This window comes from Oncorhynchus gorbuscha, linkage group LG23 (genome assembly GCF_021184085.1).
Source record: "Oncorhynchus gorbuscha isolate QuinsamMale2020 ecotype Even-year linkage group LG23, OgorEven_v1.0, whole genome shotgun sequence".
Classification (NCBI taxonomy): domain Eukaryota; kingdom Metazoa; phylum Chordata; class Actinopteri; order Salmoniformes; family Salmonidae; genus Oncorhynchus; species Oncorhynchus gorbuscha.
The window spans coordinates 50,720,405-50,792,493 of record NC_060195.1 but is presented as its reverse complement, the minus strand read 5'-3'; the positions used below and the strand labels follow the sequence as shown (position 1 = coordinate 50,792,493).

At 44.0% G+C, this 72,089-nt stretch overlaps 1 pseudogene; it reads left to right on the top strand.

Moving 5' to 3' along the window:
* The first annotated feature begins 15,595 nt into the window (after window positions 1-15,595).
* LOC124010687 lies at window positions 15,596-67,361 on the top strand (annotated as a pseudogene).
* The last annotated feature ends 4,728 nt before the right edge of the window (window positions 67,362-72,089 follow it).

Sequence of the window (72,089 nt, the reverse complement as noted above, 5' to 3'; positions counted from 1 at the left end):
TTCCTGGGTGCAGAGGTGGGAGGAAACTAGGGAGGAGAAAAGAGGTTACAACCAATTGTTGTGACCTAGCTTGTGTTCTGCCAATATTAAAGCGGGTGGTTAATTTTTGTTGAATTTATGGACTGATGGGAAAGGAGGAGCAAGAAAGCAAACGCGAAATAGAGCGCTTTCTGATTGTCAACAAAGTACCTCCAGTTCCCTAGTTCACACACATTCTAGCAACCTTATTGGCCATCAAAAGAGACAAAAGGCTCAGAGTAATCAAACCTGTATTGCCATATTTACGCAGTAGCTCTCTTTCCCGTGGTTTAATAAAATCACATAATATATTTAGGTTGGCCTTATAAAAAGACGAGCCTACTACAAGGTAGTCTCCCCTCACAGGTGCTGTGGGTGTGTCTGTGCGCACTAATGTGTTTTGGGGTTTTACTATCCTTGTGGAAAAGTCAGACAAGAGGGGACAATTTTAGGCTTAGGGGTTAAGGTCTGGAGTTATGGTAAACAGGATTTTGAATTGGAATCAATTGTTTGGTTCCCACGAGGATAGTCAAATGTGTGTGTGTGTGCGTGTGTGTGTGTGTGTGCATGTGCGTGTGAGTGTGTGTGTGTGTGTGTGCATGTGCGTGCGCAGTTTGTAAACAAGTACCCTGCGTTAGCACTACCATGGCAGATTCAAGTAAATTCCAGTGTCAGTATGGAAAGCCATATTATTCAGTATACAGTATTGTAATGGTCAGATGTATTTTCTACAGTACATAATCAGACACCATTAATTCAAACCATACAATTTAGCATTAGTCCTATATTTCCTAATTTCGAAACAGATCAGGAGCAACTAGTGTTACAATATTGTTGTCTTTACACAGCGGAACTATGTTCAATACTCTGACCATAAGTGACTGATATTGTTATTAACTCCTGCTGGGACTGAGGCCGTCATAATATGGACTTCTTAAACACCTCTCACCATTACCATAAGTGTCTTTGCACACGGATCCAGTCTCCCACAGGTCATCTTCCCATCTTTGGGATACTTTTTTCCAATCGTGACCCTTTCCCGGTGGTCCCTGGGGATATCCCCCGATAGAAAGTTCAACTAATGAAATTTGAAATGCCTATGGATAATGACAATAGGCCGATTTACATTACCCTCTCTCTCATTCACTGACACGCTTTTTAGCACAGTAAATCCTAAATGATTACAGAACATTTGCTTTGTGATGGGGAGGGGGCATATTTTTCTGTGACTCTAGCTTGAATGGCTGTGCAGGGCTCCAGCAGGTGGATGGTGTTGTGTCTGGTGCTGATTTAGGATCTGTTTTGCCTTTAAGATCACAATAGTGAGATTACATTTATAGGGTGGACCTGATCCTAGATCAGCACACCTCATCTGAGACAATGCATACGGCCCCTGAACAGTATGCAAAACATTAGGCATTCTTATAGTAGTACTTGGTACATGGCACTTCATTTTGAGTCAAATCAGCAAAGTGGTAGTTTAAAAAGGTTGATTGTGACTAACGTGACAAAGCATGGAATTATTCCCGCTCTTGGATCAATACAAACTCCCTTCTTATGCTCTCAGAGACCAGACAGTTCAATAGAGAGAGAGCGTCTGACGAACCGGCTGGGCGAACAAGACCTGACGATCCGGCTGAGGCCTGATGTGGGATGGGCGCCTTCCCAGCCAACCGGGGCAAGGAAACCTTCCCGAACCAGCTAGGGCGTGGAAACCCTACGAGCTGGCTAGGCACCCCCGGTTCCATCGGCGGCGACCCAGAACCGATGTCACCACCAACCGGAACGCCAGTACTCCCCGATGCTTCGTGTGATGGCTTCGGGATTCTGTAAAGACCTGATGCCGGAGATGAGAAGCAGGTACGGGGAGTCAAACATTTATTCAGGATCAGACATAGAACATGACAGGAACAGCGTCAGCACATGGGTAAACAAGGACATATGACAAACAATCCCGAAGCAGGGAACAGATCTAGGAAACAGACGGATATAGGGAAGGAAATTCAACAAGAAATTGAGTCCAATGAGCGCTGATGCGCATGACAGGGAAAGGCAGGTGTGTGTAATGTTGGGGAGTAAGGTACCCTCGAGGGAGGAATAGCAGGAGCAGGCATTACATGAACAGACCAAGAGAGCAAATGAAAAGTGGTCTGATCAATCTGGTCTCGTGCATATTGCAGCTATCACGTCTTAATTGTGAGGTGTTTCCAATGTTTTCTAGCAGTTTTAATCTTCTCACCAGGGTTTTGAAGGCCATCTGGAAGTGATGTGCTCTCAATTAACTCTCCTCGTCTCTGTTCACGGTTTTAAGACTTTGTCCCCGTCTTTGAAACACCTTCCAGGTAAACAGCAGACTTTTGAGGCTTCTCTCAAAGTTCACGTACGCTGAGACAGTAAGAGTTGTCGTTTGTTTAGTAGCCACTACTACCACACATGACTTATTCCATGGCCTAGTTCCTCTTTCCCCTTCTCAAGCAGAACCTGCTCGTCCTTTTTACTGGCAAAGTGGAAAATGGCAAATGATTGAATAAATACATTTTGATGTGTAAATGTTTTTTTGTCAATTACACATACTTTACATTTTCTTAAAAAAGGATGAAGTTGCATTAGTAGAGATGCCAATATCCATAAGTTATGATAATGATGCCTTCATGTCTGTTAGATATTGGCAAGCTGATCATCGTCTTCCCCGAGGGGGAATGCCCTTCTTTCACTGCAGGGATCAGTCAATTTCCCTAGGGCATTTCCACGATACTATTGGGCCCCGATACAGTCGAAACCCTTAATTTCAGTGTTGTGCCAGCACGGCAAGCTCAACAAGCTCATAAAGTGTGAAACTCCAACTGCCAACACCTCGCCAGTTGCCAAAGGCTCTCACACTTTTGAAAGTGGGACTGTTTGAGAGATGCCAAGGCTTTCTTCTACCCCCAAGTGTAAACAGAGGTGATAAATGAACTTATTCCATCTGCCTCTCAAACCAAATGAGAAAGAAAAACAAATGCTTGTAAAAATTCATGTGGATGGAAAAAGTGATAGACTCCTTTTGCTTCATTACTTTTTTGTCTCCGGATGGTCGCCAAGGCCATAATTTGCATTCTTACAGAAATGTTCATTTAGCAGCAGATGTTATGGGGGGGGGGGTTAGAGCATGTTAACCTTCAATCAGAAGCCCGGTGTCACACCCTGACCGTAGAGCTTTTTATGTCTCTATTTTGGTTTGGTTAGGGTGTCACCTTCTGACCTTAGTTATTTTATTTATGTCTTTGTTTTAGTATGGTCAGGGCTTGAGTTGGGTGGGTTGTCTATGTTCCGTTTTCTATGTTATGTTTGCGTTTGGCCCGGTATGGTTCTCAATCGGAGAAAGGTGTTGTTAGTTGTCTCTGATTGAGAATCATACTTAGGTAGCCTTTTCCCACTTGTGTTTCGTGGGTGTTTATTTTCTGATCTGTGTTTTATTTCACCATTTGGGACTGTTCGTTTGTCGTTTTATTGCTTTTGTTTCAGTGTTCACTATTCGTATTAAAAATCAAGATGCACACTTACCACCCTGCGCTTGGTCCTCTCCTTCATACGACGACCGTTACACAGAGTGTAATTTGAGTTTGCATTCTATGTTCCTTTTTCTATGTTTTTGTATTTCTTTGTTTTGGCCGGGTATGGTTCTCAATCAGGGACAGCTGTCTATCGCTGTCTCTGATTGGGAACCATACTTAGGTAGCTTTTTCCCACAGGGTTTTTGTGGGTAGTTGATTGCTGTTTAGTGTTTTGCACCTTTCAGGACTGTTTCGGTTATTCCCTTTGTTATTTTGTTATAGTGTTCAGTTTTAATAAAGAAAGCATGAACACTTACCACGCTGCGCTTTGATCCGATGATTCCTCTTCTCCAGATGATGAAAACCGTTGCAGAACTACCCACCACAAACGGACCAAGCAGCGTGGTAACGAGGAGCAGAGGGTTCAGGACTCCTGGACTTTGGAGGAGATATTGGATGGACAGGGACCCTGGAGACAGGCTGGGGAATATTGCCGCCCGAAGGAAGAATGAAAGGCAGCTAAAGCTGAGAGGGGGTGATATGAGGCAAGGCAGTGCAGCAGGCACGAGAGGCAGTCCCCCCCCCAGAAAATATGGGTGGCACACGGGGAGATTGGCGGAGTCAGGCGATAGACCTGAGCCAACTCCCCGTAGTTACCGGAAGCAGCGTGGTACTGGTCAGGCACAGTGTTATGCGGTGAAGCGCACAGTGTCTCCAGTGAGTGCTCATAGCCCGGAGTGCTATATGCCAGCCCCCCGCAAGTGCCATGCGGGGCATCCAGCCAGGGCGGATTGTGCCAGCTCAGCTCGTTTGGGTATCCTGCGCCGGCTCTGCGTACTGTGTCTCCGTGCAGGGCTAAAGTGGGCATTGAGGCTAATGGAGAGGTGCGAGTGTTAAGCACCAGATCTCCAGTGCTGCCCTACAGCCCAGTTCAACTTGTGCCTGCACTCTGGAGGGGCCAGGGTTAAAGTGGGCATTCAGCCTGGAGGAGTGGTGCCAAGGCTGCGCACCAGAGCTCCAGTGCTCCCCTACAGCCCGGTTCATCCGGTGCCTCCTCTATGCACCAGGCCTCCTGTAGGTCTTCCCAGCCTGGTGGACCCTGTGGCAGCCCCACGCACAAAGTTGTCTCTGCATCCCCTCCCTCCAGAGTCACCCTCCGGCCTTCAGGGGGGTACTGTCACACCCTGACCTGAGCTTTTTATGTCTCTATTTTGGTTTGGTCAGGGTGTGATTTGGGTGGGCATTCTATGTTCCTTTTTCTATGTTTTTGTATTTATTTGTTTTGGCCGGGTATGGTTCTCAATCAGAGACAGCTGATTGAGAACAGCAATCAGGGTATTTGTGGGTAGTTCATTTCTGTTTAGTGTTTTGCACCTTTCAGGACTGTTTCTGTCATGTTTTGTCTTATATTGTCTTGTCATTTTGCTTTTCCTTCTGTTCGTTTTCCCCCTGCTGGTCTTTTTAGGTTCGTTCCCTTTTTTCTCTCTCCCTCTCTCTCTCTCTTCTCTCTATCGTTCCGTTCCTGCTCCCAGCTGTTCCTATTCCCCTAATCAATCATTTAGTCTTCCCACACCTGTTCCCTATCTTTTCCTCTGATTAGAGTCCCTATTTCTCCCCTTGTCTTCCGTTTCTGTCCTGTCGGATCCTTGTATACTGTTCACCGTGCTGTGTCTTTGTATCGCCCTGTCGTGTCGTGTTTCCCTCAGATGCTGCGTGGTGAGCAGGTGTCTGAGTCTGCTACGGTCAAGTGCCTTCCCGAGGCAACCTGCAGTTCATTATCGAGTCTCCAGTCAGTTCTCGTGATTACGAGTGAAATTGTTTCTTATGCTTTATTTACCGCTCCGATTTGTCTAGGAGTATTGCTATTTCCTTAAACTGGATTAAAGACTCTGTTTTCGCCAAGTCGCTTTTGGGTCCTCATTCACCTGCATAACAGTTTCGGTTATTTCCTTTGTTATTTTGTTATAGTTTTCAGTTTTAACAAAGAAAGCATGAACCCTTACCACGCTGCGCCTTTGGTCTGATGATTCCTCTTCTTCAGACGAGGAATACTGTTACACCCGGTCATTTTTAATGCTCGGAATGAACTTCTATGCCGTTATAAGAAGGTAAAATGAGTTTTGTTCTTGTCTTTGTGTCGGTAGGTACATTTTTCAAATGGGGAAAAGTGTGTCGAATTAGGACTTTCGTATGAACTCCACACACAGTGAGTGGGGCGATGGCACTCGGCAGGCTTTCCACCATGTATCTGGTGCAACATGTGCAGAGGTATGGTGTCAGAGAATACCATGGACACTGCATCACCAGCTTTCTCTGCTGCATGGACCACCTCAGAGGTTTAATGGTGTCTCTCTGCTCTCCCTTTGTTCACCTATACACTGAGTGTACAAAACATTATGAACATCTTCCTAATATTGAGTTCCACCCCCGTTTGCCCTCAGAACAGCCACAATATGTTGGGGCATGGACTCTATAAGGTGTCGAAAGCGTTTCACAGGGATGTTGGCCCATGTTGACTCCAAAGCTTCCCACAGTTTTGTCAAATTGGCTGGATGTCGTTTGGGTGGTGTACCATTCTTGAAACACACAGGAAACTTTTGAGCATGAAAAACCCAACATCATTGCAGTTCTTGACACACTCAAACCGGGGCACCTGGCAAATACTACCATACCCAGTTCAAAGGTACTTCAATCTTTTGTCTTGGCACACATACACACTCCATGTCGCAACTGTCTCAAGGCTTAACCTCTAGCGACGAGCAATCCCGTATCTGGGAGCATAATCATAGCCTCAAGCACATTACCATAACGCAACGTTTCCTATTCATGAAAATCGCAAATTAAATGAAATAAATATATTCAAACACAAGCTTAGCCTTTTGTTAACAACACTGTCATCTCAGATTTTCAAAATATGCGTTATAGCCAACGCTAGACAAGCATTTGTGTAAGTTTAGCATGGCATAATGCTATGCTAGGCTGTGCTGGCAGCAGGCAACATTTTCACAAAAAAGCAAAAAAGCAACCAAATTAAATAATTTACCTTTGAAGAACTTCAGATGCTTTCACTCAGGAGACTCCCAGTTAGATAGCAAATGTTCCTTTTTTCCAAAAATAATATTTTTGTAGGCGAAAAACGTCACGTTTGTTCATCCTGCTTGCCTGAGAAATCGACAGAAAAATACTTCAACTATAATGCATTAGCATAACACAACTTTTTCTATTCATGAAAATCGCAAATGAAATGAAATAAATATATTGGCTCACAAGCTTAGCCTTTTGTTAACAACACTGTCATCTCAGATTTTCAAAATATGCTTTTCAACCATAGCTACACAAGCATTTGTGTAAGAGTATCGATAGCTTGCATTCAGCAGGCAACATTTTCACAAAAACAAGAAAAGCATTCAAATAAAATCATTTACCTTTGAAGAACTTCTGATGTTTTCAATGAGGAGACTCTCAGTTAGATAGCAAATGTTCAGTTTTTCCAAAAAGATTACTTGTGTAGGAGAAATCGCTCCGTTTTGTTCATCACGTTTGGCTAAGAAAAAAAATCAGAAAATGCAGTCATTACAACGCCGGTGTTTTTCACATATCTATTCGATGATAAATCATTCGTGGCAGCTGTGTTTCTCCTCGAAGCAAACGAAAAATAAATGCAGCTGGAGATTACGCAATAATTGCAACGGAGGACCCCAAGCGGCCACCTGGTAGATGTAGTCTCTTAAGGTCAATCTTCCAATGATTTGCCTACAAATACGTCACAATGCTGCAGACACCTTGGGGAAACAACAGAAAGTGTAGGCTCATTCCTGGCGCATTCACAGTCATATAGGGAGACATTGGAACACAGCGCATTCAAAATCTGGCGCACTTCCTGTATGAAATTTCATCTTGGTTTCGCCTTTAGCATTAGTTCTGTGGCACTCACAGACAGTATCTTTGCAGTTTTGGAAAGGTCAGAGTGTTTTCTTTCCAAAGCTGTAAATTATATGCATAGTCGAGCATCTTTTTGTGTCAAAATATCAAAATATAAATTTTTCATCCAAAAATGTTAATAGCGCCCCCTAATGCATAACTGGTTAAAAATACTTCTGTCATCCCCTTCATCTACACTTATTGAAGTAGATGTAATAGTTGACATTAATAAGGTATCATAGCCTACACCTGGATTCACCTGGTCAGTTTATGTCATGGAAAGAGCAGGCGTTCCTAATGTTTTGTACACTCAGTGTATGTCCGCGAAGTCTACAAACAAGAACAGCTGATTTGTGCTATTTTGCTATTGGTTTCAAGTTGGCTCATCTCACACACTGACCTTTCAGGTGAGACTGCAAGGTTGTTGAGTATATAGGATATACGAAACAGTGTCATGCTCTATATTTTAATGTCTTTGTGTGTAGTTGTGTATGACCGTGTTACAAGCAAAGAGGAGATATTTGGGGGAGGGACTTTGCTTTCTTTGAGGTGAGCATGTCATAACAGGATTACAGATTTCCCCTGGTCCTTGACACCCCCCCCCCTCCCCATCCTCCTCCCGTCCCTCCCGTCTGGCCCACTTTGTTTAGAAAGGGGGGCCTTCCACCCCTTTCTCCAAGGAGCCCAAGCTAGCTCTCACAGCTGTGAGACAGGTGATTATTTGGAAGAGGAGGTGTTCATGTGCACAACCTCCCAACCCCTTCCACCAGCCCACTTCCCTGGTTTTATGTATGCAAACTCACAAGCTCAGCAGCTAGCTGGTAGTCCATTCCATTCACAGCAGCCAACTCACATCCAGATAGTTCCACACCAGTCTTCTCCATAGTCTGAGACTGATCATTTGCCTATAACCAGAGACTTAAATTAACTGTATTAACAAACACAACAAAACATGCATGATTGACGTGCTGAAAAGCTCTTAATGGCTCTTGCACATTGTCATGGAATGTTTGACTTCCAGACACTAAGGGATGGTGGGACTATGCACTAATTTATTCAAATGCAATAAAAGTGGGCTGTTTTTTACATTTCCTTATAAATGTATTTGTCATTAGCAAGCTGATACCTGTACACTCTGTATCTCATGAACTCTCTCTAACTATCTCTGAACTAGAGATAGGATATGTCCCAAATGGCACTATTCTCTATATAGTGCACTACTTTTGAGTTGGGGCCTCATTTATAAACGTTGTGTACGTACAAAATAACCCCTAAACATGCGTGCGCCAGTATGTCCGCAAAGGTTGCCATTTATAAAAAAAGAACTTATAGTGTGAGAATGTCCTTTCCTCCATGCTAACTTTAGATCATACGTATGCATATTTGCTAGTGGTTGAAGTATTGTATTGCAAGCAGCCAAGTATATGTATAATTAGACATATGAATCTATTCCTATTGATTTTATAACCATCGCATAATAAATTCCTCACATTTGATGAGTTAGTATTTCAAAGTAGACAACAACATATTAGCATGCCCATCTCTTATTTAATTGGGCATAGCAGCCAGGGTTGGTGTCAATTCCAATTCGATTTAAGTCAACTCAGAATGTAAACCAAATTCCAATTCCAAACATTGGATAGAATTGGAATGTCAGTGTACTTCCTGAATTGAGTGGATGTCACGACTTCTACCGAAGGTAACTCCTCTCCCTGTTCGGGCGGCACTCGGCGCTTGGCGTCGCCGTATACTAGCCGCCACCGATCCCTTTTTCCTTTTCTGGTTGTTTTGTCTGTGTTCCTTTTCACACCTGGTTTCATTTGCGTATATTTCTGTGTGTATATAGGGCACCCGTTGCCTGCCTTAGTTCGTGCGGGATTAGGCTTGTGTGTATTTGCGCTGGACTAACTTTGATGTTTATTGTTTTCACTATTTTTAATTTAATTTTTTATTTTATTTCACCTTTATTTAAAACCAGGTAGGCAAGTTGAGAACAAGTTCTAATTTACAATTGCAAGCTGGCCAAGCAAAGCAGTTTGACACATACAACGACACAGAGTTACACATGGAGTAAAACAAACGTACAGTATAAACAAGTTTATATACGATGTGAGCAAATGAGGTGAGATAAGGGAGGTAAAGGCAAAAGAAAGACCATGGTGGCAAAGTAAATACAATATAGCAAGTAAAACACTGGAATGGTAGCCTTGCAGTGGAAGAATGTGCAAACGTAGAAATAAAAATAATGGGGTGCAAAGGAGCAAAATAAATAAATAAATAAATAAAATAAATAAATGTACAGGTGCAGTAATCTGTGAGCTGCTCTGACAGCTGGTGCTTAAAGCTAGTGAGGGAGATAAGTGTTTCCAGTTTCAGAGATGTTTGTAGTTCGTTCCAGTCATTGGCAGCAGAGAACTGGAAGGAGAGGCGGCCAAAGAAAGAATTGGTTTTGGGGGTGACCAGAGGGATATACCTGCTGGAGCGCGTGCTACAGGTGGGTGATGCTATGGTGACCAGCGAGCTGAGATAAGGGGGGACTTTACCTAGCAAGGTCTTGTAGATGACATGGAGCCAGTGGGTTTGGCAATGAGTATGAAGAGAGGGCCAGCCAACGAGAGCATACAGGTCGCAATGGTGGGTAGTATATGGGGCTTTGGTGACAAAGCGGATGACACTGTGATAGACTGCATCCAATTTGTTGAGTAGGGTATTGGAGGCTATTTTGTAAATGACATCGCCAAAGTCGAGGATTCGTAGGATGGTCAGTTTAACAAGGGTATGTTTGGCAGCATGAGTGAAAGATGCTTTGTTGCGAAATAGGAAGCCAATTCTAGATTTTACTTTGAATTGGAGATGTTTGATGTGGGTCTGGAAGGAGAGTTTACAGTCTAACCAGACACCTAGGTATTTGTAGTTGTCCACATATTCTAAGTCAGAGCCGTCCAGAGTAGTGATGTTGGACAGGCGGGCAGGTGCCGGCAGTGATCGGTTGAAGAGCATGCATTTAGTTTTACTTGTATTTAAGAGGAATTGGAGGCCACGGAAGGAGAGTTGTATGGCATTGAAGCTTGCCTAGAGGGACACAGTGTCCAAAGAAGGGCCAGAAGTGTACAGAATTGTGTCGTCTGCGTAGAGGTGGGTCAGAGACGCACCAGCAGCAAGAGCGACATCATTGATGTATACAGAGAAGAGAGTCGGTCCAAGAATTGAACCCTGTGGCACCCCCATAGAGACTGCCAGAGGTCCGGACAGCAGACCCTCCGATTTGACACACTGAATTCTATCAGAGAAGTAGTTGGTGAACCAGGCGAGGCAATCATTTGAGAAACCAAGGCTGTCGAGTCTGCCGATGAGGATGTGGTGATTGACAGACAGGATGTGGTGATCGTCTGGCTCCTTCGAGAGGTGAGAGCCCTCGTCTCCTGCCTCTCAGGTAAAGCCCTGTAGTGGGCCAACATAGAATGGAACGATCCTGACCAGGCGAGGGACCACTACCCAGAGTTCACCTGCCGCTTTCGGGCCTTGTTTGATCACCCACCTGAGGGTCGAGCGACAGGTGAATGGCTGTTCCATCTGAGGCAGGAGAAGAGGAGTGCTCAGGACTTTGCTCTAGAGTTCTGGACCTTGGCCGCTGGCGCGGGATGGAACGACAGGGCCTTGATCGATCCCTATAGGTGTAGTTTGCGTGAGGACGTCCGTAGGGAGCTGGCCTGTAGAGACACCACCCTCTCCTTGGACCAGTTGATCGACATGTCCATTCGGTTGGACAACTTGCTGGCGACCCGCGAACGTCCAGATCGGGCTCTGTCCGTTCCATCCCCCAGCTCCACCACTCCAATGCCCATGGAGCGAGGAGTTGCTGCAGCGAGGTCGACCGGAGGAGGGGGGCCTTTCCTGTGCCAGCTGTGGTCGCAGAGGGCACACTGCTGACCAGTGCTGGGGGGGTCCTCCAGGGAGTCGAGACACCAGGCCGAGCACTGTTCTGACACCTCAGGTGAGTCGGCACTAGGCTCACCCAGAGTCCCCTGTTGGTCACATGTATGTATGGATTGTTTTTCCTGAATTTTCCCCTCTTTCCTGGCATAAGGCGCTAGTAGAGGGCTCAAACGTCCCCCTCTCGTCACCCGGGGATCGGTAGGACAGTGCGATTTCTTAGTGGGAAGTACTGGTGGTCCACTTTAGCTAAGGACGTGAGGGATTATGTGTCCTCCTGCTCGGTGTCAGGACCCGGTTACGAACCCGGGTCTCCGGAGTGAGAAACAGTCACTTAACCAACTGAGCCACGAATAGTCGGCAGAACCCAGAAGATGAGGCAGACACAGCAGTACTTGAGACGGTGTATTTAATGAAGTAAAAAGTGAAGTTCTTCAGGAAAACATGTAACTCCACAACCTCAAAAGGAATCCTACAAGAACAAAGGTAATCCTCCAAGACAAAAAAGGTAAAGCACAAAAAGCCTCAAAAGATACTCAAAAAACAAACAAACAAGAACAAAAAACAGAATTCCACAAGAGAGTCCACCGGGATCAACAAGAGTTCTCGGAGTACTAGGGCTGGGTGCTAACATACAAACACAGAGCAAAGAACAGAGGAAAACAAAGGGTTTAAATACAATCAGGGGAAACGAGGCACAGGTGCAAATAATAATGGGGATCATTGAAAACCTGTCGATAATGACTAGGACAGTAGTATTGCCATGGGATGGAGGAAGGCCAGTAATGAAGTCAACGAGATATGGGACCAGGGTCTGTGGGGAACAGGTAAAGGGTGAAGGAGTCCATGCGGGCGGAGGTGAGAAGATTTGCCCTGGCAGCACACGGGGCAGGCATTGACGAAAGTGGCAAAGTCTTCTCTTATGGTAGGCCACCAGAACTTACGCTGGATGAACTCCAAGGTGCGACCTACGCCCGGGTGACAGGTGAGGCGAGAGGAGTGCCCCCACAGAAGGACCTGAGTCCTCACTGCCTTGGGGACAAACAACCGATTGGCAGGACCTCCTTTCGGGTCCGGTTCAATAGCTTGAGCTCGTCTCACGGTATCCTCAACTTGCCACGAGATCGGAGCCACGATCTTAGCAGCAGGAAGGACAGGCATGTCCATGTCATCTCGAATGGCAGGAGCGTAGACTCGGGACAGGGCATCCGGTTTGAGATTCTTCGACCCGGGCCGATAGGTGAGGATAAACTGGAATTGATTGAAGAAAAGAGACCATCTAGCTTGTCTAGAGTTCAACCACTTCGCCTGCTGGATATACTCCAGATTTTTGTGGTCCGTAAGCACTTGAAACGGGTGAGAAGCCCCCTCGAGCCAGTGTCTCCATTCCTTCAATGCCATCTTAACCGCTAGGAGTTCACGATCCCCCACATCGTAGTTCCTCTCAGCCGGGGTAAGCCGGTGTGAGAAGAAAGCGCATGGATGAAGCTTCTTGTCTTCACCCCTCTGAGACAGGACAGCTCCAACACCAACCTCTGAGGCGTCTACCTCCACCACAAACGGTTCATCCGTAGTCGGTAGTATCAGGATGGGAGCAGAGAGGACGCGCTGCTTGAGTCCTTGGAAGGCCGTCTCAGCTTCTCTTCCCCACAAAAACCTTGCATTGCCACCCTTGGTTAAAGCTGAGAGAGGGGCTGCCACCAAGCTGAAGTTCTTGATGAACTTGCGGTAAAAGTTAGTGTAGCCCAGGAAACGCTGAACTTCCTTAACGGATTTGGGGGTGGGCCAATCCGCTACCGCGCCTACCTTCCTGGGGTCCATTTGGACTCGACCGGGTTCCACTACAAATCCCAGGAATTGTACTCGGGATGAATGGAATTCACATTTTTCCGGCTTAACGTACAGATGGCTGTCTAGGAGGCGTTTGAGTACTTGTCTGACATGCTTAGTGTGTTCTTGAAGAGAGCTCGAAAAGATGAGGATGTCATCCAAGTAAACGAACGCAAATATGTTAAGCATATCCCTAAGCACATCGTTTATGAGCGCTTGGAACACCGCTGGGGCGTTGGTCAGGCCGAAGGGCATCACCAAGTATTCATAGTGACCAGTAGGCGTGTTGAAAGCGGTCTTCCACTCGTCACCAGGTCTGATCCGCACAAGATGGTATGCGTTCCGCAGGTCAAGCTTAGTGCTTCCTGGAGCAGCTCGAAGGCTGTGGCCATAAGGGGTAGCGGGTAACGGTTACGGACGGTTATGGCATTGAGTCCCAGGTAGTCGATGCAAGGACGTAATCCACCATCTTTCTTGGCCACAAAGAAAAACCCTGCTCCCACCGGGGAGGTGGATGGACACATGAGGCCTGCTTCCAGAGCGTCCTTGATGTAGGTATCCATAGCAGCTCGTTCGGGTGGAGATAGGAAAAAGATCCGACCCCTGGGAGGGCAAGTGCCCGGAAACAGTTCGATGGGGCAATCATAAGGTCTATGGGGTGGTAGCATGGTGGCCCTCTGTTTGCTAAATACCAGTTTGAGGTCATGGTAACACTCGGGAACTCGGGTCAGGTCGATGGATTCTAAAGACTCGGGAGTAGAACTCGGGGAATTCGGGAAAATACAAGTAGCTTGGCACGTAGGACCCCACTGCTTGATAGTGCCCACAGACCAGTCGATGTGAGGGTTATGGCTGTGAAGCCAGGGGTATCCAAGGACGAGAGGGAACTCGGAACAGGAGATCAAATGAAAGTTCATCAATTCCTGGTGTTGTGAAACTGAAAGTCGCAAGGAGGTAGTGACATGAGTGACAAGTCCAGATCCCAAAGGGCTTCCATCCAATGTAGTAACCCTCATGGGGTCACTTAGAGGTTCAGAGGGAACGCCATTCTCCTTCGCCCAGACACCATCCATGAAGTTACCTGCGGCTCCAGAGTCTACCAAGGCTTGAAGGTGAAACTTGTGGTTGTCCCAGGAAAGGGTGACTGGAATGAGCAGACGGGAGTTGGACAGCTGGGAGGAGGTTATGTTTCCCGTTACAGTTCCCCCCGGTCTGTACGGGACAGAGCGTTTCCCTGGAGACCGGGACACGTGGAACAGAAATGGACCGGTTTTCCGCAATATAGACAGCGTCGCTCCCTCATCCGGCGGTCTCTCTCAGCCTGGGAGATGCGTCCAATCTGCATGGGTTCCGGTGGAGCCAGCGAGGATAAAGGTGGGGACTCGGAGCTGGGACTGATAGGGGCTAGAGGTCTACGGTTGAGTTCTCTCTCTCTCAGACGCTGGTCAATGCGTGAGGCCAACTTGATCAGGGACTCGAGATTGTCCGGTGGTTCCCGAGTGGCCAGTTCATCTTGGTGCTTGCCTACGGAGCTGTGAGGGGAACGGCACCTCAGTACCTCCAGGCTCTGATCAGGCCCTACACCCAAACAAGGGCACTGCGTTCATCCACCTCTGGCCTGCTCGCCTCCCTACCACTGAGGAAGTACAGCTCCCGCTCAACCCAGTCAAAACTGTTCGCTGCCCTGGCCCCCCAATGGTGGAACAAACTCCCTCACGACGCCAGGACAGCGGAGTCAATCACCACCTTCCGGAGACACCTGAAACCCCACCTCTTTAAGGAATACCTAGGATAGGATAAGTAATCCCTCTCACCCCCCCTAAGTTTTAGATGCACTATTGTTAAGTGACTGTCCCACTGGATGTCATAAGGTGAATGCACCAATTTGTAAGTCGCTCTGGATAAGAGCGTCTGCTAAATGACTTAAATGTAATGTAATGTAAATGGATAGTGTCGGAAAGGCCTTTCAGAAAGCACACCGTGAGCGCCTCGTTGTTCCAGCCACTCGCTGCTGCCACCGTGCGGAACTGGATGGCATAGTCTGTCACGCTGCGCCGACCTTGATGGAGAGTCAGGAGCTGTTTGGCTGAGTCAGGACCACTGCTTGGGCCTTGAAACACTCGTTTGAATAGCTGGCACAGCAGGAACTATGGGCATCCCACACAGCAGTAGCCCAGGGCAGGGCTTTTTCCAACAGCAGGGTGATGATATATGCGATCTTAGACCGGTCGGTGGGGAACGACGAGGGTTGCAGCTCGAAGGAGAGAAAACATTGGGTGAGAAACCCTTTACAAGCACTTGGATGACCTGAGAACCGTTGGGGAGGTGGAAGATGAGGTTCAGTCAGAGGGTTAACTGCCATGGGTACGTGAATCTGAGGTACTGGGATGGGAACTGTAAGTCGATCAGATATCTGCTTTATGGAAGTCAGCATCTCCGACAGAAGATGAGAATGTCTAGCCATTAAGGCCTCTTGCTGAACCAGGGCGGCTTCGTGGCGTTGGACAGTCTCCTGGTGGTGGGACAGCATGGCAACAAGGTCCTGGGAACTGGCTGCCTCTGGGTTCATTTTTGGCTCTGTGTTTCTGTCAGGACCCGGTTACGAACCCGGGTCTCCGGAGTGGGAAACAGTCACTTAACCTCTTACGTCCCCCCATCCCGGATCCGGGATCGTGACTACAGCTCAAGCTCATTACCATAACGCACAATGCGCAAAAATATTCCTAAAAATATTTAACCTCCACACATTAACAAGTCCAATAGCTCAAATGAAAGATAAACATCTTTTTAATCTACCCAGCAAGTCAGATTTCTAAAATGTTTTACGGCGAAAACATAGCACATATTTATATTAGATAACCACCGAAACAAAAGGCAAACGGCGGCCATTTTGTCCCAGAAAAAAATAAAATTTAAAAGTAGGATTAAAAAATAAATAATTCACTAACCTTTTGAAAATCTTCATCAGATGACAGTAATGTTACATGTTACACAGTACATTTAATTTTTTTCCAATAATATGCCATTTATATCCATAAATCTCGGTTTACATTGACGACATTTCAAAAAATGCTTCTCAAATGTCCGGAGAAATGATGATAGCTCCGACAGATAACGTCAGATAACAAGCAATAAACATGACTAAATATACATGTTCTACACATATTTACAAAGATACACTTCTTCTTAATGCAACCGCTGTATTACATTTATTTTTAACGTTACAGACATCGTTCACTGGGCTATACTATGAGTCAGCGCTCAGATATTAGCAGTATGTCTCCTCTACGTTTGGAGTCCACAGAAACCACAAATAACCACATAAATATTCCCTTACCTTTGATGTTCTTCCATCTGAAGACGTAGAAGGAGTCATACTTACCCAATACATCATTTGGTTTCACGTTGTGTGTCCCTGTATTAGCATATGCTAACAGCTTCAGTTGAAATGCGTAAAAAATTACTTCTGGTCCAGCACTGTTGCGCATCAAAACTTCCCATTTACATATTATATATCGATTAAACTGGTCAAACGATGTGCAAAATCGAGCTTTATGATGTTTTTAGCATGTAGAACAAAGAGCAACGCTAACAGACAATCCGGCTTGAAATGCTGCATCATGGAAAAAGACATAGTCCAAATCGGCCACGCGCAAAAGAGTGCCTGATTTTCAGAGGGACACGAGCAATTTCGCCCGCCAAACGTGCAGGGCTTGTGGGATTCTCACAATGAACACGTCACTTGAAAGCTGACATCGCGCTGAAGAGATAGAGACTGTCCCTGGGAAGGGTGTGGCTCATGACGTCAAAGTTGAACCAACTTTTCTCTTCACAAGAGAGAGTTTGGGAGAAAGGCTGCCCTTTCAGTTCTGCTTTACATAGAGACATAATTTAAATGGGTTTATAAACTTTAGAGTGTTTTCTATTCAATAATAATTTTTTATATGCATATATTAGCAATTTTGGGAAAAAAATATTTTCAGTTTACTATGGGTACGCACTTTCTCCAACAGGGGCAGTATAGAGGAGGAGTCATAAGAGGTTAACCAACTAAGCCACGAATAGTCGGCAGAACCCAGAAGATGAGGCAGACACAGCAGTACTTGAGACGGTGTATTTAATGAAGTAAAAAGTGAAGTTCTTCAGGAAAACATGTAACTCCACAACCTCAAAAGGAATCCTACAAGAACAAAGGTAATCCTCCAAGACAAAAAAGGTAAATCCACAAGGTGGAAGGTAAAGCACAAAAAGCCTCAAAAGATACTCAAAAAACAAACAAGAACAAAAAACAGAATTCCACAAGAGAGTCCACCGGGATCAACAAGAGTTCTCAGAGTACTAGGGCTGGGTGCTAACATACAAACACAGAGCAAAGAACAGAGGAAAACAAAGGGTTTAAATACAATCAGGGGAAACGAGGCACAGGTGCAAATAATAATGGGGATCAAGGGAAAACAAAAGGTCAAAAGGCACAATGGGTGACCAAAAACCGGAACAACCCTGGCCAAATCCTGACACTCGGTGTGCGCTCAGTGCAAGGCTCCTAGGCTCCTGCCCAGAGGGAAGTTTACAACCCCTTCCCGTTCCACAGCAGCCTTGGTCACACCTGTCGGTTGATTTCTTGACCGATCTGCCACCATCACAGGGCAACACCACGATCCTGGTCGCTGTGGATCAGTTTTCTAGTCCTGTCGTCTCCTCCCTTTGCCCGGTCTCCCTACAGCCCTACAGATGTCTGAGGCCCTGTTTACTCACGTCTTCCGGCACTACGGGGTGCCTGAGGACATTGTTTCTGATAGGGGTCCCCATTTCACGTCCAGGGTGTGGAAGGCGTTCATGGAACGTTTGGGGGTCTTCACCCAGAGAGTAATGGGCAGGTGGAAAGAGTGAACCAGGATGTGGGTAGGTTTCTGCGGTGATATTGCCAGGATTGGCCAGGGGAGTGGGCGAAGTACATCCCCTGGGCAGAGATGGCCCAGAACACACTCCTCCACTCCTCTACGAACCTGTCGCCCTTCCAATGTGTGTTGGGCTTTCAGCCGGTCCTGGTACCATGGCATCAGAGCCAGACCGAGGCTCCTGTGGTGGACGATTGGGTGAGAGGCTCAAGAGAAACCTGGGAGGCCGCCCACGAGTACCTTCAATGGGCCAAAGGGCGGCAGAAGGCCAGTGCCGACCACCACCGCAGTGAGGCCCCGGTGTACACACCGGGAGACCGGGTCTGGCTCTCGACCCGAAACCTGCCCCTCCGCCTGCCCTGCCGGAAGCTGGGTCCGCGGTTTGTATGACCATTCAAAGTCCTGAGGAGAATAAACAAGGTGTGTTATCGGTTACAGCTCCCCCTTATTACCGTATTAACCCCTCATTTCATGTGTCTCTCCTCAGGCGGTGGTGGCTGGTCCGCTTCAAAAAGATGAGTTGCGGGAGATCCCCGATGTCCAGGGGGGGGTGGGGTGCCGGTGTATGCAGTTCGGTCCATACTGGACTCGAGGTGTCGGGTGGGGGTCTTCAGTACCTCGTGGACTGGGAGGGGTACGATCCGGAGGAGAGATGCTGGGTGCAGGTGGAGGACGTACTGGATCCACCTATGCTAAGAGAGTTTCACCGCCTCCATCCAGATCGCCCTGTGCCTCGTCCTCCGGGTCGTCCTCGAGACCAAAGTTGGCGAGCTGTGGGAGCCGCGCATCAGGGGGGAGGTACTGTCACGACTTCTACCGAAGGTAACTCCTCTCATGCTTGTTCAATGAACTATAAACAATTAATGAAAATTTGCCATCGTTTCAGAAAGCGTCACAGTCCTTTGCCCAATACAGCATAAGGTACTACAAAAGTATAAAACATTCTGCCAACATAGTAAATAGACCAGTAGCTTATATAAAAGATTTTACAATATGAGTATAGGCTACAATATTGCTGTTTGAAAAGAGTGCAACATTATAGCCTATTTCCTCTCTGAGCCTATACCAAGGCAGTAGATAGAAACACAATGGTATATTGATGAAGAAAATATTGAACAACAATTAGTATTTTGCATATGTGTGGACTGTAGCATTTACTTTGACATTGTTTCTAATATACAATCACTCAAGTGTTTGGCACTCGCTATAGGCAGCATGCAAGTTTAGTTTGAAAAAGTAAAAGATTCAAACATATCGCTACAGAAACACGATCAAATATGCCATTTCTCTACCTTAAAGAAGCAGCTGTGACCGACAGTAATTCCAATAGTTCCAAATTATACAGCAAATAAAGGCTGTTATTGTCACCATAAAAGGTGAATGAATGGTATTTTCTGGGACAGAGTTATAATGCCCATTCACGCGTGCACAGTTTTACGACAGGTCTGATGATTTATAACGGGAAACATGAGTCTGTATGATTTGAGCCAAGTTTATAAATCTCAATATTTTTAGACAGACCTTTTCTTTTTAGAAATGGAGCACTCAGATGAAGTGTGACATTTACGCATCGGTTATAAATGAGGCCCATGAGCTCTACTACAATTAGTGCACTATGTCGGGAATAGGGTGCCAGTCTGCACCTTGTTGTATGTGTAATCTCTGATACATTTACAATAAAGGAATAAATAGGCTACATTATTATGTACCAACAGGTTAGATACATTTCCCAATTTTTTTTCTTCATAAAAAGAATATTAATAGCATGCTTGGCCCCATCTAGAAATGTTCCATTCTCTGTATTTTTTGGAACAGGATGGTCCAGCAGGTTTGATACAGCAGGTTTGTGTGTTTATGTGTGTGTGTGCATGCGTGTGTGAGAGAGATGTCTGAGGATGAAACAATGCAGTGGGCCAAAGCCAGTCTGGGTACAATAATGGAGTCACATGTGTGCGCTTGTCTGACAAGCTAGACATTATTGCTGTGCAAAACATTCGTTTCAAAACAGTGGTGCTCTCCAATGCCTACCTCTGTTAACCTTATCCCTTCATAAATCATAGCCTGGTCCCAGATATATAAATCCTAGCTGGTCCCAGATCGGATTGTGCTCTTGCCAACTCCATAGCTGTCATTGTCAAGCCAAACAAGATTTTTGACATGATAATAAGTAACAAGGATGCATGAAAGCACAGGCTGTCGCTCAGGCTACATAAATCCTGCTCTTCTCCTTGAAAATATGGTAACTGTACAATGATAAAGATGTAAATACTGTACAAATACCACTAGCATATAAACAAAATAGTTACTAACAATTTAAATGTAATTAAAACTTCTTTAGGATTGGTGTCCCTTCCACGGGCCTACTGACCTAACGTAGGCTAATGTGAGTAGCATGAGGTTGTAAGTAACAAGAACATATCCCAGGACATATCTGATATTGGCAGAAAGCTTAAATTCTTGTTAATCTAACTGCACTGTCCAATTTGCAGCAGCTATTACAGTGAAAGAATGCCATGCTATTGTTTGAGGAGAGTACACAATTTTGAACATGAAATGTTATTAATAAACAAATTAGGCACATTTGGGCAGCCTTGATACAAACTTTTGAACCAAAATGCAATGGTTGATTGGATCAGTCGAAAACTTTGCACATACATGGATGCCATCCAATGACCAAAATCTAAATTGCACTTGGGCTGGAATAATACACTATGGCCTTTCTCTTGCATTTAAAAGACGATGCTAAGAAAAAAATACTAAATAATGTTTTTTCTTTTCTTTGTATTATCTTTTACCAGATCTATTGTGTTATATTATCCTACATTTCTTTTACATTTCCAATAAACATCAAAGTGTTTACTTTCAAAATGGCACCAAGAATATGCATATCCTTGCTTCAGGGCCTGAGCTACAGGCAGTTAGATTTGGGTATGTCATTTTAGGCAAAAAAATTGAAAAAAGGGGCTAATCCTTAAGCAGTTTTAAGAGGAGTTGGCTACTGTACCAGAAATGTACTGATAAGATACACATGTATTTATTGGTTTGTTTTCATTTTGATAAAAGATGAAAATGCAATGAATTGAAGGTTATTTGCTGATGTATTTTTTTTTTACAGATTTTATGGTTGGGCCATAAAAGTCAATAAAAGGCTGCATTTCCCTAAAATAACTTTTTCACAATCAAATTGAATGGAGATGGCAAATACTGGAAGTTGTCCGTATCTGCTCGATCGGGTGCAACAGCGATGTCATTAAGGCATGTATCTCCAATGGCACCCTACATATAGGAAATAGAGTGCCATCTGGGACACAAACTAGGAGCGAGAGACTGAACTGGATGTGTCCACCTAACTTTAGTGGAAACACGTTCCCCATATTCGTAGTTTGTAAAAAACAACATCATTGGTAGATAATTGAGACCACGTTTTCTGCCTTTGCCAGCTCTTGGAGGGCTACAGGAATGATATAGGGCTATGTTAGAAGAGACAGCAGAGAGGAGGATGAGAGAGAGGGAACCAAAGGAAGAAAGACAACTAACTAAGCGCCACTAAGCGCCATTCTGGCGTCTTTGTCAGCTTCTGTTTTAGCACACATTTTACAATTTTGTTATTCACCCTGCAAGTTCAACCACGGCCCTTCACCTCAGTCATCCCCAGTCCTCTCTCCTTCTCTCCCTCTCTCCCTCCCTCTCTCTCTCCTTCAATCCCTCCCGCCCTCCCTCCCTCCCCATGGTTACAAATGGCAGCCAATCTAGTGTACTATGTAGAGAATAGGGTTCCATTTTGGATGCAGATCCTTGTCTCTGTTCAGGGATGGCCTCCAGCCAGGGTATTCAAGGAATTGCAGGAAGACCCATCTGCGAGGATGAGAGAGGGACAGAGCCAGCTTGCTCTCCCCTGGCCAGGGCCCTGGACTATCATTCATTGTCCCTCTCAGATGAGAGCCATTTGCAGCATCGGAGGGTAGCAGACACACACACATACATACAAACACACACAACATGGGACTCAGATATTTTCCGATACAGGTCCTATATGACTTCAGAAAGAAAAGCAGATATCCTTTCCAGGCCCAGGGAAAATAGTTAAATCGATGCATGTGGATGTAATTCTTGGGTATTTAGAGCGGAAAGTCTCCACAGGGCTACTAGAGAGATGGTGAAAATAAAACATGGCTCCGAGAAGCTTCTTTGGGCAATTTAAGGTTTAGAGGTTTATTATGTATACGGTTCATCAGTTGATTGCAAACAGACACATGTTGCATCCCGAATGCATTGCTTGTCTGTGAGTTGAAATGTCTCCAGCAGTTGATAAATGCCTTTTGTAGACTGACAGTAGAGAGTCCCCCAGTGAGTAAATTTGAGTTCTGTTGATGTTCCGCCAATGTTCAAAGCACATTAATAACAGCTGAGGGAAATTAAGCGTAAATGAGTTATTCTCTGAAGAATAATAGTGTCATATTTCCAACCAAACGCACCCTTTACACCTTCTGGTCTTACTCCTTACCCCCGCCGGCTCGCTGACCCCTCTCACTCTGTTTACGCCTAACTCTGCGCAACCTCTCATTGATCCCTGTTTGATTCCCCAATCACCTGTCTGTGACCTGACTTTCATAGTCACAAACATCTGTTTAGCTGTCTTATTTTGACAACTTTCCCTTGTTCTCACAATTTACACCCAGCCTCCCACCACCCATTCCCTCCAATACACATCACTATTCAAGTGCAAATGAGGGCAAGTTACCTAGTTCCCTGTGTAGCAGATGGTGTTTCCCTCCAGACTTTGTCCTATTTTCAGAGACTTTTTCATCTGCCCGCCCCAGGCTGGGCATCTCATTGCCCATCATTCATCTCTCTACCATGTCTCAAAGTTCACCCCTAACCCCTGGGACCACTGTCCCATCTTGTCCAGAGTTGTTTGATCATGCCCAGTCACCCATCGTTCCACTCTTTCAGCTCTCATTCCTTGTCCTTCTTTTTCTCCGTCTCTCTTTCTCGCTCCTCTCCTTCTACCTAAATCTCTCTCCCTGCCTGTGTTGGTTTGTTTGCCTACACTGATACAGTCCATCAATCTAGCACAAATCTGGATGACTGGAAGGAGCGCTTTTTCTCGCTTATCCCATTTTCTCATCCTCTATCCTTTTACAATTCTCCCTTTCTCTTTGTTCGCTCTCAGCTGACTACTGGGTGATTATATTTCATGACAGTAACAAAAATGATGAATATGATATATATTATTAATAATATTAACTTGCTGAATTGTTTATGGACTTAATTTATGTACAATGTCATCATATTTTCAATCAATATTGTTTTGAAGTGAAAATACAATGAAAAAGATAAGATGGAAGTTATGAGGTCCGAAAAACAGAATAGACCATACCTGAAAAGATGGCGCCGAAGAACATGGCTGACGTTTTACATTCTCCCAACCAATTGCGCAATTTTGTAATTTTTTTTCCGTTTTGTGTCACTTATTTTTTTACTTATTGTGTACATAATGTTGCTGCCTACCGTCTCTTATGACCGAAACGAACTTCTGGACGTCAGAAAAGCGATTACTCACCGTGGACTGGAAGAAATGTTTTCGTTTAACATATGTATTCGTGTATTCGATAATATATCTGTCGAGGCAATTGGTTTCTCCTAAGAAGCGATTGGAAAAATGGCTACCTCAGTATTTTACGCAACATTTTCTCCGGGAGCATGTGACCACTCTCTATATATGGTCCCTTACAGCCATTCTACAATGGAAATGCCTAAAAAGACGTCACAATGCTGTAGACACCTTGGGGAATGCGTGGAAAATGTAAGGTCATTCATAGCTCATTCACAGCCATATAAGGAGTCATTGGCATGAGGCGGTTTCAAAACATGCGGCACTTCCTGATTGGATTTTTATCTGGGTTTCGCCTGTAACATCAGTTCTGTGGCACTCACAGACAATATCTTTGCAGTTTTGGAAACGTCAGTGTTTTCTTTCCAAAGCTGTCAATTATATGCATAGTCGGGCATCTTTTCGTGACAAAATATCTTGTTTAAAACGGGAACGTTTTTCATCCAAAAATTTAAATAGCGCCCCCTATATCCAAGAGGTTAACGAGTCCGACGAGAACGATATCCTGCTTTCACTGGAACAGGCCCAAATCCACACCCTTTGCGCAAAGAAAAATGCCAGAAAAGGGGATGCAGATTGGGGATCATTCTGAGAATCCGGAGGCGAGGGAGCAAACTCCCAATGCCTTCCACTCTCCTTGCTATTAAGTTTATTCTACCAACGGGACATTAAAAACCGTAACATCTTATGTTTCACCGAGACGTGGCTGAACGAAGAAACGGGCAATATAGTGCTAGTGGGATTTTCCATACACCGGCAGAATAGAGACGCTACCTCTGGTAAAACGAGGGGTGGGGATGTGTGTCATTTCGTCAATAACAGCTTGTGCACAAAGTCTAATATTAAAGAAGTCTCGAGGTAATGCTCGCCAGAGGTAGAGTTCCTTATGATAAGCTGTCGACCACACTATCTACCAAGAGAGTTCTCATAGCAGTCTCTATGGGGGTGCCACAGGGTTCAATTCTTGGACCGACTCTCTTCTCTGTATACATCAATGATGTCGCTCTTACTGCTGGTGAGTCTCTGATCCACCTCTACGCAGACGACACCATTCTGTATACTTCTGGCCCTTCTTTGGACACCGTGTTAACAACTCTCCAGATGAGCTTCAATGCCATACAACTCTCCTTCCGTGGCCTCCAATTGCTCTTAAATACAAGTAAAACTAAATGCATGCTCTTCAACCGATCACTGCCGGCACCTGCCCGCCTGTCCAACATCACTACTCTGGACGGCTCTGACTTAGAATACGTGGACAACTACAAATACCTAGGTGTCTGGTTAGACTGTAAGCTCTCCTTCCAGACTCACATCAAACATCTCCAATCCCATGTAAAATCTAGAATTGGCTTCCTATTTCGCAACAAAACATCCTTCACTCATGCTGCCACACATACCCTTGTAAAACTGAGCAACCTACCGATCCTCGACTTTGGCAATGTCATTTACAAAATAGCCTCCAATAACCTACTCAATAAATTGGATGCAGTCTATTACAGTGCAATCCGTTTTGTCACCAAAGCCCCATATACTACCCACCACTGCGACCTGTACGCTCTCATTGGCTGGCCCTCGCTTCATACTCATCGCCAAACCCACTGGCTCCAGGTCATCTACAAGACCCTTCTAGGTAAAGTCCCCCCGTATCTCAGCTCGCTGGTTACCGTAGCAGCTCCCACCTGTATCATGCGCTCCAGCAGGTATATCTCTCTGGTCATCCCCAAAACCAATTCTTCCTTTGGCTGCCTCTCCTTACACTTCTCTGCTGCCAATGACTGGAACAAACTACAAAATTCTCTGAAACTGGAAACACTTATCTCCCTCACTAGCTTTAAGCACCAGCTGTCAGAGCAGCTCACAGATTACTGCACCTGTACATAGCCCATCTATAATTTATCCCAAACAGCTACCTCTTCCCCTACTGTATTTATTTAGTTTTACTCCTTTGTGCCCCATTATTTCTATCTCTACTTTGCACATTCGTCAACTGCAAATCTAGTGTTTTACTTGCTATATTGTATTTATTTTGCCACCATGGCCTTTTCTTGCCTTTACCTCCCTTATCTCACCTCATTTGCTCACATTGTATATAGACTTGTGTTTCTACTGTATTATTGACTGTATGTTTGTTTTACTCCATTTGTAACTCTGTGTTGTTGTATGTGTCGAACCTCTGCTTTATCTTGGCCAGGTCGCAATTGTAAATGAGAACTTGTTCTCAACTTGCCTACCTGGTTAAATAAAGGTGAAATAAAATAAAAATCAATATGTATTATTTGTAGCTGTCTATTTATCACCACAAAGCGAAGCTGGCACTAAGACTGCTCTCAACCAACTCTATAAGGCCATAAGCAAAGAATAAAATGCTCACCCAGAAGCGGCACTCCTATTGGCCGGGGACTTTAATGCAGGCAAACTTAAATCAGTTTTACCAAATTTTTGCCAGCACGTCATATGTGTAACCACAGGAAAACAAATCCTAGACCATCTTTACTCCACACACAAAGATGCATACAAAGCTCTCCCCTGCCCTCCATTTGGAAAATCTGACCATAATTCTATCCCCCTGATTCCTACTTACGAGCAAAGCCTAAAACAGGAAGTACCAGTGATTCGCTCAATATGGAACTGGTGAGATGACACTACAGGACTGTTTTCCTAGCACAGACTGGAATATGTTCCGGGATTCATCCAATGACAATGAGGAATACACCAACTCAGTCATTGGTTTCATCAATAAGTGCATCGATGACATCATCCCCACAGTGACTGTACGTACATATCCAAACCAGAAGCCATGGATTACAAGCAACATCTGAATTGAGCTAAAGCCTAGAGCGGTTTCTTTCAAGGAGTGGGAGACTAATTTGGATGCTTATAAGAAATCCTGCTATAACCTCAGACAAACCACCAAACAAGCAAAGCGTCAATACAGGATTAAGATTGAATCCTACTACACCGGCTTTGATCCTTGTCGGATGTGGCAGGGCTTGAAAACTATTACTGACTACAAAGGGAAACCCAGATGTGAGCTGCCCAGTGACGTGAGCCTGCCAGATGAGCTAAATGCATTTTATGCTTGCTTCGAGGCAAGCATCACTGAAGCTTGCACGAGAGCACCAGCTGTCCTGGATGACTGTGTGATAACGGTCTCGGGAGCTGATGTGAACAAAACTTTTAAACATGTCAACATTCACAAAGCCGCTGGACCAGACGGACTACCAGGATGTGTACTGAAAGCATGCGTGGACCAACTGTCAAATGTCTTCACTGACATTTTCAAACTCTCCCTGACCGAGTCTGTAATACCTACATGTTTCGACCAGACCATCATAGTCCATGTCCTCAAGGAAGCGAAGGTAACCTGCCTAAAATGATTACGGCCCTGTTGCACTCACATCGGTAGCCATGAAGTGCTTTGAAAGGCTGGTCATGACTCACATCAACAGCATCCTCCCAGACACCCTAGACCCACTCCAATTCACATACCACCCCAACAAATCTACAGATGATGCAATCTCAATTGCACTCCACACTTCTCACCGAGACAAAAGGAACACCTATGTGAGAATGCTGTTCATTGACTACAGCTCAGCGTTCAACACCATAGTGCCCATGAAACTCATCACTAAGCTAAGGACTCTGGGACTAAACACTTCCCTCTGCTACTGGATCCTGGAAATCCTGATTGTCCACCCCCAGATGGTAAGAGTAGGCAACAACACATCTGTCACGCTGATCCTTAACACTGGGGCTCCACAGGGGTGTGTACTTAGTCCCCTCCTGTATTCCCTTTTCACCCTCGACTCCAACACCATCATTAAGTTTGCTGATGACACAACAGTGGCCTGATCACCAACAACGATGATACGGCCAATAGGGAGGAGGTCAGAGAACTGTCAGTGTGGTGCAAGGACAACAACCTCTCGCTCAATGTGAGCAAGACAAAGGAGCTGATTGTGGACTACAGGAAAAGGCGGGCCGAACAGACCCCCATTAACATCGACAGGTGATGGTGTCCACATCACCAACGAACTATCATGGTCCAATCATACCAAGACAGTCGTGAAGAGGGCACGACAAAACCCTCAGGAGAATGAGAAGATTTGGCATGGGTCCCCAGATCATCAAAAAGTTCTACACCTGCACCATCGAGAGCATTCTGACCTGTTGCATCATCGCCTGGTATGGCAACTGCTCGGCATCTGACCGTAAGGCACTACAGAGGATAGTGCGAATGGCCCAGTACATCACTGGGGCCAAGTTTCCTTACATCCAGGACCTATACATTACGTGGTGTCAGAGGAAAGCCCATAAAATTGTCAGAGACTCCAGTCACCCTGTCACAGACCGTTTTCTCTGCTACCACGGCAAGCGGTACCGGAGCGCCAGGACTAAAAAGGCTTCTCAACAGCTTCTATCCCCAAGCCATTAGACTGCTGAACAATTCATTAAAATCTCCACCGGACAATTTATATTGACCCCCCCCCCTGTACACTGCTGCTACTTGCTGTTTGCTTGTTACCTATGCATAGTCACATCGCCCCCACCTACATATACAGATTACCTCAACTAGAATGTACCCCGGCACACTGACTCGGTACCGGTGCCCCCTGTAATATAGCTTTCTTATTCTTATTGTGTTACTTTTTATTAGTACTTTTTATTTTAGCCTACTTGGTAAATATTTTCTTCTTCTTGAACTGCACTGTTGGTTAAGAGCTTGTAAATAAGCATTTCACGGAAAAGTCTATACTTGTTGTGTTCGGCGCATGTCACAAATAAAGTTTGATTTGATTTGACTAGCGTAATGCAAAGGACTGGAATGTGTCATATCTTAGGTGGTGCACACACACGTTAGTAGCAACTTCAAAAGGTGAAGTTTTTGCTCTTGATGATGCACAATGTAATGCGCAACAGGCAAGCTCATTCTTCTCACTTGATAGTTGGCCATAACTAACATATATTGTATAAATTGGGTACAGTGCATCCCTTGTTCCCCTAACTGTGGGCATCAGCTCTTTTATACAAGGCTGTAGATTTCTGTTAAGGGTATTCCCCCTATGTCCAGTGTGATGTGTGCATTGTCAAGAAGAGAGAACACAACTGGGCAAGGTGTAAGCTAGACCTTTCTCCCACTTCTCCCTCCCTTCTCCCCCACTCCTTATCTGCTGAGTTGGCATATTCTCCCCCTCCCTCTACTGCATTTATTTGCGCAGGCCCTGATCTAGATGAATGGGTCATGATGGAAACTTCTGGATGGAGTGTGATGCAAGGATGACCTCTATAAAAATGCATACTGAGGCTCTTCAAGGTAGTTTTTTCAGAAGGAAGGAATGCATTGAGCCAGAGAAGCTTCTGGAAGAGATGTGGCACAAGCTTCAGCTACTGAACACACTTCAAAAGAATCAAAATTCCGCTTTACATTGAGTAATCACGTATTCCATAACCAAAGAACAAGTCATTGCCTTTCTTTGCTTTATCAAATAACGTTCCCTTCTTTCTTAATAATCAGGTGTCTAACGATAGCCCCTTGAACACCTTCCATCAGAACTGGGCTCAAATAGTATATGTGTTCTAATGTATACTTTAGCGGTGCTTGATAGAGTTTGACTGGTGCAAACATACCAATGGAATAGTACCAAAAGCACCAAGCCTGCCAATCGGGCACTCCGTGCAGGCTTAAGCAAATGCAAAAGCAAACGCAGAGTATATAAAAGCCCTTTTACCACATTCAGTTCGGATATTTGGAACAGTTAGCAGGATAAAGTCCAGCGAACGAAGAGAGTACCCACCACATTTCTGAACAATAAAAATGCCCAAATATAAAGGTAGTAAACCCAAAATGGCTTTGTAAATAAAAGTATGCCAGTGACTGAGCCTACGAGGGACTAGAGAAAGTGCAGTGGTGCGGTGTGTAAGGGTTTTGCAGTTTATAATAAATCTCAAAGTGCCATGGTAAAGGTTGTCAATTGATCTCAAACACTGAGCGGGAGCATTCATATATAAAATATCCCCATAGTCTAGTAAAGGCATAGATGTAACTGATACTAGCCTCCTTTTGGCTTCAAAAGAAAAACCAACAATGTCACGTTCTGACCTTTATTTCCTTTGTTTTGTATTTATTTTAGTATGGTCAGGCGTGAGTTGGGTGGGCAGTCTATGTTTGTTTTTCTATGTTTTGGGGTATTTCTATGTTTCGGCCTAGTATGGTTCTCAATCAGAGGCAGGTGTCATTAGTTGTCTCTGATTGAGAATCATACTTAGGTAGCCTGGGTTTCACTGTGTGTTTGTGGGTGATTGTTCCTGTCTCTGTGTTTTGCACCAGATGGGACTGTTTTAGGTTTTCTCACATTTGCTGTTTTTGTTAGTTATGTCATGTGTAGTTTCTTTATAAATTAAAGAACATGAATAACCACCACTCTGCGTTTTGGTCTGCCTCAACTTCACCACAAGAAAACCCTTAAAGAAAATACACCAACCCCCAAAAAAACAGTAAAGGATAAGAATAACAAATAATTAAAGAGCAGCAGTAAATAACAATAGCGGGGCTATATACAGGGGATACCGGTGTCGAGGTAATTGAGGAAATATGTACTTTTAAAGTGACTATGCATAGATAATAACAGAGAGTAACAGCAGCTTAGAAGGGGGGGGACAATGCAAATAGTCTGGGTAGCCATTTGATTAGCTGTTCGGGAGTCTTATGGCTTGGGGTAGAAGCTGTTTAGAAGCCTCTTGGATCTAGACTTGGCACTTTTATACAACAGGGTTACGAACATATTCAAATAATGACTGACATATTTTCGTTTAAAAAAAGATTTTATTTTATTTACGAAAAAATATATTTCGTAACTAAAAATATATTTAGATTAATTGATTCATACTATTTTATCCTTCCACAAGATATAGTCCTGACACAAATCTAGGGTTGCTACCCAAGCTGGCAGTTCGCTAGTTCTATCGGTTCTGTTGCTAGAGACACAAGCCAGTCATTCAGCCAACTTTGGCTAACTTGAAGTCACGTCAAAAAGCAGCCATAACAGGAACGTAGACACATTTGCATAGATTATTTTTTGAAGTGGAGATCAAGTTTATAAATTGCTTGGAAGTGGCTGATGAGACAGTGGCTTGCGCAGTCAGATGGAACAGAGTAAATAGGCAATCCTACCCATTACTCCACATGCTCCTACATCACTTTTGTCATATCCGGGAGGCAGCCCGTTTCCAAACCGAATGCAATCAACTTTCACCCAGTGCAAAACACGCCTTCCCGGACACCCAGCCAAGATTAATCAAATCCCCTCATTATGAAGTTTACCGATAGTCCCCACATCTTTTGTTTGTTTACAATCACACAAGGACGAGAGACTGAAGCAGCACACGCCAGGTGATCTAGTTAAAGTATGGAATTCACAACTAAATATATTTAACTATTAGGTTAACTGTCTAAAATGTGCCAAATGCTCTCTAGTTTTGCATTTGGTTTGCTAATTTAGTAGCTAGCTATCTAGCTAAGTGGTTAGCTTATTCCAAAATCAAGCATCACTTTGTAACTGAAGAGAATCCCCGCCTGGATTAAGAACCTTACTGTTTAATGTTTGTTTTCTGCTTGCAGCAATCTGTAAGTATCGTTTTTTTGTTACTTAAGACCCTTACTGTTTAATATCTGTTTCCTGCTTGCAGCAATCTGTAAGTATATCGTTTTTTTTGTTACTTGTATAACTTTATGAGCTGGGATGTTTGTTTTGCAAATAGTTTAGGTTAGAGACTGTATAAAATGTTCGCAATGCGCCAGTTAGCCTTTAGTTAGCATTCTCTATGAGATTTTACATGTACTGAGGCTCGGTGGGGTTTGAAAATAGTGTGCATTACTGTGACTCATTCACCCTTGCTGACTCCCAGTAGTTCTTTCAGAGAAAGGGAAGTAATCTGTGTAAGGGTTTTGTATGGCTTGGATTGGACCGGTGGATTCGAGGCTCCATTTCCTGACATTCTTCTAGTCCTGAAGAGAGATGTGGGCGGACGTGGCTGTTATTCACCACTGTTCCCAGTCAACAGTCAAGGGGTTTGTCCCAAATGACACCCTATTTCCTATATTGTGCACTACATTTGACCAGAAACCTATTGGCTCTAGTCACAGACTGTTCTCTCGGCTACCGCAAGGCAAGCGGTACCGAAGCGCCAAGTCTAGGTCCAAGAGGCTTCTACCCCCAAGCCGTATCACTCTTGAACAGTTAATCAAATGCCTCCCCCCACAGTATGCATTCCTCTGTAAGGTCTATCTACACCTGTTTTATTAGGAGCATGTGACAAATACAATATCTTGGGTATGACTCTACAAGCTTGGCACACCTATATTTGGGGAGTTTCTACCATTCTTCTCTGCAGATCCTCTCAAGCTCAGTCAGGTTGGATGAGATGTTCCAGAGATGTTCGATCGGGTTCAAGTCTGGGCTCTGGCTGGGCCACTCAAGGACATTCAGAGTTTTGCCCTGAATCCACTCCTGCGTTGTCTTGGCTGGTCGCTTAGGGTTGTTGTCCTGTTGGAAGGTGAACCTTCACCCCAGTCTGAGGTCCTGAGTGCTCTGGAGCAGGTTTTCATCAAAGATCTCTTTGTACTATGTTCATATTTCCCTCGATCCTGACTAGTCTCCCAGTCGCTGCCTCTGAAAAACATCCTCACAGAATGATGCTGCCACCCCTACGCTTCACCGTAGGGATGGTGCCACCAGGCGGCAGGGTAGCCTAGTGGTTAGAGCGTGTGACTAGTAACCGGAAGGTTGTGAGATAAAACCCCCGAGCTGAAAAGGTACAAATCTGTCGTTCTGACCCTGAACAGGCAGTTAAACCACTGTTCCTAGGCCGTCATTGAAAATAAGAATTTGTTCTTAACTGACTTGCCTGGTTAAATAAAGGTAAAATAAAAATAACAAATAAAAATTCAGTCCAAAGTGTTCAATCTTGGTTTCAACAGACAAGATACTCTAGTTTCTAATGGTCTAAGAGTCCTTTAAATCAAATAAAATGTTATTGGTCACATACACATATGTAGCAGATGTTATTGCGGGTATAGTGAAATGCTTGTGTTCTTAGCTCCAACAGTGCAGTAGTATCTAACAATTCTGGTGCTTTTTAGCAAACTCCAAGCAAGCTGTCATGTGTCTTTTACTGAGAAGTGGCTTCTATCTGACCACTCTCCCATAAATCCCTGATTGGTGGAGTGCTGCAGAGATGGTTGTCCTTCTGGAAGGTTCTCCCATCTCCACAGAGGAACTCTGGAGCTCTGTCAGAGTGACCATCAGGTTCTTGATCACCTTCCTGACTAAGGCCCTCCCCGATTGCTCAGTTTGTCCAGGGGGTCAGCACTAAGAAGAGTCTTGGTGGTTCCAAACTTCCTCCATTTGAGAATGATGGAGACCACTGTTATCTTGGGGACCTTCAATGCTGTAGACATTCTTTGATACCTTTCCCCAGATCTGTTTCTTGACACAATCCTGTCTCGGAAGCTGTACCGACAATTTATTTGACCTTATGGCTTGGTTTTTGCTCTGACATACATTGTCAACTGTGGGACCCTTATATAGACATGTGTGTGCCTTTCCAAGTCACATCTAATCAATTGAATTGACCACAGGTGGACTCCAATCAAGTTGTATAAATATCTCAAGGATGATCAATGGAAACCGGATGCACCTGAGCTAAAGTTCGAGTCTCAAAGCAAAGGGCCTGAATACTTATAAAGACCTATTGCTGTATTTTTTTAATACATGTGCCAACGTTTCTAGAAACCTGTTTTCGCTTTGTCACTATGGGTTATTGTGTGTAGATTGATGAGGAAAAAATATATTTCATACATTTTAGAATAAGGCTGTATTGTACTTCCCAAAGGGAGCCTACAGTAAAGTGTTAACAATCTTATCGAAGAACAAGGGTGTGAGTTGTTGAGCTATATATGAGTTTTCTTTGCAAATTTCCAGATGTTATGTTAACTGGGACTTTAACCTTGTATTATAAATCTCCCTAACTCTTGACTGGAATTGACACAGTGTTGGTAAATCTATAACAACCAAACCCACTCCCAGATGGTCACCTGCAGTGACTGAAAATCAAATCAAATTTTGTGTGTGTGTGTGTGTGTGTGTGTGTGTGTGTGTGTGCGTGTGCGTGTGCGTGTGCGTGTGTGTGTGTGTGTGTGTTGTCTGTGCTGTCCCTAAGGAAACAGAGGGAAGAACATGTAGAAGAGTCTGGAGCTGCCCTCTTCCCTTACCGACCGACCGCTGAGTCACTCCTAGCGGGATTATGGGGGATTGGTCTGTTGTGCTCCAATGAGCCATCACATCATTAGCGTCGTTAGTCAGGTTAATCAAAGAGGCATTTCCTGTAAAATGTGTACTTCCCTGAATTGTGCCACCCCTTCCTCTGTGTTAAATGGAGACATCCAGGTGCGTCAGGTTATGGATTTATAGGATGGTGTCAATCATCTCATGATATCACTAGTATTATTAGGGTGGATTGGTCATAGGGTGGTACTCCTACTCTGTTTGGTACTTGGATTTCCCCATTTGTTTAACCCTTTGATGATGACATGACTTGAATGACAAATGACTGTGAAGAGACATCCAGGTACAGAACAATGATTATATTAGACTTTAGTCTCCTTTAGATATCTAACAAAACACGTGACGCTCATGAAGTAAACTGAGGCATCTAAATGAGGTGTGGCGCCAACACTAGGCTTGGATAGACTTTGGAGAGGGTAATTATAGCAAAATCATATCTGATCGGATGGGTCTATTATTGATCGTGAAAGTTCCTCCATCAGGATATTTGTATAAAGACCAATGGGACCAGGTTGGACCAGAGCTATCAAATAGTAACGAATATGTCCAGTGATTAATGGCATTTTCCAGGGATCAGAGCTAGCTACATTTTTGTCAGGATTGGAGCTGAATCTATTTTTGAGCAGTGTTAAGCTAATATCTACATCCCAAATGACACCCTATTCCCTATGTAGGACACTATTTTGGACCAAAGGGTCTGGTCAAAAGTAGTACACTATATCGAGAATAGAATGCTTGCGTTCCAAATGGCAATGGCCATGTGTTGTAAGCTTTGACATTTTGAACTTGAGTCCAGGAAATGGCTCCTGGAACTATCTACTCCCACCCCTCCCACCATCCACCGCCTCCCTGGCATGCCTATGACTGTCTCTCTAAAGGGTACGGTGGTGGTGGTGTAGTGACTCCAGCAGGGTGCTTTCTCCTTGTCTCTGGGAAACAGACTTGTAAAAAGTTGGGAGTCCCAGGGTCAATGAGATACACAGTACCAACAAACCCCACCTGGGGTGTGACATCATAGGCCACGATGGGAGGACAGGCTTAGAACACACAGAAATACAAACAAGAATGCCCAAACACACACACACACACCAGGAAGTGGTTGAAGTGTTTGGCCAGCAAGGATTGTGTGTGTGTTTGATGTGTGAAGAAATGATGAGTTAATAGGTTTGGCTCAGTTTGAGTGTATGTTAGTATGTGTTTGTGTGTTTATAATGTTTGTGACCATTTGTCTTTGTCCGTGACAGGCTCACAACCGTGCACTGCAGTGTTCTAGATTACCCGTGCGCAACTCCTGACGTACAACTGTCTTGAGTAACCACAAAACATAACATCCCTTGAGACAGAGTGCATTTTCCACTTAAAAACAGGAGTCATAAACGTAATGATTTACATGATCGTGTAAACCCTTGGGCACTCTAGGACAAAAACTTCCAAAAGAAAAATAGTCCCTACTCTAGTTCTGGTAAAGATATCCCATATTAATCATTGACCTAAAATTACCAGGAGTATGTTCTTCAAAAGGTTAGCTAACCTTTAAAGGTCAACATACTGTGTTAAGCAGTGGATGCTCCTCAGAGGAGGAAAGGGAGGACCATCCTCCTCATTGAAATTCATAAAAATAAAAATGGTTAAACATTTAAAAAGTTATGCTTTTTAGATAAAACTATACTAAATATATTCACATATCACTGAATAATTTATTAAAACACACTTTCTGCAATGGAGGTCTACAGTAGCCTTAACAACACTCTGTAGGGTAGCACCATGGTGTAGCCGGATCAAATCAAATGTTTTTGGTCACATACACGTGTTCAGCAGATGTTATTGCAGGTGTAGCGAAATGCTTGTGCTTTTAGTTCCGACAATGCAGCAATATCTAACAAGTAATATCTAACAATTTCACAACACATACCCAATACACACAAATCTAAGTAAGAAATGGAATTAAGAATATATAAATATATGTACGAGCAATGTCAGAGCGGCATAGACTAAGAATAGCATGGAATACAGTACAGTTGAAGTCAGAAGTTTACATACACTTAGGTTGGAGTCATTAATACTAGTTTTTCAAACACTCCACAAATTTCTTGTTTTCAAACTATAGTTTTGGCAAGTCTGTTAGGATATCTACTTTGTGCATGACACAAGACATTTTTCCAACAATTGATTACAGACAGATTATTTCACTTATAATTCACTGTATCACAATTCCAGTGGGTCAGAAGTTTACATACACTAAGTTGACTGTGCCCTTAAATGGCTTGGAAAATTCCAGAAAATGATGTCATGGCTTTAAATCAAATCAAATCAAATTGTATTTGTCACATACACATGGTTAGCAGATGTTAATGCGAGTGTAGCGAAATGCTTGTGCTTCTAGTTCCGACAATGCAGTAATAACCAACAAGTAATCTAACTAACAATTCCAAAACTACTGTCTTATACATAGTGTAAGGGGATAAAGAATATGGACATAAAGATATATGAATGAGTGATGGTACAGAGCAGCATAGGCAAGATACAGTAGATGGTATTGAGTACAGTATATACATATGAGATGAGTATGTAAACAAAGTGGCATAGTTAAAGTGGCTAGTAATACATGTATTACATAAGGATGCAGTCGATGATATAGAGTACAGTATATACGTATGCATATGAGATGAATAATGTAGGGTATGTAACATTATATAAGGTAGCATTGTTTAGAGTGGCTAGTGATATATTTACATCATTTCCCATCAATTCCCATTATTAAAGTGGCTGGAGTTGAGTCAGTGTCAGTGTCAGTGTGTTGTCAGCAGCCACTCAATGTTAGTGGTGGCTGTTTAACACTCTGATGGCCTTGAGATAGAAGCTGTTTTTCAGTCTCTCGGTCCCAGCTTTGATGCACCTGTACTGACCTCGCCTTCTGGATGATAGCGGGGTGAACAGGCAGTGGCTCGAGTGGTTGTTGTCCTTGATGATCTTTATGGCCTTCCTGTAACATCAGGTGGTGTAGGTATCCTTCTGTAGCTCAGTTGGTAGAGCATGGCGCTTGTAACGCCAGGGTAGTGGGTTCGATTCCCGGGACCACCCATACGTAGAATGTATGCACACATGGCTGTAAGTCGCTTTGGATAAAAGCGTCTGCTAAATGGCATATATTATTATTATTATTATCCTGGAGGGCAGGTAGTTTGCCCCTGGTGATGCATTGTGCAGACCATACCACCCGCTGGAGAGCTCTGTGGTTGTGGGCGGTGATACAGTTCCCATACCAGGCGGTGATACAATTAAACGTATCCGTGCACCTATACAAGTTTGTGAGTGTTTTAGGTGCCAAGCCAAATTCCTTCAGCTTCCTGAGGTTGAAGAGGCGCTGTTAAGCCGCCTTCACCACACTGTCTCTGTGGGTGGACCATTTCAGTTTGTCAGTGATGTGTACGTCGAGGAACTTAACTTTCCACCTTCTCCACTGCTGTCCTGTCGATGTGGAGGGGGGGGGGACGCTCCCTCTGCTGGTTCCTGAAGTCCATGATCATCTCCTTAGTTTTGTTGATGTTGAGTGAGAGGTTATTTTTCTGGCACCACACACCCAGAGCCCTCACCTCCTCCCCGTAGACTGTCTCATAATTGTTGGTAATCAAGTCTGCTTTATGTTGTGTCGTCTGCCAACTTGATGATTGAGTTGGAGGTGTGCTTGACCACGCAGTCATCGGTGAACAGGGAGTAAAGGAGAGGGCTGAGCACGCACCCTTGTGGGGCCCCAGTGCTGAGGATCAGCGAAGTGGAGGTGTTATTCCCTTCCTTCACCAATTGGGGGAGGCCCGTCAGGAAGTCCAGGACCCAAGAAAATTAAAGTGGGTCTAGGGTGACAGGTAAGATGGAGGTGATATGATCCTTGCCTTGTCTCTCAAAGCACTTTGTGATGACAGAGGTGAGTACTACAGGGTGATAGTCATTTAGCTTAGTTACCTTTCCATTCTTGTGTACAATAACAATGGTGGCCATCTTGAATCATTTGGGGACAGCATACTGGGATAGGGAGAGGTTGACTATATCCGTAAACCCACCAGCCAGCTCATCTGCACATACTATGAGGACCCAGCTATGGATGCTTTCTGGGCCGGCAGCCTTGCGAGGGATAACATGTTTAAATGTCTTACTTGCGTCGCCCACAGTCCTTGGTAGCGGTCCACGTCGGTGGCACTGTGTTATCTTCAAAGCTGGCAAAGAACGCGTTAAGATTGTCCGGTTGCAAGATGTCCGTGACGTGGCTGGTTTTCCTTTTGTAGTCCATGATTGTCTGTAGACCCATAGACCCCCACCTTTATTCTTCTCGGAGAGATGTTTATTCCTGTCGGCGCAATGAACTGAGAATCCAGATTACTGGACCGATTCCGATAGTATATCCCGAGAGATGTTTCCGTTAACCTCTTAAGACTCTAGGGGTAGTATTTCATTTTTGGATAAAAAGACGTGCCCGTTTTTAGCGCAATATTTTGTCACGAAAAGATGCTCGACTATGCTTGTAATTGATAGTTTTGGAAAGAAGACACTCTGACGTTTCCAGAACTGCAAAGATTTTCACTGTGAGTGCCATAGAACGAAAGCTACAGGCAAAACCAAGATGTTTGATCGACCAGGAAATCAACAGGATTTCTGACGGTACGTTTTCCATGATCGCCTTATATGGCTGTGAATGCGACAGGAATGAACGGACACTTTCTAGCGTTTCCCCAAGGTGTCTGCAGCATTGTGACGTATTTGTAGGCATATCATTGGAAGATTGACCATAAGAGACTACATTTACCAGGGATCCCGCACGGTGTCTGTGTGGAAGTTGGTGCGCAAAAGTCACCTACCAGTATTTTTCCATCCGAATCTGAGAACAATGCAGGCTTCCAGGAACGGCATTTCAATGAAGAGATATATGACAAAACACCTTGAGGATTGATTCAAACAACGTTTTCCATGTTTCAGTCGATATAATGGAGTTAATTCGGAAAAAAGTTCGACGTGTAGGTGACTGAATTTTCGGTTATTTTCGGTAGCCAAATGCATAGTAACAAAATGGAACGTTGTGTCCTACACAAGAATCTTTCAGGAAAAACTGGACATCTGCTATGTAACTGAGAGTCTCCTCATTGAAACATCTGAAGTTCTTCAAAGGTAAATTATTTTATTTGATCCCTTTGCTGGTTTTTGTGAATATGTTGCGTGCTAAATGCTAACGCTAAATGCTAAGCTAGCTATCACCACTCTTACACAAATTATTGATTTTCTCTGGTTCTAAAGCATATTTTGAAAATCTGAGACGACAGGATTGTTAAGAAAAGGATAAGCTTGAGAGCAGGCATATTTATTTCATTTCATTTGCGATTTTTAGAAATCGCTAACGTTGCGTTATGGTAATGAGCTTGAGGCTATGATTACGCGACCGCATGCGGTGTGGGTCGGACTAAGAGGTTAAAGAGGATGTTGCAATCCCTGATGTCTCTCTGGAAAGAAACCCTTGCCCTGATCTCGTCAACTTTACTATCCAGGACAGAACATTAGTAAAAGTAAAATACTCTGAGCGGTCGGACCAGAAGACCGCTCTGAGTGCCCCTTTGAACCCTCTGAGTGCCCCGCTCTGAGTGTTGGCATTGTTTTTGGTTGTCCTCTGGAATCAGATCAATTGCCATGGGTGGTGAGAACAAAGGATCTGCTTCTGGACTGTCCTATTCCTGGTCTTAATACTGGTGGTGCTGGTGAGTTACCATCACTCTGATATCCAATAGTTCTTCCCAGCTGTATGTAATAACACATAGCATTTTCTCGGCTAACAATGTAAGAAAGAATATTTTTAAAAACAAAATGCAGAAAAGTTTCCTAAGAATGACAGGTAGCTTCCGTCCTTCACTGGGTACATTGACTTCAATACAAAACCTAGGAAGCTCATATGTCACACCCTGATCTGTTTCATCTGTCTTTATGCTTGTCTCCACCCCCTCCAGGTGTCACCCATCTTTACCATTATCCCCAGTGTATTACATTTACATTTACATTTAAGTCATTTAGCAGACGCTCTTATCCAGAGCGACGTACAAATTTGTGCATTCACCTTATGACATCCAGTGGAACAGTCACTTTACAATAGTGCATCTAAATCTTTTAAGGGGGGGGGGGTGAGAAGGATTACTTATCCTATCCTAGGTATTCCTTAAAGAGGTGGGGTTTCAGGTGTCTCCGGAAGGTGGTGATTGACTCCGCTGTCCTGGCGTCGTGAGGGAGTTTGTTCCACCATTGGGGGGCCAGAGTAGCGAACAGTTTTGACTGGGCTGAGCGGGAACTGTACTTCCTCAGTGGTAGGGAGGCGAGCAGGCCAGAGGTGGATGAACGCAGTGCCCTTGTTTGGGTGTAGGGCCTGATCAGAGCCTGGAGGTACTGAGGTGCCGTTCCCCTCACAGCTCCGTAGGCAAGCACCATGGTCTTGTAGCGGATGCGAGCTTCAACTGGAAGCCACTGGAGAGAGCGGAGGAGCGGGGTGACGTGAGAGAACTTGGGAAGGTTGAACACCAGACGGGCTGCGGCGTTCTGGATGAGTTGTAGGGGTTTAATGGCACAGGCAGGGAGCCCAGCCAACAGCGAGTTGCAGTAATCCAGACGGGAGATGACAAGTGCCTGGATTAGGACCTGCACCGCTTCCTGTGTGAGGCAGGGTCGTACTCTGCGGATGTTGTAGAGCATGAACCTACAGGAACGGGCCACCGCCTTGATGTTAGTTGAGAACGACAGGGTGTTGTCCAGGATCACGCCAAGGTTCTTAGCGCTCTGGGAGGAGGACACAATGGAGTTGTCAACCGTGATGGCGAGATCATGGAACGGGCAGTCCTTCCCCGGGAGGAAGAGCAGCTCCGTCTTGCCGAGGTTCAGCTTGAGGTGGTGATCCGTCATCCACACTGATATGTCTGCCAGACATGCAGAGATGCGATTCGCCACCTGGTCATCAGAAGGGGGAAAGGAGAAGATTAATTGTGTGTCGTCAGCATAGCAATGATAGGAGAGACCATGTGAGGTTATGACAGAGCCAAGTGACTAGGTGTATAGCGAGAATAGGAGAGGGCCTAGAACAGAGCCCTTGGGGACACCAGTGGTGAGAGCGCCTGGTGAGGAGACAGATTTTCGCCACGCTACCTGGTAGGAGCGACCTGTCAGGTAGGACGCAATCCAAGCGCGGGCCGCGCCGGAGATGCCCAACTCGGAGAGGGTGGAGAGGAGGATCTGATGGTTCACAGTATCGTGTATTTATACCTGTGTTCTCTGTTTGTCTGTTACCACTTTGTATTGTATTGTCAGGTCTTACCAGCGTGTTTTCCCGTCTCCCTGCTTTCTCAAGTTCTGTTTCCTACTTCCCCGGTTCTGACAATTCTGCCTACCCTGACCCCGAGCGTGTCTGCAGTTCTGTACCTGCCTGGCTCTGACCCATTTACAAACCTCTGCCTGTCCTGACCCCAAGCCTTTCTGCTGTTTTGTACCTTATTGACTCTGCCCAGGATTACGGACCCCTGCCTGCCTTTGACCTGTCTTTTGCCTGCCCCCTGTTTGGGTAAATAAACATCTGTGACTCTAGCTGTCTGCATCTGGGTCTTATCCTGAGTTCTGATATCATGGTTCTCACCTCCTTCCATAGACTTACCCAGTAATTATGACAACTTCCTGAGGACATCCTCCAACCTATCAGAGATCTTGAAGCATGAACTGATATGTTGTCCACACAATCTGTTAATTCATCTAGTAACAAAAGCATAGGCTTCAGTTAGCAAGCAGTGCAGTGCATACAATGTGGTGAGTAGATGACTCAAAGAGAGAAAGACAATAGTTTAACAGTTTTGTACAAATTCATTTCTTCCAAAATTAAGGAGAAGCGAGAGAGAGAGAGAGCGAGAGAGAGAGCGACAGAGAGAGAGAGAGAGAGAGCGAGAGGGAGAGAGGGAGCTAGCTAGCTATATTTGGTTGTATTTTTTTTTTGCTTTCACTTTCACTTTGCAACCTAGTTTAGCCTGCTCAAACACCCGGCACAAACAGAGAGGAACTCTATTTTAGCTAGTTGGCTATGGCTATCCAACACTGGAACTCTTCCAAGTCAAGGTGTCATACCTACATCAAGGACGCTCTGGAAGCAGGCCTCGTGCGTCCATCCACCTCCCAAGCGGGAGCAGGGTTTTTCTTTGTGGCCAAGAAAGACGGTGGATTACGTCCTTGCATCGACTACCGGGGACTCAATGCCATAACCGTCCGTAACCGTTACCCGCTACCCCTTATGGCCACAGCCTTCGAGCTGCTCCAGGAAGCAGTTGTTTTCACTAAGCTTGACCTGCGGAACGCATACCATCTTGTGCGGATCAGACCTGGTGACGAGTGGAAGACCGCTTTCAACACGCCTACTGGTCACTATGAATACTTTGTGATGCCGTTCGGCCTGACCAACGCCCCAGCGGTGTTCCAAGCGCTCATAAACGATGTGCTTAGGGATATGCTTAACATATTTGTGTTCGTTTACTTGGATGACATCCTCATCTTTTCGAGCTCTCTTCAAGAACACACTAAGCATGTCAGACAAGTACTCAAACGCCTCCTAGACAGCCATCTGTACGTTAAGCCGGAAAAATGTGAATTCCATTCATCCCGAGTACAATTCCTGGGATTTGTAGTGGAACCCGGTCGAGTCCAAATGGACCCCAGGAAGGTAGGGGCGGTAGCGGATTGGCCCACCCCCAAATCCGTTTAGGAAGTTCAGCGTTTCCTGGGCTACACTAACTTTTACCGCAAGTTTATCAAGAACTTCAGCTTGGTGGCAGCCCCTCTCTCAGCTTTAACCAAGGGTGGCAATGCAAGGTTTTTGTGGGGAAGAGAAGCTGAGACGGCCTTCCAAGGACTCAAGCAGCGCGTCCTCTCTGCTCCCATCCTGATACTACCGACTACGGATGAACCGTTTGTGGTGGAGGTAGACGCCTCAGAGGTTGGTGTTGGAGCTGTCCTGTCTCAGAGGGGTGAAGACGAAGCTTCATCCGTGCGCTTTCTTCTCACACCGGCTTACCGCGGCTGAGAGGAACTATGATGTGGGGGATCGTGAACTCCTAGCGGTTAAGATGGCATTGAAGGAATGGAGAAACTGGCTCGAGGGGGCTTCTCACCCGTTTCAAGTGCTTACGGACCACAAAAATCTGGAGTATATCCAGCAGGCGAAGCGGTTGAACTCTAGACAAGCTAGATGGTCTCTTTTCTTCAATCGATTCCAGTTTATCCTCACCTATCGGCCCGGGTCGAAGAATCTCAAACCGGATGCCCTGTCCCGAGTCTACGCTCCTGCCATTCGAGATGACACGGACATGCCTGTCCTTCCTGCTGCTAAGATCGTGGCTCCGATCTCGTGGCAAGTTGAGGATACCGTGAGACGAGCTCAAGCTATTGAACCGGACCCGAAAGGTGGTCCTGCCAATCGGTTGTTTGTCCCCAAGGCAGTGAGGACTCAGGTCCTTCTGTGGGGGCACTCCTCTCGCCTCACCTGTCACCCGGGCGTAGGTCGCACCTTGGAGTTCATCCAGCGTAAGTTCTGGTGGCCTACCATAAGAGAAGACGTTGCCACTTTCGTCAATGCCTGCCCCGTGTGCTGCCAGGGCAAATCTTCTCACCTCCGCCCGCAAGGACTCCTTCACCCTTTACCTGTTCCCCACAGACCCTGGTCCCATATCTCATTGGACTTCATTACTGGCCTTCCTCCATCCCATGACAATACTACTATCCTAGTAATTATCGACAGGTTTTCAAAGGCGGCCAGGTTCGTCCCTCTGACTAAGTTACCTTCTGCCAAGGAAACGGCTGAGTTGGTAATTAATCATGTGTTCCGAGTCTTCGGCATTCCTCAAGATATGGTTTCTGACAGAGGTCCCCAGTTCGCCTCTAGGTTTTGGGAAGGCTTTCTGCCAACTCATGGGGGCTTCTGCCAGTCTATCTTCAGGGTACCATCCGGAGTCCAAAGGCCAAACTGAGAGGATGAATCAAGAGCTGGAAACCACCCTCCGATGTATGACTCATAACAACCCGTCCACAACACCTTGCGCTCCTCCTCCACTGGTATGTCCCCGCACGAGTGTCAGTTTGGCTATGCCCCTCCATTGTTCCCGGACCAGGAGGCAGAAGTCAGAGTGCCTTCAGCCTTGAAGTTCGTCAGACGCTGTCGGCTTATGTGGAGGAAGACCCGTCTTAATCTTATGCGTTCCTCACAGAGGTACCAACAACAAGCCAACAGACGTCGCCATCCCGGGCCTACCCTGCGCCACGGCCAGAGAGTCTGGCTCTCCACAAGAGACTTACCACTATCGCCTACACTTACCCAGATCCCTTAAGATTAATCCCACATTTCCTTATTAAAACCTGTTGTTTTTTCTCCCCTTGTCCCGGCAGACAGACCTCCCCCTCCGCCTCGTGTCATTGGAGGCCAGCCGGCTTATACCGTCCATCAGATACTGGATTCCCGGCGGGTGCAGCGGTCCTGGCAGTATCTGGTGGACTGGGAAGGCTACGGTCCCGAGGAGCGCTCCTGGGTTCCTGCCAAAGACATACTGGACCCTGACCTCATTCGTCAGTTCAGGACCCTCCACCCTGAGAGAGCTGGTAGGAACGTCAGGAGCCATTCCTAGAGGGGGGATTCTATCAGGATTTGGCCAGGGTTGTTCCGGTTTTTGGTCACTAGATGCCCCCATTGTGCCTTTTGACCTTTTGTTTTCCCTTGATCCCCATTATTATTTGCACCTGTGCCTCGTTTCCCCTGATTGTATTTAAACCCTTTGTTTTCCTCTGTTCTTTGCTCTGTGTTTGTATGTTAGCACCCAGCCCTAGTACTCTGAGAACTCTTGTTGATCCCGGTGGACTCTCTTGTGGAATTCTGTTTTTTGTTCTTGTTTGTTAGTTTTTTGAGTATCTTTTGAGGCTTTTTGTGCTTCCACCTTGTGGATTTACCTTTTTTGTCTTGGAGGATTACCTTTGTTCTTGTAGGATTCCTTTTGAGGTTGTGGAGTTACATGTTGTCCTGAAGAACTTCACTTTTTACTTCATTAAATACACCGTCTCAAGTACTGCTGTGTCTGCCTCATCTTCTGGGTTCTGCCGACGATTCGTGGCTCAGTTGGTTAAGTGACTGCTTCTCACTCTGGAGACCCGGGTTCGTAACCGGGTCCTGACACAAGGTAAGTGTTTGGTTTTATTAATTTATTGCACCGATTAATTTATTCCACCGATTCTGTTGAAAAATGTTTCTTAAACCGAAACAAACGTAACCAAACAGGGATAAACATACCTGAATTTGTCTTGTCTGCAAATGTTGGATTAATGATGCCTCCATCGATCAGGTAGAATGCAGGCAAAAGTGTGCAAGGCAGTACTGAATGTGTCAATGACTGTCCACTAACAAGGTCTATCATCTAAAATGTTTCTCTCGATCTGTGTGGACCTTCGTTGTAAACTTTCATTCATAGGCTAGGTTGGAGTAACCTCATGATGGGGTTAGGGAAAATTCAAGTATCATGGGGTAGCCTTAACCTATCGCTGTTACATTGAACTAGGTGAATGGAATATGAATGACAGTCATCCAATATGCTGTAATAGAAATAAGGCCATGCTCATGAGAAAATAAATCGTCTTTCCTCATCTTAAACTGCACCGACCGCCACTGGTGTTAAGTACTTGGTACTTTAACTGATGTTTGTGTTAGTACGGCTTTGTATGACATCACAGTGTCTACAAACAGGAATCAAGTGAGACCGTTGACACTGGATTTAAACGTCAACCCTGTGACAGTTAAAGCGATTGTCTGCATCCCAAATGGAACCCTGTTCTCTACATAGTGCACAACTTTTTGACCAGAGCCATATGGACCTTGGTCCCTGGCCCAATGCTCTTAACCACTAGGCTACCTAATGCACTATATAGAGAATATGGTGCCATTTGGGACACATCCCATTGACTGAAAGTCCTGAAATCAGAGACCACGACAGTGAGACTCTAAAGCAAGTGTTGGGAAATTGTATGCAATGTTTAAATTCCCAATTTTTTATATTATTTGACTTTTTTCCCCCAAATGGAATCAATCACATCTTTCCACTCTGTGCTGGAACGCCACCTCATTCCCTCATATCCAAAGGGAAAATAAGTCAGAGTGAGCGTCTGCCGATTCCCATTTTTAGAAGGTTCCCAGCTGCTGTTCCTCCCGCCAGAAATCAGGAGCCAGGAAGGAAGGGACCCCATGATCAAAATAACACATGGACAGATAAAAACTGAGGTATGAGGGATGTGCAGGCAAACAAGAGTCTATCCAGTGTTCCGTGACACGCAAGTTATTTCCCTGGATGCATCATAACCTCAGCCCACTCCCACCACCCCTCACTGACTCTGACAACAGCCCCCTCACCCATGTCCCTAGTCACATGAGTGTTGAAGCCAAGCTGGTTGTTTGTGTCTTTGGGGGGAGGGGGATGTGTTTTATCCCCTGACTCTCTCCCATGTCATCTGTACTCCAGAAGAGGATCTCCACTGGGCCCTTGTTTTCCTTCTCTCTCAGGATACTTTGTCATCTTCCAAAGTACACCTGGTGACACAATCACTCAACGAAAATAACAAAAATACCTGGGAGCAAATTCAGCAAGACAGAGTTACAGCAAGATTGGGAGTCAGTTCAGTTTTCAATCTAGTCAGTTCTGAATGTGACCTGGATTGAGGTAATTACTCAGGAATTTTCAATTTAAGAATTTGAATTCACTCCCTGAATGGACTGAATTAACCTCAACCCTGAGTTACAGAACATCACAAATTAGATGGTTCTGTACTTCACATGAGGTGTTTCCATACTACACAATCAAATTATACAGTCTATGCTGCATTCCGTATTCATACCGCAGGCGACAATACCTGGCTCAATACAGATTTCCGTATGCAGACTTGTTTCAGATTCATCAAGCTAAGCCTTTGGTCAAACAACCTTTGTCAGAGAGAGCATACATCACCCTTTGACTTACTATCCCTACTCAAGGACATTGTGCCAAGGTCAATAGCAAACACTTGGCCTGATTCAAAGTGGACTTTGGAACTCACAACTGGCCTGTTTTGGTTGGTTGCATAAGAGACCTTGAAGCAAGGTGCCTTTTTGGCCAAAAGGCAGATAGCGAACGGTTCCTCTGTCGAATCGCATTGAGTTGTTATCATTTTGTTTTCCACCGTGTTTGACATCTCACATGAAGCATGGGAGCCCTGTGCAGGACCTCTCCTCCCATCTCCCCAAAATGGCAACACCCCTCAGGGCTCAATTTTGAAGCTACACAACATGGTTTTTGTTGCAACCTTATATTTTGGGTTATGGTCGGGTAAGACAGTTGCGTTATCTTCTTATAAGTTACAATATTTAAAGAGTCAATCTGTGATTGCGTCATACATTTGTTTGACTTTTAAATTATTTACACACACCCATTGATTCTTGTAGAATATAATTTGTATAATAAATGTCTCATGAGCTTAGTCCAATTGATATACCCAATCAGAACCCAAAATATATGCTTGTTCTACTCAATTGTTGATAAACAATGTACTTTCAAACAAACACTGTTTGGCCTCTGAACATGGCTAAATTGTCATGTTGTATCCATAGATCTATTGACGGATTTGAAAGTGGTTACATTTCTTCACCCCCCATTCTTCTTCACCCCCCATTCTTCTTCACCCCCCATGCCGGCTTTATTGTTGCTTTTGTTGTCGTCGCCCCGCCTCTGTTTTGGTAAAAAGCTGAGGGATGGGCCTGGAGAAAAGTAACCACTCTCAGATTAATAGACAGAGCTATGGACGCAAGGACTGAACACCCAGGATATCAAAATGACTGTTGTAACCATGTTATGAGGCTATACCGTGTTTTGTTTACATTTATAATGTTTACAAACTTTGGAGAAAAACAAGTGTACATTTTGGGTTTTCATGGAGTATGACAGTATGACCTCAATAATTAATGGATATAATATAATTTATAATTTAAAAAAATGGATGTAGCAACTACAAGTCAAGTCTATCAAAACTGTGCAAATTTTAGCATTAACCCAATGGATTTTTTTTTTCATCAGTATTAATTAGATTGAGCAATAAAAGCCACACTATTATTCCATACGATGGGATCTGCGCTATGCAGCTGTTGTAAAGAGCACACTTTTCAGTGGCTGTCTACTGATTTAAAAAACAAAGATTGATAGGCAGCTTAAACTTATTGAATTCAACCATTACTGGGTTCAAATACACACTTAGATTCATGAACAGTCATCCACAACAACCACAATCAGCAAGGCGAAAATAGCTAAATGAGAACGCAGCAGTGTGATTCACATCAATGCGCTATGTAGATATCAATTATAATTGATATCCGTATCACCGTAGACTACACCACTGCTGTCATCCTTACCTCCAAGTGTTTATTCAAGTTGGATAATCTTTGGATGCCGACAGCAGTTGCACCATTGGAAGACATACGTGTACCTTGGACTGTAGCCTACAAAAGCCTATTCCTGTGCTTTTCCCGGAATCAATCAAACACATAGTGGCCTCTGACTTGTGGACAGACTCGCTAAGTTGGAACAATCTTAAACTTGCACCTTTTTTCAATGCTGATTTGAATGTTATTGTCAAATATTTTTTCCGCAAACATCCTTTCTGAATATAAAAGTAATACTCCAAGTAATCATCTAGTTTTTCAAAAGTATCTGTTTATGATATTTTGGTTGGTAACGTAACAGATTAGTTATCGTTTTTTGTAATCCCAGCCTTACATGTAACGGATTACATGTCATCCATTACTCACCTACCCTGGTAGTTTAGCAACAAAACTGATGTGTGTGCTATGGGGCAAAACAGAATGGGGTTGGCTTAAACTGCTGACAACATGCTGACAACATGTAAACTACATTTAGTCTCCAGATGTTTATTGAAGATATAAATTCATTTGCACACTGAGCACTTGTCTCTCATACACACTGTTACAATTGTTAGTTAGCTAGCTAGCGAATTTGAGCAATATTAGCATAGACATGACATCAGTTAAAACACCTCAAAATAAGTAATGCTTCAAGAGGGCCACCATTGTTCCTGTTCCCAAGAAAGCTAAGGTAACTGAGCTAAATGACTACCGCCCCGTAGCACTCACTTCCGTCATCATGAAGTGCTTTGAGAGACTAGTCAAGGACCATATCACCTCCAACCCTACCTGACACCCTAGACCCACTCCTATTTGCTTACCGCCCCAATTGGTCCACAGACAACGCAATCGCAATCACACTGCCCTAACCCATCTGGACAAGATGAATACCTATGTGAGAATGCTGTTCATCGTCGACAGCTCAGCATTTAACACTACTGTACTATACCCTCCAAACTCGTCATCAAGGTCTTGAACCCGCCCTGTTCAACTGGGTCCTGGACTTCCTGACGGGCTGCCCCCAGGTGGTGAGGGTAGGTAACAACATCTCCACCCCGCTGATCCTCAACCTCAACACTGTGACCTGTGAAGCACATTTTTACTCCTGGATCTATTTAGGCTTGCCATAAAAAAGGGGTTGAATAATTCTGTTTGATTAATTTGTAAACGTTTAGAAAACATAATTCCACTTTGACATTATGGGGTATCGTGTGTAGGCCAGTGACAAAAAAATCTAAATTTAATCAATTCTAAATTCAGGCTGTAAGAAAACAAACTGTTGACAAAGTCAAGGGGTGTGAATACTTTCTAAAGGCACTAGATTGCAGTTCCCATTCAATCCAAGACTGTCAGACATTGCTAGTGTACCCATTGCTAGTGTACCCATTGCTAGTGTACCCATTTCTAGGGTTAGAGGTTCCAAAACCCTTCTATGGATTATATGCCTATCGCCACAAGCTGTTGCAGAAGGAGCAATAGGAGTGGGAAAAATGTGCTCGTGCATTCATAAGCACACCAAAGATGGCATTAATGATAAAAGACAAAGACGGCACTTCTAAAATAATATTTCACACCATAGCCTGCTGAATAATGAGCTACAGGAAGGTGAATTTCCAGGAGATCTAAGCCTCCACCTAGTCCCCCCACCAGTCCCCCCACCACACACATAAGAATACACACACTCAGGCACGCACATAGGCACAGTCACAGTCACACACACGCTAAGGCACATAGGCACAGTCACACATAAACACCTCCATAGGAACTAACTATGTCCAGGCATGTAATCATCACTTACGACATCACTTTTAGCTGCAGCTTTTAGCATCACTTTAGACAGCTAAAATATGGACTGGCATGTAAATGTGCAGTGGTGTAAAAAGTACTAAATTGTCATTATTGAGTAAAAGTAAAGATACATTAATGGAAAATGACTCAAGTAAAAGTGAAAGTCACCCAGTAAAATACTACTTGTCTAAAAGTATTTTGTTTTAAATATACTTAAGTATCAAAAGTAAATGGAATGGCTTTAATATACTTAAGTAACAAAAGTAAAAGTATAAACCATTTAAAATTCCTTATATTTAAGCAAACCAGACGGCACAATTTTCTTGTTTTTTCTTATTGATAGATAGCAGGGGGCACACTCCAACATTCAGACATAATTTACAAACAAAGCATTTGTGTTTAGTGAGTCCGCCAGTACAGAGGCAGTAGGGATCACCAGGGATTTCTTCTTGATAAGTGTGTGAATTGGACCATTTTCCTGTCGGAATGTAACGAGTACTTTTGTGTGTTATTGAAAATGTATGGAGTAAAAAGTACATTATTTTCTTTAGGAATATAGTAAAGTAATGTTGGCAAAAATATAAATAGTAAAGCACACCAAACAAATACTTAAGTTGTACTTTAAAGTATTTTTACTTAAGTACTTTACCCAACTGTAAACGTGTCTCGTCTTTTTGCGACATTATGGATAAGCAACCTCGCAGGGTTAAGTGACCCAGAAACACGGGTCATAGACAGTCTGAGTTATTTGTGAGTTTTTCCTCCTCACAATTCTCCCTTTTCCCCATACAGTGCTTCACTGCACAGGGTTCCCTGCTGTTGCCTGAGGGGGGACATAAGAATGCAGCCCTCCCTCCGTCAGACCTGGGTTCAAACGCTATTTAAAACCACTTTTAAAATCACTGTATCGGATCTCGATCGAGCTTGTTTGGCTTACTGGACCAATAGAATAATCCCAAAAGTTGCAAACTACATACATCTGGCACTCTAGGCATGCTACATCAAACTCTCAAAGTATTTTAACAATTTCTAATTGTATTTGAACCCATTTGTGCTTTTTTCGCCATGTGTAAACAGTGTTATGTAATTGTACCACTGTGGGATGACAAATGGGCCCAACGAGCAATGAGAATCTCCCGATAAGGAGCGCCACGCGGACGTCAGTGGAGGAGAGGAGCCGGCGCAGAGGCCAATGGCACTCCTATATCACCATGCCTGAGGGAGGGAACATAGAGAGAGAAAGATAGGGGGGTAGAGGTAAGGGGGAAATAGAGATGAGGTAGGGCTAGAGGTGAGGGGGTAAGGGACAGAGTGAGAGGGCGAGGTATAGAGATATAGAGGTATCAGGGTAGGGAGAGAAGGGGGAAAGAAAGAGAGGTGGGGTGGGATAGGTGTGGGTAGAGAGGGGGAGGTAGAGAGACAGGGAAAGAGAAAGAGAGAGAGGGAGGGAAGGTGAAGTTTGAGTGTGTGAGAGATGGATTTAGGTAGAGAGAGAAAGAGTTAAGGAGAGAGAGTGGGAAAGGGGGATTAAAATCACTCTGCGCGTAGACGAAAGAGATGCTCTGTCTATTTCTACACATGTATTTATAAAAATAAAGATGGTTGTAAAGATGTACAGTATACAGATTGTTGGTCTTAAGACAGAACTGCCACCCATCTGCTCCTCTTAGCAACTGTATCATCAATCTCAAGAGGCAACGGGGAGAGCACTTTTCTGAGAAGTTTTTTTGTGGCTGTGTTTGCATTATTTTATCACATTTTTCTTCAGTGTTGTAATTCAAGCATCTTTCACCAAACAATAAATCTGAACGAAAGTGATGCCAATTCATCAGACATTATTTGACAGTTCAACTTCTATTTAGCTCAGGGTTCTACCATAAAGAATGTGTGGAATTCAAATTCCAGAAACAAAGTAATTTGAATTGTAAATGCTGTCTGTTTTCACCTGACTTTGCACATAGTCCTCTGACTATGCAGTTCCTTTGTCTTGGTTTCTGAAGAAAGGGCTCTTCGTCTACAAAATTATTCCACTTCACGCTACAGAATCCGCAGAAGTCATTGTTGAGAGTGAACTTCGGATCTGAAAAGAAGCGGAGGGCCCTCCCGCCACCCGCCACCCCACCCAGGAATGCAAGGTGCAAGGGCAGCAATTTCCTTCGTCAGGCTGTCTTAACATGCCACACACAGAGGCCATCATTATGGCTAGTGCATGCTACCCTGCCGGGGACAGGATACTGTAGTGTGTGTGTGTGTGTGTGTGTGTGTGTGTGTGTGTGTGTGTGTGTGTGTGTGTGTGTGTGTGTGTGTGTGTGTGTGTGTGTGTGTGTGTGTGTGTGTGTGTGTGTGTGTGTGTGTGTGTGTGTGTGTGTGTGTGTGTGTGTGTGTGTGTGTGAAGAGAGAAAGAGAGAGGGGAGAAAAAAGCAAGAGAATACAGAAAGGTCAATAGATTAAAATATTTGGAAGAAAAAGTGTGTGTGTACAAGTGTGTATGTGTCTGTGTACACGTGTGTACTTGTGTGCATGCATTCTTGTGCACCCTTGCACTTGTGTGTGTGTGTCAAGCAAATGTGTGTGTATGTACATGCGTGCATTAGTGTGTGTACTGTATGTGCATGTGTGCATGCATTTGCTTAATTAAATGTGTGCAAGTAAACAAGCGTGTGTGTCTCAGTCCAATGCAAGTGTGTTCATAACTTACAATATTAGTGTGTTGTTTCTCCAGCTGGCTAGCACCAGGCTGTATGGGGGTGGCGGAGAAGGGGTCCCCTTTCAAAGATAACACCAAAACACAATTAACCCCCGTGACACCTGAGAACCACTTCCCGCCGCTCAGTTACCTCCGCCTCGCCAGCAGCTTATGAGGGGGTCCATTGTAAAACTCTGTGTTTGCTTTGGCTCCCCACTCACCTTTTTGCCATTATTTTTCCCCACCTCCTCTCCAACCCCTTCAACCCCAAATATTTAGACATTTCACAGATGAGTTCAACGTGCTCCCGTACCCAACATTATCTTTGTCGCTAATAGACCTCTTCCTCCCTCCTCACGCCTCCCACACACACTTGGGGTAAAACGCACAATGTTATTTTTTATCAAATTTGATGGCCATTTCTTGCACGAATCCCCCCCCGCACGCATTCCTTTTAGAGTGCTGAAAAATAAACGGCAGTGGGCTCTTCATTTAAACTCCCACTGATGGGTTGAGAGAAAACAAGCAGTGGCCCCTCGAAAAACGACGTGTGGCAAAACGCAGTGCTCGCCTCTGTTTGTTGCCACAGATGTGGGGGCTCTCAGTTGCCCTTCTCTCTTTAATATACACTACCATTCAAAAGTTTGGACACACCTACTCATTCCAGGGTTTTTCTTTATTTTTACTATTTTCTACATTGTAGAATAATAGTGAAGACCTCAAACTATGAAATAACACATGTGGAATCATGTAGTAACCAAAAAAGTGTTAACCTCATGAAACTCTGGGGGCAGTAATTTCATTTTTGGATGAAAAACGTTCCTGTTATAAACAAGATATTTTGTCATGAAAAGATGCTCGACTATGCATGTAATTGACAGCTTTGGAAAGAAAACACTGACGTTTCCAAAACTGCAAAGATATTGTCTGTGAGTGCCCCAGAACTAATGCTACAGGCAAAACCAAGATGAAATTTCATACAGGAAGTGAGACAGATTTTTGAGGCGCTGTGTACCAATGTCTCCTTATATGGCTGTGAATGCGCAAGGAGAGAGCCTACACTTTCCGTCGTTTCCCCAAGGTGTTTTCAGTGTTGTGACGTATTTGTAGGCATATCATTGGAAAATTGACCATAAGAGACTACATTTACCAGGTATCCGCTGGGTGTCCTCCGTCGACACTATTGCGCAATCTCCAGGTGCGCGCATTTTTTCCATTTTGAACAGAGGAGAAACCAAACTGCCAGGAGTGACTTATCATCGAATAGATATGTGAAAAACACCTTGAGGATTGATTCTAAACAACGTTTGCCATGTTTCTATCGATATTATGGAGTTAATTTGGAAAAAAGTTTGCGTTGTTATGACTGAATTTTCGGCGGGTTTTCTCAGCCAAACATGATGAACAAAACGGAGCGATTTCTCCTACACAAATAATATTTTTGGAAAAACTGAACATTTGCTATCTAACTGAGAGTCTCCTCATTGAAAACATCTGAAGTTCTTCAAAGGTAAATGATTTTATTTAAATGCTTTTCTTGTTTTTGTGAAAATGTTGCATGCTGAATGCCAGGCTTAATGATTTAGCTATGGTTCAAAAGCATATTTTGAAAATCTGAGAGCTAATATATTTATTTCATTTCATTTGCGATTTTCATGAATAGTTAACGTTGCGTTATGGTAATGAGCTTGAGGCTATAAATAGGATCCCGGATCCGGGTTTGCTCGTCGCAACAGATTAAACAAATCAAAATATATTTTATACTTTAGATTCTTTAAAGTAGCCACCCTTTGCCTTAATGGCAGCTTTGCACCCTCTTGGCATTCTCTCAACCAGCTTAATGAGGTAGTCACCTGGAATGCATTTCAATTAACAGGTGTGCCTTGTTAAAAGTTAATTTGTGGAATTTCTTTCCTTCTTAATGTGTTTGAGCCAGTCACTTGTGCTGTGACAAGGTAGTGGTGGTATACAGAAGATAGCCCTATTTGGTAAAATACCAAGTTCATATTATGGCAAGAACGGCTCAAATAAGCAAAGAGAAATGACAGTCCATCATTACTTTAAGACATGGTCAGTCAATCCGGAACTTTTCAAGAACTTCGAATGTTTCTTCAAGTACAGTCGCAAAAACCATCAAGCGCTATGATAAAACTAGCTCTCATGTGGACCACCACAGAAAAGGAAGACCAAGAGGTACCTCTGCTGCAGAGGATACATTTATTAGAATTACCAGCCTCAGAAATTGCAGCCCAAATCAATGCTCAAGTAACAGACAAGTAACAGACACATCTCAACATCAACTGTTCAGAGGAGACTGCGTGAATCATGTTCGAATTGCTGCAGAGAATCCACTACTAAAAGAAACATGAGCTACGGACATTAGACCCGTCAAAATCTATCCTTTGGACTGATGAGTCCAAATTTGAGATTTTTGGTTCCAACCACCGTGTCTTTGTGAGACGCAGAGTAGGTGAACGGATTATCTCTGCATGTGTGGTTCCCACCATGAAGCATGGAGGAGGAGGTCTGATGGTGCTTTGCTGGTGACACTGTCAGTGATTTATTCCGAATTCAAGGCACACTTAACCAGCATGGCTACCACATCATTCTGCAGCAATACACCATCCGATCTGGTTTGCGCTTAGTGGGACTATCATTTGTTTTTCAACAGGACAATGACCCAACACACCTCCAAGCTGTGTAAAGGCTATTTGACCAATAAGGAGAGTGATGTAGTGCTGCATCAGAAGACCTGGCTTTCACAATCATCCAACCTCAACCCACTTGAGATGGTTTGGGATGAGTTGAACCACAGAGTGAAGGAAAACCAGCCAACAACTGCTCAGCGTATGTGGGAAATCCTTCAAGACTGTCGGAAAAGCATTCCAGGTGAAGCAGGTTGAGAGAATGCCAAGAGCGTGCAAAGCTGTCATCAAGGCAAAGGGTGGCTACTTTGAAGAATCTAAAATCTATCATATATTTAGATTTGTTTAACAATTTTTTTGCTACTACATAATTCCATATGTGCTATTTCAAAGTTTGTCTTCACTATTATTCCACAATGTAGAAAATAGTAAAAATAAAGAAAAACTCTTGAATTAGTAGGTGTGTCCAAACTTTTGACTGGTTCTGTATAAGGATCAAAATAAATAAAGAATGGATGTGTGAAAGAAAGACCTACTGTATTCAACGGGGGTTGGGGGGGGTTCAGTGAATGACAGGATTTCACTGGAATGTTCTCCATATGTCTGCATTTCACATTGACTTTGACTTTAACTTCAATCAATTCATTCACATTTAAAAATAATAATAATCATTTAACCTTTATTTAACTAGGCAAGTCAGTTAAAAGAACAAATTCTTATTTACAATGACGGCCTACCCATAGACAGGTTATTGCAGTTGTTTTGCAGTAACTCTTAATATACACGGCTGTAGAAAATAGGAAGGTTTTCATTATATTACAGATACAGTCCTAAAACATATGCCTGTCCATGTTTCTCTGTTGTGAAGTTACCCCTGTGTACAGATCTAGGATCAGTTCCCCCTCCCCATATCCTAAACTTAGACATTAGTGGGGAAAATACTAAACTGACCCATAGTCATATTCTACGGGCGAATTCACTCTACTCTGTCCATTTCTCTTCCACATCACATTACAGTCACCTGTATTCCATATGGTGGCTGCTCTGGTTGTACTGTAGTTGTAGTAGGGTCAATACTGAATGGTTATACAGTACATTGCCTTGTTCAGAAACCATAATTACATACACACAAGTGTCTTCTGGAAGTAGCTTAGGACATAACGGAGTTACCAGTGGCATCCCTGTACAGTGTGTGTGTGTGTGTGTGTCCCTTCTTCTCCTCCCTGGTTACTCCACATTACTGACTATGCCTGCACGTGTTAGCCCATGTGGGTAGGTGTTAGTGTGCATGACCCCTTCACTCTCTGGAACCAAACATGGCCTACTCTGAAGGTCGATAATGAGTTTGCTGGCCTCGCTGAATGTAAACAGAGCTGAACTCCTCCAACCCCCAAACGCTTGCTCATATAATAGCTGTGTTTTCTACTACATGTAGCTTGGAGAGACCCCTGGCTTACCCTCTCTGCCCCAGCATGTGGAAGTGAAAATAGACCCATTAGCATGTAAGGACCTATTACAATGAATAAGCCTTATTAGCATAAGTTCGCATTTAATATCACTACATCTCTGACCAGTAGTCCACATCGGAATACGATAAAGTGCCTAAAAAAATAACATGCAGCAAACTCCCGGAGTGTCAGCACAGGACAGTTACTCGATAGAGCAAGACAACTAGTAGTGTCGTGATGTGACTATCATAAATGTTATGAGTGTTATTTATCGAATAATTACCTACTACGTTTAATTATTACTACATTTGAATTAATCATGTAACAATTAACACATTCAAAATTTGGGGCACCACGGGAAAATATATTACTGAGTTACTATCTCCCGACATAAACTCTAAAGATGATCTATTTTTCTATTACTTCAATAACAATCAATTATTAATTATTACCTCATCAGTCTCATTCTGAACATCGTATATTCCTTGGATATTTGCATGAACCCAAACCTACTAAGTGATGAATCAGCGATACACAAATTGGCTTAATTATTTATTTACTAACTAACTAAATCATCACACAGAATACATAAACACACACACAGCATAGGCTAATAAATACATACACAATACAATGAAACAAGTCCCTAGTGGACTAACAAAAGCATGACCGTTTGGTTACACAATGGAAAGGGGAGAGGTATGTAAGGAGAGGTATAGACAAAGAGTCAACTTCTCGTACATACAGTGGGGCAAAAAAGTATTTAGTCAGCCACCAATTGTGCAAGTTCTCCCACTTAAAACCTGTTACTCCTACCCCCTACTTTTTCGAACATTCTGTTAAAAATCGTGCAACATTTCAGCGCCCTGCTGCTCATGCCAGGAATATAGTATATGCATATGATTAGTATGTGTGGATAGAAAACATTCAGACATTTATAAAACTGGTTAAATCACGGCTGTGACTATAACAGAACGTGCGTTTCATCGAAAAGCGCAGGAAAATCTGATCACTGAAAATGGAAATATATATCCATCCGCCACTTCAACCCATTGATAAAGGCGAACCACAATAAATGGGGCTGAGGTTGCAATACCTACAGCTTCCACACGATGTCAACAGTCTTGTCATTTGCCTAGGCTTTGTTTCTTGGTCAAACGAAGAAGAGACAAGCCATTTGTTCAGATCTCCGACCGGATATTTTGGTTGAGATTTACCCGGACATTATTTCCAGACGGACAGCTAAAGAATATACATCGCCTCGTGATCAATTTGATCGCTTATTAACCTGTTAAGCCTAGCCCTGTTTACTGCCCCTAATGGAGGAATTGGGTACCCATATAAAACAGGATACATTTTTGTCAAAAGTTGCTAATATATGCATATAAAAAATATTATCGAATAGAAAACACTCTAAAGCTTCTAAAACCGTTTAAATTTGGTCTCTATGTAAAGCAGAAGTCTCAGGGCTTGCATTCTCCCAAAATCTCTCTTGTCATGGAAAAAGTTGGCCCAACTTTGACGTCATCGTATACGCCTTCCCAAACAACTACCGCTCTGGGAACAGTTCCTACGTGTTCAGCGTGAAGCCTGCTTTCAATGGGGCTTCTCATTGTGTGAATCGCGCGCTCACGAGACGTTGAGCGTGCCGAAAGGTCTCGGTCACGCAAAAAAAAATTATACGTTTATGCGCTCTGCTCCCGCTCTCTCTTTTCTTCAGGATCAATTACAAGACGTGTGTGTTTCGCTTCGTCCTCACAATTGCTGTACACCTTTATAACATGTTAAAGCTTAATTATGAACATAGTTTGACAAGTTTACTCGACATATAATATATAATTTCAACGTTTTGGTGCGCATCCACTTGAATTTTGCCTACATTTCGACCGAAAAGTGGCTATTTTGAGAACCGAAAGACGCAGACTTGAAAACTAAACGCTGTTTTGGTAAGTATAATCCCTTCCAGGTCTTTTGATGGAAGAACAGCAAAGGTAAGGGAATATTTATGTGTTAATTTTGGGTTTCTGTCGACTCCAAGATAGAGGAGGCATAATGATACATTTGGAGCGCCGACTCCTAGTATAGCCTAGTAAACGCAAACTGTAACGTTAAAAATAAATGTAACACAGCGTTTGCATTTAGAAGAAGTGTATCTTCCTATACATATATAAAACATGCATATTTAGTCAAAGTTTATGATGTGTATTCCTTGTTAGCTGACGTTATCTGCCAGAGCTATTTAATTTCTCCTGACATTTTAGTAGCATTTTTCGAACGATGCGTCATTGTAAACAGAGATTTATGGATATATATTGCAGATTATTGAAAAAAAATGAATGTACTGTGTAACATGTTATATTATTGTCATCTGATGAAGATTTCAAAAGGTTAGTGAAATGATTTTTTTTTTTAAATCCTGCGTTTGTTGATTGCATATTTTTCCTACTTGGCTATGCTAATGAGCTATGTCTGCGGTGGTGGTTTGACATAAATATGTGCTATGTTTTCGCCGTAAAACATTTTAGAAATCTGACTTGTTGCCTGGATTCACAACGAGTGTAGCTTTCATTCAATACCCTGCATGTGTATTTTAATGAACGTTTGAGTTTTAACTAATACTATTAGCATTTAGCGTAGCGCATTTGCATTTCCAGAGCTCTAGATGGGACGCCTGCGTGCCAGGTAGGAGCAAGAGGTTAACGTCAGTAGCTCCCCTGGTAGCTCCCCTGGTAAACAGCAAGAGGTTAACGTGTACTAATACCTAAAGTTGCATTACAAAAGTATTTCGAAGTGTTTTGTGAAAGTTTATCGTCAACTTTTTTAATTTAAAAAAATTACGTTATGTTATACGAAGCTATTTTTTTCCGTTTATCACACAGTCTTCATAGAACGATATCTAGGCTATATATGGACCGATTTAATCGAAAAAAAAAGACCCAATAGTGATTATGGGACATCTAGGAGTGCCAACAAAGAAGAGGATCAAAGGTAATGAATGTTTTATATTTTATTTGTGTGGTTTGTGTATCGACGACTATGCTAATGATTTTGTTTACGTCCCCTGCGGGTCTTTTGGGGTGTTACATGCTATCAGATAATAGCTTCTCATGCTTTCGCCGAAAAGCATTTTAAAAATCTGACTTGTTGCCTGGATTCACAACGAGTGTAGCTTTAATTCAATACCCTGCATGTGTATTTTAATGAACGTTTGAGTTTTAACCTCTTGCTCCTACCTGGCATGCAGGTGTCCCATTTAGAGCTCTGGAAATGCAAATGCGCTACGCTAAATGCTAATAGTATTAGTTAAAACTCAAACGTTCATTAAAATACACATGCAGGGTATTGAATTAAAGCTACACTTGTTGTGAATCCAGGCAACAAGTCAGATTTCTAAAATGTTTTACGGCGAAAACATAGCACATATTTATGTCAAACTACCACCGCAGACATAGCTCATTAGCATAGCCAAGTAGGAAAAAATATGCAATCAACAAACGCAGGATTAAAATAAAAATCATTTCACTAACCTTTTGAAATCTTCATCAGATGACAGTAATATAACATGTTACACAGTACATTCATTTTTTTTTCAATAATCTGCAATATATATCCATAAATCTCTGTTTACAATGACGCATCGTTCAAAAAATGCTACTAAAATGTCAGGAGAAATGAAATAGCTCCGGCAGATAACGTCAGCTAACAAGGAATACACATCATAAACTTTGACTAAATATGCATGTTTTACATATGTATAGGAAGATACACTTCTTCTAAATGCAATCGCTGTGTTACATTTATTTTTAACGTTACAGGTTGAGTTCACTAGGCTATACTAGGAGTCGGCGCTCCAAATGTATCATTATGCCTCCTCTATCTTGGAGTCGACAGAAACCCAAAATTAACACATAAATATTCCCTTACCTTTGCTGTTCTTCCATCAAAAGACCAGGAAGGGATTATTCTTACCAAAACAGTGTTTAGTTTTCAAGTCTGCGTCTTTCGGTTCTCAAAATAGCCACATTTCGGTCGAAATGTAGGCAAAATTCAAGTGGATGCGCACCAAAACGTCGAAAATATATATTATATGTCGAGTAAACTTGTCAAACTATGTTCATAATTAAGCTTTAACATGTTATAAAGGTGTACAGCAATTGTGAGGACGAAGCGAAACACACACGTCTTTTAATTGATCCTGAAGAAAAGAGAGTGCGGGAGCAGAGCGCGCATAAATGTACACTTTTTTTTCGCGTGACCGAGACCTTTCGGCACGCTCAACGTCTCGTGAGCGCGCGATTCTCACAATGAGAAGCCCCATTGAAAGCAGGCTTCGCGCTGAACACGTACAGACTGTTCCCATAGCGGTAGTTGTTTGGGAAGGCGTATACGATGACGTCAAAGTTGGGCCAACTTTTTCCATGACAAGAGAGACTTTGGGAGAATGCATGCCCTGAGACTTCTGCTTTACATAGAGACAAAATTTAAACGGTTTTAGAAGCTTTAGAGTGTTTTCTATTCGATAATATATGCATATATTAGCAACTTTTGACAAAAATGTATCCTGTTTTATATGGGTACCCAATTCCTCCAGAAGGGGCAGTAAACAGGGCTAGGCTTAACAGGTTAACTAGTACTATTAGCATTTAGCGTAGCGCATTTGCATTCCCAGATGTCTAGATGGGACGCCTGCGTGTCAGATAGGAGCAAGAGGTTAAAAAGATGAGAGAAGCCTGTAATTTTCATCACAGGTACACTTCAACTATGACAGACAAAATGAGAAAAAAAATCCAGAAAATCACATTGTAGGATTTTTAATGAATTTATTGCAAATTATGATTGAAAATAAGTAGTTGGTCAATAACAAAGTTTACCTCAACACTTTCTTATATACCCTTTGTTGGCAATGACAGAGGTCAAACGTTTTCTGTATGTCTTCACAAGGTTTTCACACACTGTTGCTGGTATTTTGGCCCATTCCTCCATGCAGATCTCCTCTAGAGCAGTGATGTTTTGGGGCTGTTGCTGGGCAACACAGACTTTCAAGTCCCTCAAAAGATTTTCTATGGGGTTGAGATCTGAAGACTGGCTAGGCCACTCCAGGACCTTGAAATGCATCTTACGAAGCCACTCTTTCATTGCCCGGGCGGTGTGTTTGGGATCATTGTCATGCTGAAATACCCAGCCACGTTTCATCTTCAACAATGCCCTTGCTGATGGAAGGAGGTTTTCACTCAAAATCTCACGATACATGGCCCCATTCATTCTTTCCTTTACACGGATCAGTCGTCCTGGTCCTTTTGCAGAAAAACAGCCCCAAAGCATGATGTTTCAACCCCCATGCTTCACAGTAGGTATGGTGTTCTTTGGATGCAACTCAGCATTCGTTGTCCTCCAAACACGATGAGTTGAGTTTTTACCAAAAAGTTATATTTTGGTTTCATCTGACCATACGACATTCTCCCAATCTTCTTCTGGATCATCCAAATGCTCTCTAGCAAACTTCAGACGGGCCTGGACATGTACTGGCTTAAGCAGGGGGACACGTCTGGCACTGCAGGATTTCAGTCCCTGGCGGCGTAGTGTGTTACTGATGGTAGGCTTTGTTACTTTGGTCCCAGCTCTCTGCAGGCCATTCACTAGGTCCCCCCGTGTGGTTCTGGGATTTTTTCTCACCGTTCTTGTGATCATTTTGACCCCACGGGGTGAGATCTTGCATGGAGCCCCAGATCGAGGGAGATTATCAGTGGTCTTGTATGTATTCCATTTCCTAATAATCGCTCGCACAGTTAATTTCTTCGAACCAAACTGCTTACCTATTGCAGATTCAGTCTTCCCAGCCTGGTGCAGGTCTACACTTTTGTTTCTGGTGTCCTTTGACATCTCTTTGGTCTTGGCCATAGTGGAGTTTGGAGTGTGACTGTTTGAGGTTGTGGACAGGTGTCTTTTATACTGATAACAAGTTCAAACATGTGCCATTAATACAGGTAACGAGTGGAGGATAGAGGAGCCTCTTAAAGAAGAAGTTTACAGGTTTGTGAGAGCCAGAAATCTTGCTTGTTTGTGGGTGACCAAATACTTATTTTCCACCATCATTTGCAAATAAATTCAATAAAAATCCTACAATGTGATTTTCTGGATTTATTTCCCTCATTTTGTCTGTCATAGTTGAAGTGTACCTATGATGAAAATTACAGGCCTCTCTCATCTTTTTAAGTGGAGAACTTGCACAATTGGTGGCTGACTAAATACTTTTTTTCCCCACTGTACATCTGGGAACTACGCTCACCGTAGTAAGAATATTTAGCACCCTAATGGATTAGAAATGCAACATATATTTACGCGTAAATGTCTTTCTCTATCGTCTCTCTGCTGAAACCACTCGATCCGTCTATGGGGAGTAGTTTGATGTAAGCCTCTGGTTGTCCACCAGAGGTCACAATGTCCTTGTCAGTTGTAGCATTTTTTGTCTTGGAGCGTTCTTAGAATGGATTATTTCAGTATACCACATGGTTGTGAGAGGGATCTGTTCTTCTCTTCCATCTTTGGTCAGTTATCCTAGACTACTTTACATACCCAGCTGTAGACTGTGAATGTTTGGTATAGTCTTTACCTTCTTCACTCATCAAGAGTTTTAGAGGGTCTTACCATTTTCTGGTGTTGTAGTTTTAACCATTTCAAGGTGTCCCCATGCTCTCTGGACTCAAAGGTTGACCATTCAGGGTACAGCTAGGACCACTTTCTGTTCCGTCAGCAACCCAGCATTTTTTGGTCTCATGTAAATTTGGTTAGCAAGTCCTTTTAAATCCCCACCAACCATTTCCCACATTCTTTTTGATTGAAATATTGTTTCATTATCCACTTTTGGATAGTGTTTTGGCGGCAAAGTCTCTCTGTGTAACAAAACGATTTTCAGCCTTCCATTTCTGCAGAGCCAAAGCGATTTAAGTCATAAAACTGGCCAAACTCTGACTATCATTAAGCATTTCCTAGCTGATGGGGCTTTTTGATCCTCACCAAGGAGAGAGAGACTAGCATGCCTCTGCTACATATACTAGGCACGTGTCTGAATTGTGGGCCTCTACAACACTGGTCAAAGCAGATATCTGTCTAAGTCACCATTGGGTGACATGCCTACCTCAAAACTGATGGCGATCTGAACATCAACAGAAGCTCAGTTCACTCCACATCAAACAGCTTTCTTTGGCTAGACACCTTGTCTTCTTGGGCTGTTGGGGCTTACCCCTTTGTTTTCTGGGGCCACTTCAGTAAATCACTGATGGTCAAGAGTGTCCATCTTCTCATCCCTTCAGACAGTGTATGCTAACAGAGTAGGTCAGAGGTCAAAGACCAGAGGTAAGATCAATCCTGCCATAAGTCATCTGTCCCACAAGGTTCTCCTTGAACACTAAAGCAAGATACCCGACAGACATAAGAGCAACAACTGTTCCAATCACAGCGCTCCCAAAACACCCACTTCAATTTGCTTACCGCAATCGCCATTGCACTGCACGCTGCCCTATCCCATCTGAACAAGAGGAATACCTACGTCAGAAAGCTGTTCATTGACTATAGCTCTTCCTTCAACACCATAGCACCTCCAAGCTCATCATTACGCTTGGGGTCCTGGGTCTGAACCCCGCCCTGTGCAACTGGAACCTGGACTTCCTGATGGGCCGACCCCCGGTGCTGAAGGTAGAAAACAACACCTCCACTTTGCTGATCCTCAACACAAGGGCCCCACAATGGTGTATGCTCAGCACCCTCCTGTACTCCCTGTTCAAGTTTGCAGACGACATAACTGTAGTATGGCTGATTACCAACAATGATGAGACAACCTACTGGGAAGTGGTGAGGGCCCTGGAGGAGTGGTGCCAGGAAAATAACTTCCCACTCAACGTCAACAAATTGAAAGAGCTGATCGTGGACTTCAGGAAACAGCAGAGGGAGCACGCCCCTATCCACATCGAGGGGACTGCAGGCGAGAAGGTGGAAAGCTTCAATCTGAAATGCTCAACCCACACAGACAGTGTGGTGAAGGCGCAACAGCACCTCTTCAACCTCAGGAGGCTGAAGAAATTCACAAACTTTTACAAATGCACTATTGAGAGCATCCTGTCGGGTTGTATCACCGACTGGTATGACATCTGCACCGCCTGCATCCGCAGGGCTCTCCAGAAGGTGGTGCGGTCTGCCCAACACATCACCGGGGGCACACTGCCTGCCCTCCAGGACACCTACAGCACCCGAAGTCACAGGAAGGCCAACAAGATAATCAAGGACATCAACCACCCGAACCACGGCCTGTTCACCCCACTATCATCCAGAAGGCAGGGTCAATACAGGTTCATGAAAGCTGGGACCGAGAGACTGAAAAAGAGCTTCTATCTCAAGGCCAATAGACTGTTAAATAGCCATCACTAGCCGACTACCCCCTGTTACTCAACCCTGCGCCTTAGAGGCTGCCACCCTATATACACTACGGTTCAAAAGTTTGGGGTCCTTTCTTTTTAAGAAAAGCTTTTTTTCCCATTAAAATAACATAATATGTATCAGTAATATATATGTATGTACCATTTTGAAAAGAAGGTCGACGACATCCGATCCTCGTTTGCTAAGTCAAACGACACCGCTGGTTCTGCTCACACTGCCCTACCCTGTGCTCTGACCTCTTTCTCCCCTCTCTCTCCAGATGAAATCTTGCGTCTTGTGACGGCCGGCCGCCCAACAACCTGCCCGCTTGACCCCATCCCCTCCTCTCTTCTCCAGACCATTTCCGGAGACCTTCTCCCTTACCTCACCTCGCTCATCAACTCATCCCTGACCGCTGGCTACGTCCCTTCCGTCTTCAAGAGAGCGAGAGTTGCACCCCTTCTGAAAAAACCTACACTCGATCCCTCCGATGTCAACAACTACAGACCAGTATCCCTTCTTTCTTTTCTCTCCAAAACTCTTGAACGTGCCGTCCTTGGCCAGCTCTCCCGCTATCTCTCTCAGAATGACCTTCTTGATCCAAATCAGTCAGGTTTCAAGACTAGTCATTCAACTGAGACTGCTCTTCTCTGTATCAAGGAGGCGCTCCTCACTGCTAAAGCTAACTCTCTCCTCTGCTCTCATCCTTCTAGACCTATCGGCTGCCTTCGATACTGTGAACAATCAGATCCTCCTCTCCACCCTCTCCGAGTTGGGCATATCCGGCGCGGCCCACGCTTGGATTGCGTCCTACCTGACAGGTCGCTCCTACCAGGTGGCGTGGCGAGAATCTGTCTCCTCACCACGCGCTCTCACCACTGGTGTCCCCCAGGGCTCTGTTCTAGGCCCTCTCCTATTCTCGCTATACACCAAGTCACTTGGCTATGTCATAACCTCACATGGTCTCTCCTATCATTGCTATGCAGACGACACACAATTAATCTTCTCCTTTCCCCCTTCTGATGACCAGGTGGCGAATCGCATCTCTGCATGTCTGGCAGACATATCAGTGTGGATGACAGATCACCACCTCAAGCTGAACCTCGGCAAGACGGAGCTGCTCTTCCTCCCGGGAAGGACTGCCCGTTCCATGATCTCGCCATCACGGTTGACAACTCCATTGTGTCCTCCTCCCAGAGCGCTAAGAACCTTGGCGTGATCCTGGACAACACCCTGTCGTTCTCAACTAACATCAAGGCGGTGGCCCGTTCCTGTAGGTTCATGCTCTACAACATCCGCAGAGTACGACCCTGCCTCACACAGGAAGCGGCGCAGGTCCTAATCCAGGCACTTGTCATCTCCCGTCTGGATTACTGCAACTCGCTGTTGGCTGGGCTACCTGCCTGTGCCATTAAACCCCTACAACTCATCCAGAACGCCGCAGCCCGTCTGGTGTTCAACCTTCCCAAGTTCTCTCACGTCACCCCGCTCCTCCGCTCTCTCCACTGGCTTCCAGTTGAAGCTCGCATCCGCTACAAGACCATGGTGCTTGCCTACGGAGCTGTGAGGGGAACGGCACCTCAGTACCTCCAGGCTCTGATCAGGCCCTACACCCAAACAAGGGCACTGCGTTCATCCACCTCTGGCCTGCTCGCCTCCCTACCCACTGAGGAAGTACAGCTCCCGCTCAGCCCAGTCAAAACTGTTCACTGCTCTGGCCCCCCAATGGTGGAACAAACTCCCTCACGACGCCAGGACAGCGGAGTCAATCACCACCTTCCGGAGACACCTGAAACCCCACCTCTTTAAGGAATACCTAGGATAGGATAAAGTAATCCTTCTCACCCCCCCTTAAAAGATTTAGATGCACTATTGTAAAGTGGCTGTTCCACTGGTTGTCATAAGGTGAATGCACCAATTTGTAAGTCGCTCTGGATAAGAGCGTCTGCTAAATGACTTAAATGTAAATGTAGTAATACAGTGTATACATTGTTAATGTTGTAAATTACTATTGTAGCTGGAAATGGCAGATTTTTATATGGAATATCTACATAGGCGTACAGGGAACGACTTGGGTGGAATCTTGATAGGATCAGTAAAGGGAAGTTGATTTTTCAGCGCTGTGGCGAATGTGCTGTGTAGAGATCCAGGTGCAATGGAGTGACATTGAATAACACACATTTGTAAAAGTTGACGTGCTGCAAAAACACACACACTTTTAGCTTGACAATCCGCATATCCGCATCCCTGTAATGCATGGGCACATTCTGACCCCAACTTACAGAACACAAACAAACACCCATATGTGTGTCAAAAACATTTATCTGCTATTGAGTTAGCCTATAGGAAGGAATTCCGTTCGTGTGAGAGAAAAGACTAATGTGCTAGAAATATTTTTGAAAAGCTCTTCTTTACATGCTGTCAAAGCTGAACTTTATCGTATTCATCTCAAATAAACAAGACATTCCTCAAAAGAATTGGGAAACATACCAAGCTAAACGAAGGCAAGGCCAATTAGATCCCTCTTTGGACCGATAGCTTTCTTTGCAGTACATGGGGGTCTCACTGCTGTGACTGTTACATCTAACCTTACATTTTACCACCCCACTCCCCACTCTTTTTCTCTCTCTGTGTCTATTTCTTTCTTTCTTTCTATCGCTCTCTCTGTCTCTCCCACTCTCTATCGCTACCTGAATTAAACTGAAATTGGACTGAATGTTCTGTGAAAAATGTGATTAGACTCCACACCAGGACCCAAATCCAAGCTGGCCTTTTTTGACATTGACGTTGTCCACGTCCCCTCACTCTCTCTCTCTCTGCCTCTGCCTCTCTCTCTATATGTATATATCTCCTTCTCTCTCTCTCTGGAGATGTGTGTATAGAGCAGGCCTCTCTCTTACTCTCCCCTTCCCCTCTCACTATCGTTTTCTTCCTCCCTCTCTTCTCCCAATCACTTTTGACCTGTTCTGCCTTAATGTCAATCATCTAATTCAAAGAGTCTCAGAACAATCATACCAGTAAAATATATAAGGAATAGCTGACAAAAACATCACTGAGTGTACAAAACATTAGGAATGCCTTCCTAATATTGAGTTGCACCCCCTTTTCCCCTCAGAACAGCCTCAATTCATCGGAGCATGGACTCTACAAGATTTCCAAAGCGTTCCACAGGTATGCTATCCTATGTTGACTCCAATGCTTCCCACAGTTGTGTCAAGTTGGCTGGTGCTGGTTCATTCTTGACACACATAGGAAACTGTTGAGCTTGAAAAACCCAGCAGCGTTGCAGTTCATGACACACTCAAAACGGTGCGCCTGAGACCTACTACCATACCCCATTCAAAGGCTATATTTTGTCTTGCCCATTCACCTTCTGAATGGAACACATACTGTACACAATCCATGTCTCAATTGTCTCAAGACTTAAACCTCCTTCTGTAGCCTGCCTCCTCTCCTTCATCTACACTGATTACAGTGGATATAATAGGTGACATTAATAAGGGATCATAGCTTTCACCTGGATTCACCTGGTCAGTCTATGTCATGGAAAGAGCAAGTGTCCTTAATGTTTTGTATTCTCATTATATATGTAAACCATCGGCCAAAAAGACATCTGTGTAAACTCAATGTATTTGGGGCTCAGGTCAGGGTTTGAAAATAAGCTAGATGCATAGGCTACACAAGGTCTGGGGTAGGTCCTGGCTGACTATTGGACAGACAGCTCCTGCCCTGGCAGATTTTTGGACAGGCAGCTACGCATCCAACAGCTGCTGGGCTTTTCACCGACTGGCCAACCCTCAGCAGGCCTGCATGCTGCCAAGCACTCGTGTACTAGCATCTAAAAGGAAAGAGAACAGATAAACATAGTGAGCATGTTCACCTGCTGATGGATACACTGGAAAAAAATATTTGATGAATACAAAACCAGCATCAAAAAGTACAGTCTGTCTAGATACTTGTTGAAACCGGAGAGTGTCATTTCAGTTTGTCTTTTCCTTTGTTGGGGTAAATATAGGAGGAAATATGGCCTCCCACTCTAAACCCCAAATCTAAGGAGGTTCAAGTTAATCTCGAAATGAGCGATATATCTGCTTTGAAATACAACATTTGTCAACTTCAGAGAAGTCTGGTAGCAAGTTCTGCATGTAGAGTCTTTAGGCTCATCTGTGAGTGTTTTGCTTGAGCTTTCAATGAGAATTTGGATTGAGATTCACAAGGATCCTCAGAAATGTGCAGGAAAGCTGGAAGTGCTGATGTGGGTTGCTTCGTTCTGGCTTGGCACAAACACCGGGCGGGTGCTTTCAAGGAGCAGTCTGCGGCAAGAGAGGGATGTGTGTCTGCTCCTGTAACCCGAAGCCCAGGTCAATTTTTTTGTAGAGGGGAACATTCAACCCTAGGAAACTCTCCAGAAGAACCATGCTGCCCCCTACAGAATGAGTACAGAAGAACATTCTAGATGAAGACAAGCTTCACCTCAACAAAAAATGGTAATTTTCCACCAGAAGTCAAAATGTTTTCCCCAAGCAGTTCATATACCTGTAACTTTGTTTCTTCCATAAATTCATTTTTTTTAAAGACAACTAACTCTGAACACAAATGATATGGAAGAACTTTCTAGATGGAAGAAAAGTCTTATTAATCTAACCAAAAAAATCTAAATTTTCCCTCAGAAATCCACTTTTATCAAATAGTTCTAACTATAGAATCTCTAGCAACGATAATTCCATAATTTATTTACAAATTCTGACTCAAAGATCTCTGAACTTTGACTCGCTGAAATTAACAATTGCTATGTTACCAGCACTGCTATTTTCCGACTGAGAGTCGACATCAACCCATCGCTTTTTGGAAAAGTTCAAACCATCATTCTATCAGCAGCTTTCTGTCTGTGTCCATCTCTCTACTCCCTCATTACCCATAATCATCCAGATAGGGTTTTGTATGTATTCTATAATGGGGAGGCCAGCCAATGCCAGTGGATTAGTACATAAAGGTTGCCCGCCGCCCCATTGATGTTGATGTCTCTCTCTCTCACTCTCTCTCGGAATTACAGTTTTTCTAAATTGCTTAAACACAAAAATTGGTTCCTGTAGCACAAAACCCATACCCTTACGTCATTCCCAAAAACACACACACATTTCCTATAACCATTAACACTATTCAGTTGTTTCCACACGTTTCAATATTCTTAACTCTTTCTGCAAAACCTTATACAAAAGCGGCCAAATAAATCATTCATTGCACTATATATTCATTCAGCAAACACATGCCCTCAATATAATTAACTCAAGTCATCACAACCTAAACTCAAAGAGCACACCTTTCTCCTGATGCAAACAATAAGCCTCAAAAAACACACCAATCAGAATTGCAGGATCAATAAATAGGGCCTAGAGGCATGTCCATGTGAAGAGAGAAAGAGGACGACGACAACAACAACAAAGACAAGTAATCTCAGATGAAATCCTTTCCACCCTAGTTAATCATGTGCTCATACATGGGATGACTATGAGAGAAGTTGGACAGCTAGTGCAACCCAACCTAAGCCGTTACACTTTTGCATCCATTGTCCTTACTTTCAGAAATGAAAACAGAAGTGAAAACAAGCCTTGTTGTTACTGTGATACATGTAAATGTTGTAGTGCATATACAGTGCCTTGCGAAAGTATTCGGCCCCCTTGAACTTTGCGACCTTTTGCCACATTTCAGGCTTCAAACATAAAGAAATAAAAGTATATTTTTTTGTGAAGAATAAGGAACAAGTGGGACACAATCATGAAGTGGAACGACATTTATTGGATATTTCAAACCTTTTTAACAAATCAAAAACTGAAAAATTGGGCGTGCAAAATTATTCAGCCCCCTTAAGTTAATACTTTGTAGCGATTACAGCTGTAAGTTGCTTGGGGTATGTCTCTATCAGTTTTGCACATCGAGAGACTGACATTTTTTTCCCATTCCTCCTTGCGAAACAGCTCGAGCTCAGTGAGGTTGGATGGAGACCATTTGTGAACAGCAGTTTTCAGTTCTTTCCACAGATTCTCGATTGGATTCAGGTCTGGACTTTGACTTGGCCATTCTAACACCTGGATATGTTTATTTTTGAACCATTCCATTGTAGATTTTGCTTTATGTTTTGGATCATTGTCTTGTTGGAAGACAAATCTCCGTCCCAGTCTCAGGTCTTTTGCAGACTCCATCAGGTTTTCTTCCCGAATGGTCCTGTATTTGGCTCCATCCATCTTCCCATCAATTTTAACCATCTTCCCTGTCCCTGCTGAAGAAAAGCAGGCCCAAACCATGATGCTGCCACCACCATGTATGACAGTGGGGATGGTGTGTTCAGGGTGATGAGCTGTGTTGCTTTTACGCCAAACATATCGTTTTGCATTGTTGCCAAAAAGTTCAATTTTGGTTTCATCTGACCAGAGCACCTTCTTCCACATGTTTGGTGTGTCTCCCAGGTGGCTTGTGGCAAACTTTAAACAACACTTTTTATGGATATCTTTAAGAAATGGCTTTCTTCTTGTCACTCTTCCATAAAGGCCAGATT